The sequence below is a fragment of the Aethalodelphis obliquidens genome, unplaced genomic scaffold (assembly GCF_003676395.1).
Source record: "Aethalodelphis obliquidens isolate GAN/ISIS:26980383/991018 unplaced genomic scaffold, ASM367639v1 scaffold7, whole genome shotgun sequence".
Lineage (NCBI taxonomy): Eukaryota > Metazoa > Chordata > Mammalia > Artiodactyla > Delphinidae > Aethalodelphis > Aethalodelphis obliquidens.
This window is the reverse complement of record NW_020837951.1, coordinates 27,925,762-27,997,850: the sequence shown is the minus strand read 5'-3', so window position 1 is coordinate 27,997,850 and position 72,089 is coordinate 27,925,762. Positions and strand designations below refer to the sequence as shown.

The 72,089-nt window shown below is 36.1% G+C and overlaps 2 protein-coding genes and 1 long non-coding RNA gene across 4 annotated transcripts; 1 reads left to right on the top strand and 2 right to left on the bottom strand.

The window, feature by feature from the left end:
• Nucleotides 1-1,544: 1,544 nt before the first annotated feature.
• LOC113619868 (olfactory receptor 13C7-like) lies at nucleotides 1,545-4,126 on the bottom strand. Its single transcript, XM_027105336.1, is given in 2 exon segments — nucleotides 1,545-3,869; nucleotides 3,872-4,126. Coding segments are annotated over 2 exon segments (957 nt in total). The 5' UTR covers nucleotides 4,017-4,126; the 3' UTR covers nucleotides 1,545-3,057.
• A 23,914-nt stretch (nucleotides 4,127-28,040) lies between these two features.
• Nucleotides 28,041-54,974, bottom strand: LOC113619872 (uncharacterized). The gene is made up of 3 exons (XR_003432569.1): nucleotides 54,204-54,974; nucleotides 50,173-50,294; nucleotides 28,041-28,083 (listed from the first exon to the last, which is right to left on the bottom strand). It is a non-coding gene; the product is annotated as an uncharacterized LOC113619872 (long non-coding RNA).
• LOC113619870 (protein NipSnap homolog 3A) lies at nucleotides 54,108-64,359 on the top strand. Of its 2 annotated transcripts, XM_027105339.1 has the most exons (7): nucleotides 54,185-54,298; nucleotides 55,228-55,313; nucleotides 56,856-57,066; nucleotides 59,150-59,308; nucleotides 60,811-60,960; nucleotides 63,332-63,418; nucleotides 63,508-64,359. In XM_027105339.1, exons 3-7 carry the CDS (start codon nucleotides 56,940-56,942, stop codon nucleotides 63,582-63,584), a joined length of 600 nt encoding a protein of 199 aa, XP_026961140.1. In that variant the 5' UTR covers nucleotides 54,185-54,298; nucleotides 55,228-55,313; nucleotides 56,856-56,939; the 3' UTR covers nucleotides 63,585-64,359. The 2 variants fall into 2 exon arrangements, with proteins under 2 accessions (XP_026961139.1, XP_026961140.1); XM_027105338.1 differs by lacking the exon at nucleotides 55,228-55,313 and having other exon boundaries at nucleotides 54,108-54,298.
• Nucleotides 64,360-72,089: the final 7,730 nt, after the last annotated feature.

Below are 72,089 nucleotides of genomic sequence, written 5' to 3'. Positions count from 1 at the left end.
ACTGTTGTGGCCTCTTCCGTTGCGGAGCACAGGCTCCGGACCTGCAGGCTCAGTGGCCATGGCTCACGGGCCCAGCCGCTCCGCAGCACGTGGGATCCTCCCGGACCGGGGCACGAACCCGTGTCCCCTGCATCGGCAGGCGGACTCTCAAACACTGGGCCACCAGGGAAGCCCCCCTCATACTCTTTTAATTCCAACTAATTATGACCCCAGTAAGAGTCAAATGTGTTTTAAGTTCCTAATCTAAGCCATAAACTTAGTATATGTGATAACAGTTAAATTCAGAACAGGCTGCTCCACTATACAGGGGAGCCCACAGTTGCTGAGAAAAGCTTAAAAATGTGAGCATAATGTCACAGAGCTCTTAAGAGACGTAGCCAGATGTTTTTAAGCTCATGTACATTTGACTACTATTGCTTATAATGTTCAACATATCCTAGGGCATATGGAGGAAAACTGACCACCAAATGAACATGTTCTTTTTCACCCAGTGAGCAATACCTCCATAAACTCACTACTTCTAGAAGAGAAGTTTTCTAGGGGTAAGGGGTAAAAGCTATTAAAAAACAACAACAAAAAAAAAGCAGGAATAGTAGAAGGGTTAGGTTCCTATGGCCCCCAGGGCATCAATCTTTCAACTTATAAATGGAGATGTTTTTCTTTTTCTTTGGATATCTATTGAAGTTCCTTTCGTTCTTGGAAGTGAAAAAAAAAAAAAACCTGAAAAACCCAGGCAGAATGAAGCAGTTATTATTACTTTGGTTACTTTAATAACTAAAGCAATCAGTTAAGACTTAGCTGCAAAGGACCCAACAAAGCTTTAGTCTCACTTCAGACTGATGCTGGATTCACTTTAATTTTCACAGACTGTTACAGGACTGAGCTGAGAACCCACAGGAAATGGGAGGACCGTGTTTCTGCCAAGGGAATTAAAACTTTTTGATACCAAATTTGACCTAAAATGAACTACTGTTTGTCTAGTTCCATACAAAGATGAATTTTGATTCAGGTTCTCTACAAGCTAGAGGAGGAGCCAATGATTGTCCTGAAAAACAATGTTTACAGACCCACCAAGCACAGGTCACAGTTCCATATTGGTGAGAAAAGCACATGACCCTGAAGAATGCCTCTATATTAACCTTTTTTCTGAGTTTTAATCTTCTATACTCCCTTGGTCAAAATTCAAAAGGTTCCAAATTGCCTGGAGAATAAATTATAATTCCTGAATACTCCATTTAATATACCTCACAAACTGGCAAATCTTTGTTCCTCTTTTTCTTTCTTTTTCTGTCTATTGCACCCATGCACATTGTTTTCTTGTCTAGAAGCCCCACTGATGCATTCTGGTTTCAGCCCATTACCTAAGACTATTCCTCCTCAGCTGATCAAGGTCAAACTCAATTGATGCAATGAAATATTGCCTTAGCCCTCTCTCACAGGATCTCCCCTTCTTTGAAGTCTGATTGTACTTACTCTTAGAGTTCGAATAAAACATGTGCAGTAAGATGTTAAAACTTAGAGTTCGAATAAAACATGTGCAGTGATTCAGAGGCTTCCCCCAAGAGAAGCTGTCAGGCTTCCTGCCAACAGACCTCACCAGACAGCAATACTGTGTGTTTTGTTGTTGTTGTTGCTGCTGTTTTTTTAACTAAGGTCCACATTCTGTTCCTTAGCCCTACAAGACTCAAAGTTGATTGGTTAAAACAAGAAGCTAGATCTCGTTCACAGGGGTTGATTCACACTAGCTCACAGATACTACTATGAAGCAGAGTGCCATCCTTTACAATGCGAAACCTAGGCCAAAGTGGAAGAGCCACTTCATTCCTTTGCTCAGTCCATTCTTTCCTTCTATACAGGTGACCTGGATGTCTGCTTCTCATCAGAAGGGGGAAACTAGGTCAAATCAAGGGGATTACTTATATGAATAGCATATTTACTAGAATCAGGCTAAAAGGAACGCCAGATTCATCACTCTCTACATTAAGTATAACCTCTCCAAGGTTATACTTGACTTAAAATCTGTTGGATGAGCATTGAATGAAAGGAAGTTCCCAGGGTCCCTTTCATTCTCCGTGCTAAGCAACCACTTAATGACTGATTTTTTTTTCTTTAACTAGATTGAAAACTCTATTTTTTAAAAAATGCCTTGTCTAACTAAGCTCTAACCTATTTTTTTTCTTTTAAGTGCCTTCATGTTTTTCTTCCCATCCATTATGTGTTGTTTTTATGGTGTGAGAACTCCATTTTCCTTTCATGTAACTGTAAAAATACTTAATCTGTGACACTCTAAACCCATTATCACAATGTTCTCAGAGAAGTGGACAACCACATTCTCTAGAAACTGAGTAATTTTTATGTCACTTAACAGTAATCATCATTTTCATTCAAAGATGTCACTGCTCATCTGTTGAAACACAAGATAGACCAAATTTCCCCATCAGATGGGGCATCTGCACTAAGCCTCACATTGCCTCAGATACCTCTGCACAGAAGTATGCTTGCCAGATTGCAGCCAAAAGGATATCAGCCCTAGGAAAATAGCAACATTTTTTTCTACTCTTGCCTATAATGTATACATAGCCAAAAGTGGTCATCCCTCTCTAAGGTCAAACACTACCCTGTTATGAATTATTTAATGGTGAGTTTCTATAGCACTCTGACACTTAACAAGGCACTTTCTACTTTACCTTCCTAAGAAAGATATGAGACTAGAAAACTGATGCAAATAGAGAATAAGAAGTTAAACTAGTTACAAGGTACTTCTGTTCACATAAGATTACAGAACTCGTCATTCCAGAGTTAAACTATAATAAATTCTGTGAATGTGGGTGGTTTGGATGAGAATCCTTTTACCCATAGATTTCTTTCCCTTTTTTTCTTTAAGCCAGTCATGAAGAATATAGGCCCCAGATTTCTCTCACATTTAGATGCTAGGAACAGAAAAATAAGTATTTCAAGAATTAACGATACTACCAACCCTTACATTTACTTTGGAACTCCAGGTGAGAACTAGTCCTGCATTCAGAGTAAATGAATTTTTTACCAAAAAAACAACATTCACATTTCCTCTGAGGAGCATTTCCGACAGAATACATTCTTCAGAGCTGCCTTCACATCTTTGTTCCTCAAACTATAGATGAGGGGGTTGAGCATAGGAGTCACAACACCATAGAAGAGAGAGATGATTTTGTCTGTGACTTGTACTTTGTCTGCACCAGAGAAGTCTTTAGCTTTGAGTTTTGCATACGTGAAGAGGATGGTTCCATAGAATATAATCACCACTGTGAGGTGGGCAGAGCAGGTGGAAAAGGCTTTATGCCTTCCCTCTGCAGAAGGAATCCTCAGGATGGTGGGGAGAATGAAAACATAGGAAACAAAAATGAAAAGTACTGGAACCAGAAGAAAAATCATATTAGCAACAACCATGCTAATAACATTTATGGAGATATCAGCACAGGCCAATTTTAAGACAGCCAAGATTTCACAAGTAAAATGATTAATGACATTATCCCCACAGAAGGGAAGCCGCATGCCAAGAGACATCTGCAACACAGAATTGACACCCTCTGCAATCCAGGACCCAGCAGCCACAGGCACATACAAATTCTTGCTCATAATGACAGGGTATCTCAGAGGGTTACACATGGCCACATAGCAGTCAAATGCCATCATGCTTAGAAGGACACACTCTGTGGTTCCCATAGCAAAGGAGAGAAACATTTGCACTCCACACCCAGAGAAGGAAATGGTTTTCTTTGAAGCTAAGAACCTGCTGAGAAATAAGGGAATAGAAGAACTGGTGTAGCAAATATCCAAGAATGATAAGTTACTGAGGAAAAAGTACATGGGGGTGCGCAGGTAAGAGTCACAGACACAATGATGATGACTCCATTTCCCAGCAGGATCACCAGGTACATAAATAGCACCAGCAAGAAATAAATGGCCTCAAGCTCTGGGTAGCCAGAAAGCCCCAGTAGGACAAATTCTGTAACAGAAGACTGATTGGTCTTTCCCATGTTAATATTTTCTTTCACCAAAAGGAATTCTGCAGCAGCCAGAATACACGTGCATGTTACCGCAGTGTTTGTAAGAGTTATTTGCACCCTTAAGTGGCTTCCCTTATGGGTAATGTGGACCTATAATTAGATACACAGATATAGCATAAGAACATATTACAATCCTCTAAGCTAAGATCAGTTAGACTTTTAGAACACATGAAGGAGGCTTTAACTCCAAAAAAATATGCCCTTGTTAGAAAACAGATTCAGAACACATACAACTGGGTTAGAATTGTGTATCTCACTTACATTATGAATTTGAAATTATTGTGAATGCAATGTCACCACAACATTTTGACCAAACAATCCAAAACACAACCAATGTTAGCCTTAGCAAAAATAACTGTTCTACAGTTACTAAAACATAATGGTTAGATGTAAATCCTGATTCAACAGTAATTTAACCTCAGTGGCAGCATTGCTTTGTGGCTAGAAGAACAAACTGAAGAGACACATTATTAGAGAAATGATGTTTGGTTATTTCTAATTTGGGGAGAAATATATACCTGCGATATCCTAAGAATATTAATCAAAGGCATTAGTAATGGTTATAAAAGAAAATATAGTTAGATAAAATTACTCTTCGTAGTCTTTTTCAGTACAAATTGAGACATGTAGGTAACCCTACTGTCCTGATAATGAATGACACATTGATCTCAGAAAACTCTAGTGCGCATGTCTCAATCTACAGTCAAAACAAAAATAAATGTATAAACTAAGAAATTTAAGTGACAGGGGATTTACTCTTTTACCTCCAGGTATGAGAAAATACATATTATCTTCTCCCTGCATAGAAATCAGCTGCTTCTGCTCTAACAGCTGCTCTGCTGATCTTCCTCTCACTGCATATTCAGAAAACCCATAAAAGAGAGGGGTGAGTCATTCAAAAATATTCTTAAGCATTAGCAATACATTATAAGTATCTGTATCCCCACTTACTGGAATATAGAGTATTTCTATATTAAAATGCCAGAAACTGAGGTAGCCTTACTTTTTAATGAGATTGCAGGTCTCATAAATTCCATCCCAGTAAATTCAGTAAGATAACTATAAGAAGAATTATCTGCTTTTCACTTTTCATTAATATCAAGTAGCTGCCATTGCTACATTGTAAAAAGAAAAAAAAAAAGCAATTAACCACTAGCAAAATAGAACTGACTTCCAGTAAAATGAAAGTTGGGGCTTTTTACAGTCATTTCACTAATAGAGGATCCCTTAAAGGATTAGCCCAGTGGAGCACCAAACAACTTAAAAGTCATTGCTGCTTTAAGGATATTTCTAATCCCAAAAGCAATTTAAAGTTCACAATGTAGTTTGGATAGAATTTAGAAAATTTCTACTACGTTTAGGATGAAGTCCCTTAGAAGTAATTAAAACAAAGTTATTAATACAATTTAATTAAGGTGGAACTCACAAAACAAATAAATCTTCTGACCTTACACCCTCTGGGAAGACCAAATTTAGAACTGCTCTCCAGGTAAAATAGTCAAGACATAGAAATTAGAATTAACTATATCTGATGGAAAGATGTAGCAGTAATCTGTGACACTTAGATCAAAATGATACTTGTTCTTAATAAAGTATCTGCTAATCACCTTTATTTTGACCTCTAAATCCTGGAGGCTCGGAACCCATAAGCTTCACTCTGGTCTCACTGACCTCTCTACACAGCCAGAATCATGTGCACAGTCATTTTAATTTTGCTCATTCAGGCCCTCTGTTCAAATACACTCACAATACCCCGAAATTTATCCAACCTGTCCTTCAGTCATGCCCACATTGGGATGACACAATACAGAGTAGACCACATCAACAATTTCCATGATGTGAGCAGACCACACTTTACTTATGAACAGGAAAAGATGTTCCGACTTGAAGTGGATAATTATTATGACACTTACCATAACTATCTTTTGAAATCAATATCAACCCTTGAAGACTTCAATCATTTTACTCAGATGTTGTAAAATACTCTTCCAGCATGGAAGAAAACATCGTGTAATTTTTAAAAGAAGGGAATAAAATTTGAGAACAATGCTTTTTTGTCAGTGGACAACAGTTTCAAAAAGTCATTGAGCAACATAATCCTAAACAATGGGAAAGCAACTTATGTCACGAAAGATGGTATTATATGCTTCAAAGAATCAAATTTGAAGAGCAGTTCTCCGAGTTGTAAACTTTATGTAACTATTTTTTCAGTATACTGGCTCATAATGCAAATGTTGGACATGTTTTCTCATTAATGAATGTTGAGTAGACAAAGGAATTAAATAGTTTTGATGTGACCACAGTAAAAGCCATATTACAATGCAAATGGAAGACAGTCTCTAACTGCAAGGAGTTTTATAAGCAGATTACGCAAGACAAAGAAATGTTAAGTAGAGCCATATATTTATAGAAATATAATTAAAGAGGTATGTAGTATAGATACTTATAATTCATTCCAGATAAACAAGTAATTTTTAGTACAAATATTTCCTATACAATACTTTTCTTCTTTCCCAGTGTACATATGGAAAGGCAATTAGAAATAATTCAAATTTAACTGGGCACCATCTATTTTTATTTGCAAGCCTAGCAACCCTAACTTCATGTGGCTAGGATTCACATGGAATCCAGTCCAAGCCTGGGTTGTCCCACCCAGCACCACGGCCAGTTTTGGCCATTCCCAGGCAATGGAGGGAGTCCTGCACGTTCTCCAGGTATCTGAGCAGTACTACTCACAATAATACTGTGAAGCAATATTATTTTCAAAACCTTCAAATGAGAAACAAAGACAGTATTCAGTGTATTTCCCTGAACCACTCTGATAAATACAGCTTGTATATCTGTTGTCTCAAGTGTAATCAGCCACCACATAAATATCACCTACAGCTATGATACATATATATATATATATATATATATATATATATATATATATATATGGTTGTCCCTTCCAGGATACATATTGTAAGAAGAAACATTTAAGATGGACTAATACGAAACTCATGATCAAGTACCGCTCTTCAACATTTCTAAGTCTAGACTATCATCTTGTCATCTCCCTTCTTGGTTTCATTCAATTCAGTGTGTACTAATTGAGGCCTCCTTGTTCTAGGAACCAGATCTGCTTCTTCCCTAGATCCCACGAAATTACTTTAGTCCTCTGCTAAGTACTATAGCCCATTACAACAATGGCAAGTTGATGCCTAGGGTTTTAATATCTGGGGTCAAATCCCCTAATGTCAACGCCCATCTATCCTCCGGAGATTGCCCTGGATTCTCCATTCATGCTACTCTCCCTCAGGCTAGGCCACACATCATTCCATGCTTCTCCCTGGAGGGGCTGGAGCCCCCTGGAGGGGCTCGAGCACTGCTCGAGTTCCCTAACTCCCAGGTCCCTCTGTATCTCTTAGTTATGGATGGCATTCAAATACCATCTTCTTGTCCCTTTACCAGGAAGCCGGTACACCTATCCATTTCAATCCATCTAAAGACAAACTAACCATGTAATTAGTTATCAGTCACTTAATCTGGCTCACGCCTCTTCTGTTCCCTAAAATAATGTACTCTATTTAAATACAGCTATATTTTATATGAATTGTGAACAAAATTTTGATTTCATGATAGGCCTTCATCACCTTAAAGTTAGATAAAGGCAATGTTTTCATACATTTTTTTTGAATGGGCACAGAACCTCATCTAGATCCTCAGGCTAAAATTTATCTAAATTGTTAACATTAGCCATAATACAGCTACACTGTGATCAGTATGTTAACTCATTTAATCATGAGAATCTCTCACAGCCTCATTATCATTTTCTCTCTTGCCTGTTTCTCTAACAGGTGGGTTTTGTACATGGCAGAAAAGAATCTATCAAGACAGAAGAGTGACAGACTGATGGAATAGTAGAAGGCAACAAGTAAATACCAATCAGCCCATTATATAAGAAACAGAACAGGGACACCATATGGGGTCAGTTACCTACAATTTGAATGGAATATCTCCAACACTAAACAGTGGAAGGATCTGAGCTGTGGTTAAAACAAAACAAAACCAAAAAAACATTACCAATCAATAAATTTGGTTGAGATAGCAAGAGATGGAGGCAAGGGGAAAACAAACATAGCACAGATCAATCTAACTTAACTCAGTTCCAATATAGGTCTCTGTATGAGGACTGTTTCTTAATAAATTTTTAATCTAATTAATCACCAATAAACAACTTATTATGAAAGTAATGTATTTCCAGTTTTTGCAGAGAGCAAACTAGCGTAATCTTTTGACTTCTTCCCCACTCAAACATGGAAATGACATAGAAATAGGATTAAAAATATATCAACCTGAAGCATAGAATGAAACTGGGAGAAACCCAAGGAAACAGAACGTAGCCACTGACAAGAAATAGATTGTGGGAGTAGTTCTGAGTAGAGTTCTTCCTTCTCTGTTGCATTGCCATGAGGAAATTATGCTTGTCCTTCTATAACCCTTACAAGCACAGGTACATAAGGCAACATGAGAGTGGTCCAGAGCTAAGAAGAGTTGAAGAGTGAATAACTCACTACAAGTGCACACAAAGCAGCCTACCAACCTAGGGAGTTCCCTCTTTCTGTCTCATCTCACTACACAAGATGAAATATTTTTACCAATGAAGAAAAGGACTTAGAAGAACAGCATCCAGGAAGAGGTGAAGGATAAGTACCCTAAGAGTTAGGGTTTCCATATTTGCACATACCCCAAGTGTAGTACAATGGGCTCTCTACTTTTGTACTCACCTGAAGTAGCACAAGTTAGGGCCTGGACTTTTGCCTTTTCCGTATAAGGTACACATTACTGACCAAGGTACCTCAGAGGAAAACAAATTCTATAGAGAAGAATAATGTGATAAATGGTGAACACAACTTTTATAAAAGAAAGATAATAAAATGTGCAACCCAAGATCACATGAGACAGAATTCATTGAACAAGAGAGCGCAAAAATTTTGAAAGAGCCAAATAAATATCCTTGATGAGATAAGGAAGTATATTCCTGGCATAAAGCAGAAATAAGCAGTCACCAAGAAAAGAATCATACGGTAATACTGGGTATTAAACATTTAACAGTTGAAATAAGAAACTCAATAAATGGGATATATAGCAGAATGAAAACTATATGAGGCATTAAAATAAGCTTCAAATACTTTCAAGTAATTTAAATCATTCATAGAATGATTGACCATATAGATTTAAGCTAGAAAAATTTTTAAAAAGAAAATATAACTAAAAATATCCCAAATGTTAGGAACTTACACATGGACTCCTAATAACGTATAGTATGAAGAAGAAATCACAACAAAAAATAAAGCTGTTTTGAATCAAATGGTAATGAAGATACTACTAAAAACTTATGGAATCCAGCTAAAGCCAGTGATCAGAAGAAAATGTATAGCCCCAAATATATTTATTAGAAAATAATCTTAGATTCTATCTCCAAGTTTAAAAAAAGAACAGAAAACCATACCAACATGTTCCATACTACCCCATCTATTCTGCTACTGAGGTTACCAATGGAATTTTTTATTTACATTACTGTATTTTTCAGTTCCAGAATCTCCTTTTGGTTCTTATTTGTATTTCCCATCTCTTTTCCAAGACTTTCTATTCTCTGCTTAGGCCTTCTATTTTTTTTCATTTGTTTCAAATGCATGCATAATTGCTCACTGAAGTATTTTATAATGCTGCTTTAAATTGCTTGTAAAATAATTCCAACATGTTCATCTTGTCATTGCATCTGGAGATTGTCTTTTATCATTTACATTGAGATACCTGATTCTTTGTTTGAAGAGTGATATTCATTTTTATCCTGGATATTTTATGTACTATGAGAATCTGGATCTTACTCAAATCTTCTGTTTTAGCAGCCCTCCTCTAAAACCATACCCTTTCGGGAAGGGAGTCACTACCTCATTCATACCAGATGGGGTGGAAGTATAGGTTCACCGCATGGCCTTCATGACACAATGGGGATAGGAAAATCCATTGCCAGTGGGATGTAGGGAAAGCCCTGACTTACCACTAGTACTCTTCTGAAATCCTGTCTGGAGGGGAAGGGCACCTGCTACAGCTGGAAGAGGGTGGAAGTCTAGGCTTCCTACTTGATATTAGCTGAAGAAGAGGGGGAAGGGCTGCAGTATTTTTCTCTGGTGTTCGCCTGCAATATGGCAAGCATTGCCGAAATGTTTTCTATCCTGCTAAGCTACTCTCCTCTCGGTCCTTTGGCTACGGAGAGTAAGATTTCCTTGGTGCTTTTTTGTTTGTTCCCATTGGTGTTTCCAAGTTGTAGGCTTATCTAGAATTCAGTCTGAGATATATAGAAGGCAATAAGGAAATCCAGGAAACCCATTGCCTTTTGGTTGCTTTGGTCCCAAAGGCACTAGCTGGTCTTTTTTCTCTCTACCTTTCCCAGTCTTCTTAGGCTTTTTAATATATAATATCCAGAGTTTTAGCTGTATTTAACAGAATAGGGAGAAGCGTCTGTTCCAACTTGTTTGGAACCAGAAGTCCTATATCTATTTAAAAAGTGAATTCATTATTATAATCTTCCCTAAAAAATATTTAGCTCAAATAACTCCACCATGAATTATTTCAATCTTTTAAGAAAGATTGAAATTGAAATTTCTTTCTTTTAAGAAAGAAATAAATTCAGTTTTACACAATCTATTCACAGATAGAAAATGCAGGAAAGTTTCCCAATTCATTTTATGAGGCTAGCATAAACTTCATACCAAAATCTAACAGGATTATGTTTAAAAGGAAAATTAAGAGCCTAGCTCTCATAAACACAGTTGGAAAAAAATCCTCAAAAAACCATTAGTACATTGAATGAAGTGTTATATAAAAGGAACAATAGCTTACAATTAAGTGGAGTTAATTCTAGAAATGTAAGAGTGGTTTAACATTCAAAAATCAAACAGTAAAATTATAGTAATATTATTAAAAAGAAATATCATGTAATAACATTCATGGAGGCAGAAAACTATTGTAAAATTATTGTTCTTTGTTTTTAACCTTATGGAACAAGTTTCACTTTGCCTTGTCTTATTTATGTATTTAGCTATCTGAAAGCAAGAACCTTGCCTTTTCATCTCTGTACATCCTCACAATTTTGACATCAAAATTTAGTGAAAGATCTTTCACATAATCAGATCTTAAATAGGAATAAAAGAAATATAACAAATGTTTTTAATGTTATTAAAGTACTGTTGCCCATTACTTTTTCTAAATTATTCACACTAACTTCTTGCCTCATGGTTTATCTTTTTTGTTGTTTTTTGGTTTTTTTGTTTTTGTTTCTTTCATGGTTTATCTTTTACAAATGATCCTGGGTCTCCATGTTAAAGTCACATCCCTCTTACTAATATATATACTCTAGAGGTGCTGGTATGATATAAATGTGAATGGAATTAAAATAAGAGCTATCACAACACGGTCAGAGAGCCAACCAACAGGATAAGTGGAGTTAGAGGAAGCAGTTGGGAAGAAATGGCAGTAATGTGTTGCCAATTCTCTTGAGGCTGGGCATCTACACCTTCAGCTATTACAGCCTTATATCTCCCTACTCCAGCAAGGAAAAATGAACCATATTGCACTGGATTTTCCATTCTACAAAAATCGTAACATTTAATGCTGGGAATGGGCTTTTACTCATTAGGAATAGGGAATAAAGAGAATCATTGATTCTAGTCTTTCACCATTGTCGTTATTGTCAAAAGTAGAAAATTACTGTTTCACTCTCCATTTATTTTTTGTTCCCTATTTTCCATTTAGATATTTTGAAATCAGTTAAAATTGCCTGAAAAAATAACACAGAACAATTCAAAATATACAATTATTTTTTAAAGTAGGTTAGAAAGTTAGAAATGCACTATGCTCTTGAGTTTATTATATATAGTATATGCATATGACTATATTAAAATATTAATAGTTACTATAACTGAAATGGATGAATTTAATTTCTTCATTTGAATTTTTCCAAATTTCCCAGATCTTTTCCAATAAGTATGTATTATTTATTTAATCAGGAAATTTTTATTTTTATCTTTTTTTATATTGGAGAATATATGATTTATAATGTTGTGTTAGTTTCAGGTGTACAGTAAAGTGATTTAGTTATACATATACATATATCTAATCTTTTCCAGATTCTTTTCCCATATAGGTTATTACAGAGTATTCAGTAGAGTCCCCTGTGCTATACAGTAGGTCCTTGTTGATTATCTATTTTATATATAGTAGTGTATATATGTTAATTTAATACATTTTTAATTTATTAAAAAATAATCATTTAATAAGTTAGATTTAATTAGATCTTTGAGGCAATATCCCTAAAGCTTTAAGAACTACTACTACTCTCCACATAATAGTTTAGAGATACTATTTAAATCCCTTCTGAGATCATAGAGTCTCTTAGAAGAAAACAAAGAAGGATTTAAATTGCTATCAGAGCCACTGATAGGTCCTAAGGAAACTTTTAAGGCTCAGAGATTGGGGAATATTTGTAAGATTTACTATCGATACGAACTCAAGACAGAACATTCAGGTAAGAATGACAGCCTTACCAAACAGCTCAAAAAAAGAAGAGAGCTAAGATGTCAGCTGGCTTGAGGAAGTGCAACCACAATGAATTTATTATGAATTTATTACCAAGAAGTTGGTAAAATACTGGAATAGAATAAGGAATGATATATAGTGATGAGTGTGCTTGTGTCTAACACTACATCCTTTTTTAGAAACTGAAGTCCCAACAGGACATGCTACCTATTGGGTGTGGAGAAGGTAAGAATCCTACATAAAAAATTAAATAGGAAGTACTGGGGCAGAATTGTAAAGATTTGTTTCAGAAAAAGAAAGAGAAATGGAAATAATAAGTTCTCAATAATTTACTTTTTATATATTTTTTAACTTTTTACTTTGAACTGATTTTAAACTTTCAGAAAATTTACCAAATTAGTTCAAAGAGTTCCCTTACATCTCTCAACTAACATCCAATGTCAATATCTTACACAACCATAGTACAAGTATCAAGAATAAGATATTAAGGTTGGTACATTATATTAACTGTGGACTTTATTCAGATTTCACCAATTTTCCACTAGTGTCTTTTTCTGTTCTAGGATCCTTTTCAAGGTCCCACACTCTATATAATTGTTATTTGTCCTTTGTCTCTTCCAGTTTGTGACAGTTCCTCAGTCTTTTTTCTTTCATCAATTTGAAAAGCTCTAAATAAAAAATTAAAAAGGAAATATACACAAAACAAATTATTAAATTAAGGAAATATCTTGAATATCTATAAACATCATTTTAAATTATCATTTATTCTTACGATGAAAAAAGGGGAAAAAATGTGAACCTGAAAGTCCAGATTAACACGGGTTGTGAAATTACTCTGTATCAAGGGCTATCACATGTCACACATACTTACTTCACAACAATTCTATAAAATAGGTGCTATTATGCTAATACTACAGGTGGCACATCACATTCAGACAGTTTGTGTCTTGCGCAAGGTCTGTACAGTTAAGAAACCACAGAGTGGAGACTAAACTCTAAGTTCTCTGACTCCTAGCCAACTGCTGTTTGCATTAAGACATGGTACTTTTTCATAAATAAGTCTTATCAGCATTTCAGACAAAGGGATAAAAGGATTAGGGCACAGTAGGCTTCCAGGGCACAGCCTTGGAGATGGTGAGAGCATTCAGGATAAGCAAGGTGAATCAATACCAGGAGTGAGCCTGTTGCTCAGATAGACGTTCCCACTAGATAAGAGTTAAAGGCTGTTGCTGTGTTTCCAACAACAAAAAAACTGCACTTGGTTTCCACACAGAAATGTTAGTGAAAAACCCAGAATAATTCTCAATACCACGTAGAAAAAGGAGAAAAGGCCTTTCTTTTTTACCTTTGCCTTTGCTCACTCCATCTTATTCATTAATGTTTCCTTTGGGGGTTCATAGGAGCTTATTTATTTACACAAGCACTAGGGATCTCCTGTGACGGATGTTTCATATTGTGAAGAACAAAGTCGTTTTACCAACAAAAGGGGAAACCTGATAACTCTGAAATTAGAATACAATACTTAGTGCTGGAAACTTACTCCTGAGGAAGCCTTCCAGGATGGCTGAGGTACAGCCCGATTTAAGAGGCTCCTGGGGCAAAATAGGAAACACTGGTTGAATTTACATGATTTACAGACAAACTTCCGTTGGCAAATACAGGTAAATGATAGATGCACATGATCTGTGAGTCTCGATGTTTTCTTTCCTTGCACAGGTGGTGCCCAATGGTGAAAAATAATCTAAGGACAGGGCCTTTCGGGAGATGGATAAAGCTCAGGGAGCCAAGAAATTGAAACTTTACATATTTTGAAGAAAGAGAAAGAAGCAAAAGTAACGGAAGCCCCCAACTGCTTCCCCAAGGTCTTGCCTTTCTACCAGGTATCTCCTCTTTCTCTTTACTATATGATACTGTTGTTGCTTTTTTAATGAATCCTATCTGTACCGCTAACCTTGGTCACATTCTAAATGGTGGGCTCTATAACCTTTTTTTGCAAGAACTGGGCTGTGTCAGTATGTCTTCTCAGAGTGGATATATTTGTGAGATTGACTGGTTGAAACTGGAACATTAAATGGCCTGAATTAGTCTCTGAAAAAAAGCAACAGAAAATCTCAAGTCAATTCCCATCCATTGACTGTTCTTTTTCCTTCTTGGGTTTTAGAGACAGCTGGAGCCAACAAATGCCTGGACCTTCTGGCCTCTTTGGCTTCTCCTAATTATTAGAAAGAACGCAGAGATGCTAACCTTTGCCCCAGGGCAGTTCCCTATTAAGAAAATTTGTTTTTCTTATTTTTACAATTAAAATATATAGGTTTAGCATAGAAAAATTGGAAAATATGAAAAAGATTAAGAAAAGTTAAATGCTTCAAACCTAATCTGACAAAGAAAACCACAGTTAATATTTTTGTTTCTTCCAGCTACACATATGCAAAATTGTGATTATTTATATTGCCAAGTAACTTGCTTTTATCACATAATAATATATCATGAGCATTTTTCCTTATCTTTAACTCCTCTGGAAGAATACAATTTTCAGTGGTACAACATATGAAGGTATGTTTTCTCACATATCATAACATGCTCCACCACTACATACCAGATTTTCAGCATCCTAAAGAAAAACAAATTACAACTGTCTATTGATTATTTCAGAAAAATAATATTAAGTAATAATAATGATGACAATAACAGTAATCCTTAACTGACTTTTAGGGTAACACCTCCAGAGTTTCATCATTTAAAATCAAGTTGGCCCATGTCTAAATTACCGAGTTTTAATCAAGAATGTTAAATTCTAGCAAATGATTTTTTTATATCTATCTAGATGATCATATAAGGGTTTCTGCTATTATTTGTTTGGTATATTATGTTGATAGATATCTAAATAATATTCAGAATGTCTTGCATTCATGAAATTATTTTAATATACAGTTGGAATTGTTTTGAATATATTTACAAATTTTACATATATGTTCAAATGAGACTGAACCATAGTTTTGTTCTATCTTTGACAATTTGGGGTGTAAAAGTTATTTTAGTCTGATAAAATGATTTATGAAGTGTTCCATAATTTTTTGGACATTAAACTATTTATGTACCACAGAGATTGTTTCTTGAAAGTATAAATTAACGCTTTACTAAGTAATCTGTGTCCAATGTTCATTTTGAGGATCAGTGTCTATCCTTCTCCCAGTTGAATCTCTGGTAATACTACAGAATCTATTATGCTAAGTGTTTACTAAATGAATAAATGAAAGATACTACGAGAGAGGTAAGCACAGTTCTATGGAAGCACTTAAATGGGCATCCTACCCAAACTAGAAATTCAGGAAAGTTTCCTAGGAAAAGGTATTAACTAACTAGAGGGGCCTTTCCAGTTTAAGCGAGGATTTCAGCATGGCTATTGCGGAGCGTAAAGAAGAAGGATCAGTAGTGGCTCCAAAATTTATACATCAGCATTTCGGGGTGACGATCTGACTGTGGGAAACTTTTCTTGAAGCCGTGTTATATAACAACTACACTGTTTTATCTCAAATTCTACTACTGTTATATTGGATTGACGTTGGGGGCAAGACTGATGAAGATTATGGGTAAGCAAATCCTCCCCCAGTATCTTTTCCCTTGGCACATTCGTGGTGTGGGGAGATATGGAAATGACATAAAAGAAGGTGGAGAGATTAAACTGGGCCTTTTATGATGGGCTAATTCAGTGTTAATGAGATGACTTTTTCCACTTTCTCTTATTTGTCATAAGTATTTAAATGGTCTCCTTCATCTGGGCCTTTTTCTTTGAGCAAAGAAAAGGAACCACTCTCTTCTCATTTCTTTCTCAACACCCACTCTCTCAAGATATAAGTGCTTAGTTTAGTGCTCATTTGTAACAGAATAATAAACTCCTTCTATCCTCCTCCAACCTCTTCTCTTCCTTCTCCTCCGCCTTCTACTTAGAGCAGCTGTGCTCAAACAAATCAAAACTGCCTCAACTCACACTTTTGAAGTTAGATCCATGTGCCAGCGTGAACAGAGACAGGCAAGGAAGAGCAGGAAGAAGGGAATTTCTTCTGTTAATAAACTATTGTACCATGATCTCTTTTTAAATCTCTCCCAAACCATTATCTAGGTGGTAACTCACTAGGAGGAAGAGAAAAAATATAGAAACTTACTGGGGAAGCCAGGAAGGCTGCCCTATGTGACCAGCCAAGGAATAAGCCAAGGAATCATGCCCTTCTGTGCTCCAGAAAGAGAGAGCAGGGCAAATGGTTGGTTGCAGGCTAGAGGACAGAATAAAAAGGAGACATTTTCTCACTCTGCTGCCCTGGTCCCAATGAAAACAATCTATCACAGGAATACAGCATAGTATAAGGCACAGTGCTTACATCCAAAATCCACAGTCTTTCCTGGGCATCATATTGGACAAATGTGAAACAATTAGGGCAACAGCTGAGTTTTCATAATGTACTAACTAACACTGTATATCATAGGAACTCATGATATACACCGTGGGCTAGAAAAAGCAAGTAAGGCAGGAATGTTAGTTTCAACACACCTAAACACTGTGTAGTATTTTCAGAGGATCAGAAGAGAACTGTGATAGGTACTATGGTATTGTGTTAAGAGGACTGACTCTGGATCCAGATTGCCAGTTATTAAATCCTGGTTCTAGCTATATTATCTTGGGCAAACTACTTTAACTTCCCTTTACCTGCTTGCCCTGTAAAATGGGGATAATAATTGTTTCTCATACTATTATTATATGTAATACTGATAGGCTCGCAGTGAATATTAAATGACTGAATAAAGTGCTTATCACAGCACCTGGACAGAGTTAGTTCTCAATAAATATTAGCTAGCTATCACTGGTCCAGCCATACTAATACTTGCCAGTATTCATAAAATCTTTGTGCCAGGGCTTCCCTGGTGGTGCAGTGGTTAAGAATCTGCCTGCCAGTGCAGGAGACATGGGTTCAAGCCCTGGTCCAGGAAGATCCCACATGCCGTGGAGCAACTAAGCCTGTGCACCACAACTACTGAGCCTGAGCTCTAGAGCCCGCGAGCCACAACTACTGAGCCTGCATGCCACAACTACTGAAGTCTGTGTGCCTAGAGCACATGCTGTGCAACAAGAGAAGCCACCACAATGAGAAGCCTGCACACCGCAACAAAGAGTAGCCCCTGCTCTCCACACCTAGAGAAAGCCCCCGTGCAGCAAAGGAGACTCAAAGCAGCCAATAAAAAAAAAAAAAAATGCTATTCTAGTGAACACATGAACAATAAGAAGGCCAGACCGCCTTACTGCTGACATGAAGAAAGGTTTAGTGGTCTGAACAGATCAAACCCACAACATTCCCTTAAACCAAAGCCTAAGCCAGAGAAAGGCCCTAACTCTCCTCAATTCTATGAAGCCTGGGAGAAGTGAGGAAGATGCAGAAGAAAAGTTTGAAGCTAGCTGACGTTGTTTCATGAGGTTTAAGAAAGGAATCCACATCCATAATTAAAAAGTGCAAAGTGAAGCTGCAAGTGCTGATGTAGATACAGCAAGTTACCTAGAAGATCCAACTAAGATAACGAATGAAGGTGGCTACACTAAACAACAGATTTTCAATGCAGACAAAACACTCTTATACTGGAAGAAGATGCCATCTAGGATTTTCACAGGTAGAGAGAAGTCGAGGCCTGTCTTCAAAGCTTCAAAGGACAAGCTGACACTCTTGCCAGGGGCTAATGCAACTGGTGGTTTAAGCCAATACTCATTTACCCTTCCAAAAATCCTAGTGCCCTTAATAATTATGCTAAATCAACTCTGCCTATGCTGTATAAATGGAACAACAAAGGCTGGATGACAACACACTGTTTACAACATGGTTTACTGAATACCTGAAGACCACTGTTGAGACCTATTGCTCAGAAAAAGAGATTCCTTTCAAAATATTAAAGATACCCAATGAGATTAATGTTGTTTTCATGCTTGCTAACACATCCATTCTGCAGTCCATGGGTCAAGGAATAATTTTGACCTTCAAGTCTTGTTATTTAAGAAATACATTTCATAAGGCTATAGCTGTCACAGACAGTGATTCCTCTGATGGACCTAGGCAAAGCCAATTGAAAACGTTCTGGAAAGGATTCACCATTCTGGATGCCGTTAAGAACATTCCTGATTCATGGGAAGAATTCAAAACATCAACATTAAAAGGAGTTTGGAAGGTGTTAATTCCAACTCTCATGGATGACTTAGAGGGATTCAAGACTTCAGCGGAGGAAGTAACTGCAGATGTGGTGGAAATAGCAAGAGAACTAGAATTAGAGGTGGAGCTTGAAGATGTGACTGAATTGCTGCATTCTCATGATAAAACTTTAATGGATAAGGAGTTGCTTTTTAAACATGAGCAAAGAAAGTAGTTTCTTGAGATGGAAACTACTCCTGGTGAAGATGCTATGAAGATTGTTAAAATGACAGCAAAGGATTTAAAATATTACATAAAATTAGTTGCTAAAGCAGTGGGAGGGTTTGAGAGATTTGACTCCAATTTTGAAAGAAGTCCTACTGTGGGTAAAATGCTATCAAACAGCATTGCATGCTACAGAGAAATCATTCATGAAAGGAAGAGTCCATCAATGAGGCAAACTTCACTGTTGTCTTATGTTAAGAAATTGTCATGGCCACCCAACCTTCAGCAACACCACCCTCATCAGTCAGCAGCCATCAACACTGAGGCAAGACTCTCGGCCAGCAAAGAGATTATGAGTCACTGAAAGCTCAATTGATGGTTAGCATTTTTTAATTAATTATGTACATTGTCTAAGGTAGGAAATTTGACAAGCTATGTTAACTACAATGATGAAATCATAATAAATTCTAAGTACAATGATGTAACAGTATAGTATATGCGGAATTAATATTATCATTCAATAAGTGTATTATAACCTGTTAGTATTTTCCCTTAACATATATTCTCATTTTTCAAAACAAAATAATGTTTTTTATTTGCCTTTTATAAGATAAAGAAACAAACCCTAGACTAGACTATGTTTCTATACATAGTTGCTATAGAAGACCTCCTTCTGCTTTTTCTTTTGTGTGTATCATATAGTTGACACTTTGTGGTTTGGCAGGAACATTTACATTTCGTATTTTAAAACATATAGAGTTTTTAACTGATACTAAATAAGTGAGCACTAATATTTATAATAATACAAAATATGTTATCAAAGCTAGTGCCAATAATGAAACATGGAAGTTGGTCTAAAAAGAAGTCATAATGATTTATACACAGCATTTATTTATTTAGATTTTAAAAATGAAGCACAATCAGCTTTTAATAAATAATCTTATTAAATGTTAAGAGTACCTTGTTATATGCATGAAAGAATAAAATATAAATAGCATCAACAAAATAGAATGTAGATGATAATGGAATCATATCTTCAACTTACTGGAACAAAATAACTGTTAACTGTAAAGTAGCTAAATTATCTTTCAAGACTGAAGATAAATTACTTTTCAGATAAAGACTAAGGGATTTTTATCATTCAAAGAATGTACTGAATTAACTATTAAAGAATGTAACTAAGGAAGAACTAAATTCAACCTAAATGGAAGAGTAGAATGGAAAAGAAAAGAAAGAAATAGTTAACAAAAAATTAATAAATATATGAAGAGATCTATAAAATAGCCTTTATAGAAAAATAAAGAAAACAAAAATCTTCAGAATTACAAAAAGACTCAAGTTTTGTGAAGACACTAAATAAGAGTAGGTGATTTTTTTTTTTTTTTTTTTTTTTTTTTTGGGGTACACGGGGCTCTCACTGCTGTGGCCTCTCCCGTTGCGGAGCACAGGCTCCGGACATGCAGGCTCAGCGGCCATGGCTCACGGGCCCAGCCGCTCCGCGGCATGTGGAATCTTCCCGAACCGGGGCACGAACTCGTGTCCCCTGCATCGGCAGGCGGACTCTCAACCACTGCGCCACCAGGGAAGCCCAAGAGTAGGTGATTTTAATACAAACTTCTCTAAAACTGTTTGCTACAGAAATGTGAAAATAAAAGATTTGAGTTCTACAGTAAATAAGATTAACTAAAATATATAAAAATGTAAGATACAGACAATAATATATGAAATACATAATATGTAAGGTCTATAAAATTGTATATTCAAACACTAGAGAATATATGTTTAAAATACAAGGCAAGTATTAATAAATATTGAACAGTTAAAATCACTCAACCACAATTTCTAGTTACAACACAACAGAATTCCAAAAAACCAGTTGATGTAGGTTAACTCTACAAGGAAATTTATAGGTATAAATAAATAAATATTTCAATCTTTGTATATGACATATATACATGTGATACATACATACATATATGAAAATATGAAAAATGTAAAATTAATACACTAAGCATTCAATTCAAACACTAAGAAAAAATAAAGAAAAAACAAAGACAAGGAAGTAGTGAATAAGTTGCTTAAAAAATTGCCAGGCCAAAACAATTCTCCTTGAAAAATCTAATAAACTTTAAAGAATAGAAAAACTCTATCGCATGCATTTATTTCAGAAAATAGAAAATATGAAGAACTTCTCAAACTAATATTTTGAGCCTAGAATAAAGTGAAACAAAAACTGCATAAGAAAACGGACAACCTGGAAGAAATGGACAAATTCTTGGAAAGGTATAACCTTTCAAGACTGAACCAGGAAGAAATAGAAAATATGAACAGACCAATCACAAGTAATGAAATTGAAACTGTGATTAAAAATCTTCCAACAAACAAAAGTCCAGGACCAGATGGCTTCACAGATGAATTCTATCAAACATTTAGAGAACAGTTAACACCCATCCTTCTCAAACTCTTCCAAAAAATTGAAGAGGAACACTCCCAAACTCATTCTATGAGGCCACCATCACCCCGATACCAAAACCAGACAAAGATACTACAAAAAAGGAAAATTACAGACCAATATCACTGATGAATATAGATGCAAAAATACTCAACAAATTACTAGCAAACAGAATCCAACATATTAAAAGGATCATACACCATGATCAAGTGGGTTTTATCCCAGGGATGCAAGGATTCTTCAATATACTCAAATCAATCAATGTGATACACCATATTAACAAACTGTAAAAGAAAAACCATATGATCATCTCAATAGATGCAGAAAAAGCTTTTGAGAAAATTCAACACCCATTTATGATAAAAACTTCCCAGAAACTGGGCATAGAGGGAACCTACCTCAACAAAATAAAGGCCATATATGACAAACCCACAGCAAACCTCATTCTCAATGGTGAAAAAATGAAAGCATTCCCTCTACGATCAGGAACAAGACAAGGATGTCCACTCTCACCACTATTATTCAATATACTTTTGGAAGTCCTAGCCATGGCAATCAGAGAAGAAAAAGAAATAAAAGGAATCCAAATTGGAAAAGAAAAAGTAAAACTGTCACTGTTTGCAGATGACATGATACTATACATAGAAAATCCTAAAGATGCCACCAGAAAACTACCAGAGCTAATCAATGAATTTGGTAAAGTTGCAGAATACAAAATTAATGCACAGAAATCTCTTGCATTCCTATACACTAATGATGAAAAATCTGAAAGAGAAATTAAGGAAACACTCCCATTTACCACTGCAACAAAAAGAATAAAATACCTCGGAATAAACCTACCTAGGGAGACAAAAGACCTGTATGCAGAAAACTATAAAACACTGATGAAAGAAATTAAAGCTGATACCAACAGATGGAGAGACAGACCATGTTCTTGGATTGGAAGAATCAATATTGTGAAAATGACTATACTACCCAAAGCGATCTACAGATTCAATACAATCCCCATCAAATTACCAATGGCATTTTTTACAGAACTAGAACAAAAAATCTTAAAATTTGTATGGAGACACTAAAGACCCCGAATACCCAAAGCAAACTTGAGGGAAAAAAACGGAGCTGGAGGAATCAGACTCCCTGACTTCAGACTATACTATAAAGCTACAGTAATCAAGACAATATGGTATGGGCACAAAAACAGAAATATAGATCAATGGAACAAGATAGAAAGCCAGAGATAAACCCACGCACGTATGGTCAACTAATCTATGACAAAGGAGGCAAGGATATACAATAGAGAAAAGACAGTCTCTTCAATAAGTGGTGCTGGGAAAACTAGACAGCTACATGTAGAACAATGAAATTAGAACACTCCCTAACACCATACACAAAAATAAACTCAAAATGGATTAGAGACCTGAAGGTAAGACCAGACACTATAAAACCCTTAGAGGAAAACATAGGAAGAACACTCTTTGACATAAATCACAGCAAGATCTTTTTTGATCCACTTCCTAGAGTAATGGAAATAAAACCAAAATAAACAAATGGGACCTAATGAAACTTAAAAGCTTTTGAACAGCAAAGGAAACCGTAAACAAGACAAAAAGACAACCCTCAAAATGGGAGAAAATATTTGCAAACGAATCAATGGACAAAGGATTAATCTCCAAAATATATAAATAGCTCATGCAGCTCAATATTAAAAAAAAACTAACCCAATCCAAAAATGGGCAGAAGACCTAAATAGACATTTCTCCAAAGAAGACATACAGATGGCCAAGAAGCACATGAAAAGCTGCTCAACATCACTAATTATTAGAGAAATGCAAATCAAAACTACAATGCAGTATCACCTCACACCAGTTAGAATGGGTATCATCAGAAAATCTACAAACAACAAATGCTCGAGAGGGTGTGGAGAAAAGGGAACACTCTTGCACTGTTGGTGGGAATGCAAATTGATACAGCCACTATGGAGAACAGTATGGAAGTTCCTTAAAAAACTACAAATAGAACTACCATATGACCCAGCAATCCCACTACTGGGCATATACCCTGAGAAAACCATAATTCAAAAAGAGTCATGTACCAAAATGTTCATTGCAGCTCTATTTACAATAGCCCGGAGATGGAAACAACCTAAGTGTCCATCATTGGATGAATGGATAAAGAAGATGTGGCACATATATACAATGGAATATTACTCAGCCATAAAAAGAAATGAAATTGAGCTATTTGTAGTGAGGTGGATGGACCTAGAGTCTGTCATAAACAGTGAAGTAAGTCAGAAAGAGAAAGACAAATACAGTATGCTAACACATATATATGGAATTTAAGAAAAAGAAATGTCATGAAGAACCTAGGGGTAAGACAGGAATAAAGACACAGACCTACTAGAGAATGGACTTGAGGATTTGGGGAGGGGGTAGGGTAAGCTGGGACAAAGCGAGAGAGTGGCATTGACATATATACACTACCAAACATAAAATGGATAGCTAGTGGGAAGCAGCCACATAGCTCAGGGAGATCAGCTCAGTGCTTTGTGACCACCTAGAGGGGTGGGATAGGGAGGGTGGGAGGGAGGGAGATGCAAGAGGGAAGAGATATGGGAACATATGTATATGTATAACTGATTCACTTTGTTATAAAGCAGAAACTAACACACCATTGTAAAGCAATTATACTCCAATAAAGATGTAAAAAAAAAAAACTAAATAAAATATTATCTAACATAATCCAGCAATGTACAAAGTAATAATACCTAGTGTCCAAGTAGGAATTATCCCAGGCAACCAAGGAAATTTTAACATTAGAAAATGTGTTCATTTTCACACAATATCAATAATTCACAGTATCAATTTCAGGAGGAAAAAATGACCATTTTCATAAATGCAGGAAAATCATTTGTCAGGCAATTATAATTTTTTTAATCTTGGCAAATTAGAACAGAAAGAAACTTTTTCAACCTGATAAGATACCTATCTAAAACCCACAGCAAATATCATAGTTAATGATGAAATATTAAATATATTCATTGTAATGTTCAAAATGAGATTTTTTAAATGCCTGGGTTTGCCTCTTGCATAACACTGGACTAGAATCCAATTGTATAAAGAAGAAGAAATAAGACATTTAAAGATTACAAAGGCAGAAATGAAATTATCGTTATCCCAGACAATACAATTTTCTACAAAGAAAATGAAGAAAAGTTATAAACAAATCATCTGAGTTGATAATGGTTGCAAGCAAAGATCAATATTAAAAAATCAATTGTGTTCCTTATAGCAATCACAACTGGTTAAAAAAGTATCTTAAAAAGAATCTCATTCACAATAGCAACATATATGTGAAATGCCTATGAATAAATCTAATAAAAAAAGCACAAGTACTTTATCAGAAAAAAATTATAAATCTTTATTTTAAAAAAACAGATAAGGAAACCTGAGTATACAGGGAGCTATATTTTGAATACAGTTAAGAAATTCAAAAATATTTATCCCCAACAACCTAAATTTAATGTAATTTCTATTAAAAGTCAAACAAAGTGAGGTTTTCTTTCCCCTCTTTGGATATTATTAAGTTGATCCTAAAATTTACAGAAAGAATAAAAGACTAAGAGTCATCAAGAAAATACTGCAGAATAAGAATGAGGATATGGTAATCACTATACCAAATATCAAGACTGACTATAAGTTGTAGATATGTAGATAATGTAGTGTTGGTGAAGATAAACAGACAAATGGATCAACAGAATAGGACAGAAAGTCTAGGAACATCCCAGGCATCTAAAAGGGTTTGAAAACAGATATTATAGAGAGTTTGATGACTGATAGGGCATTGTAAATCAATACAGACCAAATACTGACAAAAAAAGATAACAATAGATGTCTACCTCATACTACACCACATATAAATTTAATAAAGAGTAAATAGCCAAATTCTAAAAAGCGAAATTCTAAAACTTCTATAGAAAATTGTGGAAAAATATCTCTATGGCATATGGGCAGGAATAGTATTAACATTTGTTAAATAAGACACAAAACAAAAAGTAAATGAAAAGAATGACAAAATCAGCCTCCTTAAAAAAATTTTTTTTCAGATGTGTTTTCAGGTTTAAAAACTATTTAGTCAAAGAAACACACTTAACAAAACAGTAAAATTTTATTTTAAATGATAAAAATTGGTTCAACCCTTCAGAAAAATAATATGACACTACCTATTTAAAATCTCAGCAATCTATTCATTCCTGGGAGTCAGCTAGAATTTCATCCAAGGGATATAGCCAAAAGAAAGAAAAAAACAAATTAAAGCATACAGAAATTTTCATTATTTAAAATATCAAAATATGAGAAAGATAGGAGGAGAATGAGCCAAGTATCCTTCATCAACTCAATGAAATATTATGCAACCAAAAAATAAGTAATTTAAGACTCAGCCTCCTTAAAATTAAGTTTTATATGACAAAAGACACCATTAAGAAAGTTTAAATACTAGACATAAATGGGAGAAATTATCTGTAGTACACAAAAACAAAAAAAGGATTAGTCCAGAGTATGTTTCTAAAAATACAAACAATCCAATAAAAAACTGCAATTTCTACAATGTAAAGGAACCCCAATACCAATAAAAATATAAAAATAATCAAATCACAAGTTAACAGAGAAACAAAAAAAATTTTAATGAGACATTGTATACCCCAAAAATAGTCAATCAGTAAATTATGACAGTAATATGGAGAAACACAAAATCTAATTGCCACGGGGAATATGAATTAACACTTTGAAGAGCAAATAAGCAAGATCAGGTAAAGTTAATCCCTTAATTCCACTTCCAGGTATGGACTCAAAGAAAGGATGAAGAAAAAGCTAGTCTATGCCACCATCTAGTGGCCTCAGAATATAATAGAAAATACAATACCTTCAGTAGTGTTTACAAAGGACTTCTCAAAGTACCTGCACAGAGGTGCAGCAACAACTTATAAATGTGCAGAGTTTATATATGCAGTAACTTCCCTCACTGCCCTTTTGGGCCAATATTTGACTTCATCTATCCTTCTTCCTTTTGCAGATTTGCATGAACCTAACTAACCTTGTGACAAAACCAAGTAGAAATATCTTCAGGCAGAGTGTTTCTCATGTCTATCTTATATAATTTCCAACACCCTTCAAATGATATCCATTGTTATGTGAGGTTGAAAGAATGCTTCTCCAAACTAACCAGATTAGATTGCATTGACAAGAATATGGTGCAAAAGGGGCCCTCATACACTTCTGTTAAGGTACAAATTTGGAAAATTAGCAAAGATGAATATATATCCCAAAATCAAACCAATAATTTTTTTATTAAACAAAAAAATTACAAAAAAGATAAATATGTGTATAAACTATGACACAAAAATTCCTCTCCTGGATACATTCTCTAATCATGGTTCTTAACCCCAAAGGACATCTAAGAATCTAAAAGTTTCATATATTGAAAATGGATAAGTTCCCGAGATCAGCTGTACAAATTGTGCTAGAGTTAACAATACTGTAGTGTACACTTCAAGTCTTGTTAAGCGGGGTTATATCTCGTTAGTTTTTACCGCAATAAAAAAATAAATAAAACCTTCTTGAAGTGGGCAAAAGCATCCAGAAAATGAAATGGGGGCAGTCAACATTTATAAGAAGCAATGGCACTGGGTGAGTTTCCCTTTTAGGGATTTTAAGATAAGGGAAGGACAGTCACCACCACTACAAGGTGCCTAAAATTCAGATGGAAAACTTCAATCTTACTGACTTGAAGAAACAGAGGACAGAGTTCAGGAAGACCACAGCAGCTGAAAATCTAGAAAAGAAAACCACAGTCAAATACAGCCAGAGAGTGGGAGCCCCAAATTTCTATATAAACTCTGCCCAAATACTGGCTGATCCCTAAACTACCCATAAGAAGAGTTAAGGCTAAAAGACCTGAACAGAGATTTCAGTTGCTGCCCACCTCAGAGAAGACAAGTTTGAAATCCGAGTCCTGTCAAAGTACTGCCTGCTAAAGCAAAACATCAGTACTTGTGGAAAATTCCGTTTCCACAAATAGTCACAGAAATATTTTTACTCCAAAAGGCTCTTCTGAAACCTTGCTAGTCCCCTGATCAAGAGGCAGAGTCTTTTTCACCTTTGTGCATCCCACAACACTAAGTAAATACACCTGGCATCAAAATTGAGCAGAGGGCCTGGCACATATTTGGATCTTAAAATACAAATAGAACTGTGATCTTCTAACTAAGGCCAACATAGTTCTGGAGTGCTGGAAGAATATAAGTGCGGATGGAGCTAAAACACTAAGATGTGGAAGTGCACAGCAGGGTCAGGGGACAAAGTCAATAGAAGATAAATGGAGTGAGAGGGGACAGTTGGGAAGAAATGGCAGGAGGGTACTGGACATTCCTTGAGGCTGTGCATCGACAGCTTTGGTTACCACACCCTTATACCTGCTTCACCTGAAAAAGAAAAACTGTGCATCACACTGACCTTCCATTCTATAAAATGGGCTTTGTGATACATTCTGACAATGAGAACTGGCTTTTACTCACAGGGAATAAAATGAAGGGAATCTCTGATCTCAGTCCTCCAGCCTTCAAAAAGCAAAAAAAGAAAAAGTGAAAAGTTGCTGAGAATCCAGCAAAAAACTGTTTCTTTTCCATTCTTACATGCTTTTTCCTATTTACCATTTAAAGATTATTATGAAATTAATTAAAATTACCTAGTAAAATGATATGGGAAAATACATTATACTGTTAATTATAAAAAAGCAGGCAGTAAATCAAGAAATACAGTGTGCTCTCAGGTGTGTAAATATAGTATATAAATAGATATATATAAAAATATTAATATTTATTCTATAATTATGAATGACTTTCATTTCTTCCTTTGGGTTTTCCTGAGCTTCTCAAATTTTCTATACTGAATATGTATTATTGGTATAACCAGGGAAATAATAATTCAGAGGAGAAGGGAAATTAATGTTGGTAAGTTAGGTACAATCCGTTCTTTGAGACATCAACCCTAATGTATCTAAAAGTTACTACCTTCTATATTATTTAAAGATTCAACTTGAAATTACTTCTGGGATTATAGAGTCTCTTAGAAGAAAACAAAGGAGGATTTAAATTGGCTATCAGAACCACTGTGGGGCCTCTGGAAATATTTAGGGCTCAGAGGTAGGAAAGTATTTATGTGACATGTTAGTTTACTATTGCATACAAATTTATAACATGACATTCTGTTGTGCAGAAAGCTTTATTTCTTCTTCTCCTTAACCATTACTAATAGTTGTCTGTGATTGTGGGATACTTGACTGTGAGCCCTAGAGCATGGCTATAGCTCTAGAAGGAAAACTAAGAAGTCATTCACTGAGGAGGAGCAGCAACTGTCACAAGAAGTTAGGGAAACACTGATGAAAAAGAAAGAATGGTTTCCTTGTTTTGAAAACTGAAATCCCAATTAGCCATGCTATCTACTGCAATTGGTGAAGTTGAGGATCCTATACTGAAGATTTAGTAGGGAACATAAGGACAAAGTTGAGAAGAGATATTTCCAGAAAGGAAAAGATGAATGGGAACTGGGAATTATGAATAATTTATTTTATTTTTAAAGTGCTGAATACAACAACAAAAAAACTACCAGGAAGAAAAGAAAATACCATGGATATACATGAACATAATTTAAATGAGTCACTGTCTTTTGTCATGGAAAATGAAAGAATACCAGCCTAGGGGTACAGATTAAACTAACATGTCTACTGCATACAATCTATGCCACGAACTTTTAGGTATGTTACACCAATCCTCAAAATAACCCTAGACATAGGTACATTACCCACATTTTAAATGACACATCACGCTGAGAGATAGTGTTTTGCCCAAGTCTGTACAGCCAATACGCCAAGGAGCTAAGACTGAAGTTTAGGTCCTCCAAGCCAAGTGCTTTCCAATAATATGTAGTGCTTCTCTTTATCAGCAGTTAAGGCGACAATGGAGTAAGAGAACTGAGGCACAGTAGGCTTCCAGAGACACAGGACTACCACACTCTAGCACAGCCCTAGAGACGGTCAGCATGAAGAACACGAGCTAGGTGAATCAATCCCAGCAGTGAGCCTAGCTCCCTGAAGTTCCAAGCAACAGAGAAGTGTTCTTGGTTTCCACACAGAAACGTGAATGAGAAAACCCAAGAAAATTCTCAAAACCATGTAGGAAAATGAGAAGAGTTTTTAACTAGAGCACTATTGCTCATTATTAGCAATTTCAGCGTTCAGAAATTTGGACACTCACTGGAGATCTAGCACCAGCGATGTCTGATATCACGAAGAATACATTGTTTCATCAACAGGACGAAAGAAATAACTGACGTGGGAGACAGGATGCAATACTTAGTGCATTTGATTTCCTTCTGAGGAGAGTGAGGCACAGCCTGTTTCAAGAGGTTCCTTGGGTTAAAATCAGGGAGTCTGGGTGAGTACATGTGCTTTACAAACAACTACTACTCTCTTCTATTGGTAAACATAGCGAGAAGGGTGAATACTTCATGATCCAAGTCCTCAAGCAGAGTTTGCTTCCCTTCTATAGGTGATGCCCAAAGATGAACATCAATCTAAGGTCTGATCCTTTGGAGAGAGATGGACAAAAAACAGAGAGCCAAGAAGCTGAAATTTTACCTCCGTTTGGCAGAAATAAAGAAGCCAAGGTAACAGTTATCACTAATATCCCCCATACTCCTCACCATGGGTATCTCCTCTGCCTTATCTTTTTACTGTGTAATATGACTGAATGCCTCATAAAGTGCATCCTACCTATACTGCCCACCTGGGCCATTCTAAATGGTGGACTCTAGAATCCGGTTCCAAGAATTGAGACTATGTCAGTGTGTTTGCTCAGGGTGGATATATTTGTGAAGTGATTGCTTGAAATCGAAACATTAAATGGCCTTAAGTCAGCCTATGTATTAAAACAACAAAAAATCTCTCCAATTTCCTTTCCATTAACTGTTCTTAACCCTTTCTTGGGTGTTAACGAAAACTGAGGACAAAATTCTGCAAATCCTTGCCTCTGTTTCCTTCAAAGAAAAACTTTTTAATATTTCTGATGTTTACAGTCCTAAAATATACATTCCTTAAAGAAAATTTGGAGAATGAGGAAAAGTTAAGAATAAAAATAATTCAGCCAAGTCCCACATTCTAGAGAAAACAAGTTAACATTTTGCTGTGGCTTTTTCCAGCCACATGTATACAAATTGTGCTCATTTTTATAGTTATGAAATTTCCTATTTTAATTTAATACTATACCACGGCCAATCTATACCAAGATAACAATTTTCACTGGTTGTATAACATGTAAGGGTATGTCTTCTCACATGTGTTGCTTGACCCTCAACCAACACAAACCAGAATTCCAGCAGCCTAGAGGAAAAAACTGTTGTAACTGTTTAAACCATGATTGAACCTGAAACATGAAAGGACATGCAATGTCATTATTTTTTTCTTATTCTAGTCAATTGGGTGGATCATTAAGGGGAAAAAATGTTAAGTAATAATAATGGTGCTAATACCAATCTTTGGCTACTTTTAGGGATATACTCCAGAGTTTCACCATTTTGAATATGTGGCCAAAAAATTTTTTAAAAAGACAATCTTTATTATCTAAATTATATATCTGCCTATATCTGTATTACTAGATTTTAATTTTTTCCAAGAATGAGTATTGTATTTTATCAAGTGCTTTTTAGCATCTTGTTAGCTGACCATGTGCTTTGTTTTGTTTTGTTGCCTAGTTGTTTAGTATATTACATTGATAGATTTTCAAATATTAATTTGGAATTTCATGAATCCATGAAATAAATCATATCACTTTAGTATATAGTTTGGATATACTTATTTATGATTCTTGCATATATATGCATAAGTAATAATGATTCCATAGTTTTATTCTACCCTTAACAATTTAGAATAACAGACTACTTTAGTTTGATACAATGTTTTTGTAAAATATTCCATAATATTTTCATATTAAAACATGCTATATGGCACAGAAATTATTTCTTAAAAGTATAAAATAACTCTCATAAAAAAGACTTTTATTCCTCTAGTCATGGTGACTGGTATAGTATAGCAACTGACCTGAGTCAAGGTAATCAGACTCAATCCCAGAAGTGCTACCCCAGTGTCAGCAAAAAGGGTGCTCTTTGTGCAATGATCTCTAAACTGGAAGAATGTAAACCCAGAGCTCCTGATGGTCATCTTTGCCAATATGTGGCAGAATCTAACCGAGGAGATTAGAGCTGAGATAGAGAATGTGCCTGATGATGTCATTTTAACTCCTGAACCCAGCTATGGCTAAAATCAGAGTCGCCTGTGTTCATTTTATTTAAATCAAATTAGTATTTTATGCAAAACTAATTTTAGTTGGGTTTTACCACTTACAACCATATAAATTCTAATTAATATCTCCCCTTACCTCACATCTCCATCTACTCACATTTTTGAGGCTAAAAATAAGTAAATAAAAGTAAAGTAAAAGTAAAAATAAGTAAATTTCTGGTATGAAGAACTAGAGCACAAAGTTTGAGGCAGGCACAACCAATTTAAACTGGCAAGAGGACAGCAGAAATAACACTCAGTGGTAAACAACTAAAAGCTTTTCCTCTGAGAACTGGAACCTGACAAGGATGCCCACTCTCATCACTTCTATTCAATAGAGTATTGAAGTCCTAGCCAGAGCAAGGAAAAGGAATAATAATCATCCGAATAAGAAAGGAAGAATTAAAATTATCTCTGTTTGCAAATGAAATGACCTTATGTGGCGAACACTCTAGACTCCACACACCAAAACAAACTGTTAGAACATAATAAGCAAACTCAGCGAAGTTACAGGATACAAAATCAATGTAAAAAAAAATCAGTATGTTTCTATACACTAATTATCTAAAAATAAATTTAAAAAACAATCCCACTCACAACAGCAACAAAAAATAAAATACTTAGGAATAAACTTAATCAAAGTGGTGAAAAACTTGTATACTGAAAACTATAAAGTGCTGATGAAAGAAATTAAAGCAGACAGGAATAAATGGAAAGACATTCCATATTCATGGATGGGAAGAATTAATATTGTTAAAATGTCCATACTACCCAAAGTTCCTACATATTCAATGCAATCTCTATCTAAATTCCAACAGAGTTTTTACAGAAATAGAAAAACAATTCTAAAATTAATATGGAACCACAGAAGAACCCAAATAGCCAAAGCAATCTTGAGCAAGAAGAACAAAGCAGAAGATATCATACTTCCTGATTTCAAATTATATTTCAAAGCTATATAATCAAAACTTTATGGTACTGGCATAAAAACAAACATATGGACCAAGTGAACAGAATAAAGAGCCCAGAAATACACATACTTATATGCACATGTACAGTCAACTGATTGACAAGGGTGTCAACATACACAATGGGGAAAGGATAGTCTCTTCAACAAGTGATTGGATATCCACATGCAGAAGAATCAAATTGAAAGCTTATCTTATACCACATACCATATATAAAATTCAACTCAAAGTGGACTAAAGACTTAAACCTAATACCTGAAACCATAAAACTCCTAGAAGAAAACACAGGGAAAAATCTTCCAGATATCAGCCTTGGCAATGATTTTTTGGATATGACTACAAAAGCACAGCCAACCAAAGCAAAAAATAGACAAGAGGTATTATATCAAACTAAAAACCTTCCACATAGCAAAGAAAACAATCAACAAAATGAAAAGGCCACCTGTGGAATGGTAGAAAATCTTTGCAAACCACGTATTTGATAAAGGATTAATTGCAACTCAATAGCAAAAAATAACAATAATCTAATTAAAAACTGGGCAAAGGAACTGAATAGCATTTCTCCAAAGAAGATATACAACAGATGAAAAAGTGCTCAACAACACTAATCAGCAGGGAAATGCAAATTAAAACTACAAGATATCACCTCACACATGTGACAACGGCTATTATCAGGAGAAAAAAAGATAACCTGTTGGGAAGGATGTGGAGAAAAGGGAAACATTGTACATTGTTGGTGGGTATGTAAATTTATGCATCCACTATGAAAAAAGTATGGAGGTTCCTCAAAACACTAAAAATAGAAGTAACATGATCCAGCAATCCCACATCTGGGTATATATCCAAAGGAATTGAAGTCTGGATCTCAAAGAGATATCTACACTCCCATGTTCATTGCAACGATTTCACAATAGCCAAGACTTAGAAACCAAAATGCCCATTGATGGATAAATGGATAAATAAAATGTGGTGCTATATAATTAAATGTAATATTATTCAGCCTTTAAAAAGAAGGAAATCCTGCCATTTGCAACAACATGGATTAAACCTGAGGACATTATGCTATGCAAAATAAGCCAGTCAGAGAGGATAAATACATGCTACATGATACAATGTATATGAGGAACCTAAAATAGTCAAACTTATAGAAGCAGAGGGTAGAAGAGGGGTTGCCAGGAGCTAGAGGGAAGGAAAAACAGGGAGATATTAATCAAAGGGTACGAAGTTTTGGCTATACAAGATGAGAAAGTCCTAGAGATACACTGACAATAGTGCCAATAGTTAGCAGTACTGTATTGTATACTTTGAGTTTTTCTAAGGATAGATATTATGTTAAGAGTTCTTATCACCAAATAATAATAATAGTAATAAATAAGAGGGTGGGAGGAAATTTTTGGAAGTGATGGATAGGTTTGTGTCATGGATTGTGATGACAGTTTCAACTGGTGTATATTTACCTCCAAACTCATGAAGTTGTATACATGAATTATGTACAGTTGTTTGTATGTCTTAAAAAAAAAAAGAAAAGAAAATCTAAGAAAAAAAAGAATAAAGAGTATATACTAAAGTTCTAATACAGGTAAGAGTAATCAATGGTATTTAAAAAAATCACAAAAGTAGTTGCTTTGGGAGAGTTGGGGCAGGGAAAGACTGGGAAGAGGCATAAGGGCACTCTTCTAAGGTTATACTAATATTCTATATCTTGATATGGGGTTAGATTACACAAGTGTATGCATTTGTCAAAAGTAAGTAAATTTTATTTGTGCATTATATAATTCTAGACTTATGACATACTCAAAGAACAAATAATGCTTTGATATTTAAACCTTTGGACTAGAGCCATAAAAATTATATTTTTAATCCAAATATCTCAAAGTCTAAGACATTTAAAGTGTTTTTAAATCAGTGTTTAACTGTAATGATTTATAAAACAAAGCAAATCACTTTCTAAAACCAATACTTGATATGCATGTTTATATTAAACAAATTATAATGATAAAGTTAGTGTCCAATAGGGAATCATGGAAGTTAGTCAAGAATGTCTTGATGCTTTTTCTATGAGACTATTTATTGTTATTTAGAAATAAGAATAGACTTCTCTTAATGATGAAAAATCCCATTAAATTTTGATATCATGTTATACCTATAATATTTATTTTGTCAAATGTTTAAAAATAAAGAATAGAGTAGAAATGTCATAAATGAGAACAGAGGCCCAAAATCAGTGGAATAATATCTTCACGTTGTTCATGGAAAATAACTAAAAATCTAGAATTCTGCACCAAACTAAACTAACTTCCAAGAGAGAAAACAAAATGAAGACACTTTTAGACAAAGATGAGCAATTTTACCCCACATCAAACTCCAGAAAGAAAGAAATTGTACTCAAATGAAAAAAATATATCATAGTAAACAAAGAAACTGGTAAGTACGTGGATAAATCCAAATTGTCCCTAATTTGTTAAAAAAAAACAAACAACCAGCAATAATTTGGAGGACTTAAGTATGAGTTAAAATGAAATTTAAAAAATAAATAACATGAAAGATAATGTGAGGAGTTAGAAATCAGAGATAAATATTTTAAAGTCCTTGTACTATTCAGAAGGACGGCAGAGATAGTAAGTAGAGACTATGTTAAGTTAAACAAGCATCATTAAAAAATTAAGGGAACTCACAAAAACAATAGGAATGAGATACAGAACTTCTAAACCTACTAAGGGAATAAAAGAGAGCAAAACTTTTTTTGTTAATTCAATAGAAGGCATAAATATCCTACACAAGAACGAAAGAAAAGGACTTCCCTGGGGGCTCAGTGGTTAAGAATCTGCCTGCCAATGCAGGGGACACAGGTTCGAGCCCTGGTCCGGGAAGATCCCACATGCCGTGGAGCAACTAAGCCTGTGAGCCACAACTACTGAGTTTGCACTCTAGAGTTCACAAGCCACAAACACTGAGCCTGCATGCCACAACTACTGAAGCCCGTGCACTGCAACAAGAGAAGCCACCACAGTGAGAAGCCTGCGCACTGCAACAAAGGGTAGCCCCCACTCACCACAACTAAAGAAAGCCTGCGCACAGCAACGAAGACCCAACACAGCCAAAAATTAATTAACTAATTAATTTAAAAAGAAAGAAAATTTAAAAAACATTAAAAAAAAAACCAAATGAGGATCAAAGAATCAGAAGCATAAATATTCACACTGAATGTAAATAGTTAAAGGCACCAGTTAGAAGTTGATTGATACTGTGAAGAATTACATTAACACATTTTGTAATACTGAAATTATCTTTCATCCCAGCAGTAACTTCAACTAATCCAGTTATATTCTATTTACAAGAGAAATTCAAATTCCTAAAGTGTGACAAAAGTTGGAAGTAATGTTGGAAAAACGTAAATCACACAAATACCAACCAAAAGAAAGCCACTGCTTTGATTAAATCAGGCTAAAAGGACCTTGAGGCAAAAAGCATTACCAGGGAAATTATCAGAAAGAAAAAGTAGTCCTGAACTTTATGAATCTTACACCACAGATTCAGTATTGACAGAACTGCAAGAAAAACACAAATCTACAATAAAAAAGGGAGAATTTAATGTGTCTGTCTCAAACAAATAGGTGAAATAATAAACATATATACCCACACATATGCATATATAACTTTGCATTAAAACACTGGAGGATTTTTAAAAACCCAAATGAAATATCTGTAAAAACTGATGCAATGTTAGGAAAGGAACCAAGTCTCAATAAGTTTGAATTAATATCATTCAAACTTCAACTCTAGCCACAATGCAGAAATATTAAAAATAAATGTTGAAATTATAACTTTCCAAAGTATCTTTTACATCTGGAAATTTTAAAAGATACTATTAAATAATTAATAGGTTAGAAATACGTTGTGATAAAAATTCCAAAATATTTAAAACTTAATGACTATTAAACATCAAATTATTAAAGGACATTAAAACAAGACAGTAAATTGTGAAGTTCTATTTTGTTCGTGTTAGGGAATTTTTAAATAAATATATTAATTTGCCCCAATTTTTAAAAATTCAATATAATTCCAAACAAAATGAAATTGGATTTTTTTATATTTGTCAAGTTAATCCTAAAGATTATGGAAGAGTAAAGAGTCAAGAATACCCAAGACAGGGCTTCCCTGGTGGCGCAGTGGTTGGGAGTCTGCCTGCCGATGCAGGGGACACAGGTTCGTGCCCCGGTCCGTGAAGATCCCACATGCCACAGAGCGGCTGGGCCCGTGAGCCATGGCCGCTGAGCCTGCGTGCCCAGAGCCGAGGCCACAACAGTGAGAGGCCCACGTACCGCAAAAAAAAAAAGAATACCCAAGACAATGCTGTAGGATAAGAAATACATACTCACTATATCAAGATATCAAGAATGATCATGGAGCTACAGTACGTCAGATAGTGTGGTATTGGTGCAGGTAAAGACAAAGATACCAAAGGAAGACAGTAGAGAATGCAGAAATATTGTAGGCATATATAGAAGTTTATTTATATCCTAAATGAACTGGTATTTGATATAAAGCAGCATTACTAATCAAGAGAAAATAAACTATTTAATAAATGGTGCCTGCATATTGGACTAATTGTGTTGAAAAAAGACTAAAACTTTACCCCATACTATGCCCCAAATAAGTTTAAGAAAAATATGTAACTGCAAAAAAAAAAAAACACCCACATAACTATAAAACATCTAGAGAAAAATGAAACACATGCTATATATTTGAAGTATAATTGATTGATCCTCTTTTAAAATTATGTGTTCCATCCCCTTATTTCATGGTGCTATTATTATAGATGAGTTAAGTCTCCTTTCTAACATGAATGTCCTAACTAAAGTCGACACTATTGTGGAGGTGCTGGAAAAACATAAATGTGGAGGCAATTAAAATACTAAAGCCTGGCTTTTAGTCATTAGGAATAGACAGAAGGGAAGCTTTATTTCCAGTCCTCCAACACTGTCATTACCTTCAAAAAGTCAGAAAAAATAGAAAGCTGCTAAGAATCCAACAGTAAACTGTTTCATTTCCTTATTACATGTTTCCCCCATACCTCTTTACCATGTAAAAATATTATGACATTTATTAAAATTACTTCATAACATGAGAAAAAACAATATATTGTTAATTTTTACCATCAATATATTGTTACCATCAATATATTGTTAATTTTTACTTTTTTAATTAACATGATATAAAAATATATGCGTGTTTATAATTAAGCATAATATATAGGCAAAATGAGTGCCTAAAAGGAACCGTTCCTTTTAGGACATTCATCTAAGAATGTCATGATGCTTTCCACATAGATTATTTATAGCAGTTTATTTTTTTGAATGAAGCACAGTCTGTTCTTAATAATGAATGATCTCATTATATTTTAATATCATATAATATCATATAGTATTTATTTTTCTCAAATGCTTCAAAATTAAGAAAGTAAAAATGACACCAGTGTATATGCACCCCAATGTTCACAGCAGCACTATTTACAACAGCCAAGACGTGGAAGCAACCTAAATGTTCATCAACAGATAAATGGATAAATAAGATGTGGTACATATATATACAATAGACTATTACTCAGCCATAAAGAAGAATGAAATAATGCCATTTGCAGCAACATGGATGGACCTAAAGATTATCATACTAAGCGAAGTAAGTCAGAAAGAAAAAGATAAATACCATATCGTATCACTTATATGTGGAACCTAAAATACAACACAAATGAACATATCTACGAAACAGAAACAGATTCACAGACATAGAGAACAGATTTGTGGTTGCCAAGGGGGAGGGGGGTGGGGGAGGGAAGGATTGGGAGTTTGGGATTAGCAGATGCAAACTATTATACATAGAATTATAATGGATAAACAACAGGTCCTACTGTATACTACAGGGAACTATATTCAATAACCTGTAGTAAAACATATTGAAAAAGAATTTTTAAAATGACATCAGTGAAAATAGAGGCCCAAAGCCAATGGAATAATATCTTCAAATTTTTCAAGCAAAATAACCAAAAACCTAGAATTCTATACCAAACTGAACTATCTTTCAAGAGAGAAGACAAAATAAAGACATTTTTAGTAAAAAAAAAAAAAACTAAAAGAGTTTTCCAGAAAGCAACCCTAGAAAGAAACTGTCCCTGGATGAAAGGAAATGAATGAAAAAATAATACTAAACAAAGAAATTGGTCAATATGTGAGTGGATCCAAACTGTTACTGTAACAAAAAGAGAGAGAGAGAATGCTCACAATTGGGGAACCTAAAAACAAGGTATAGGGCTTCCCTGGTGGCACAGTGGTTGAGAGTCTGCCTGCTGATGCAGGGGACATGAGTTCATGCCCCAGTCCGGGGGGATCCCACATGCCGCGGAGTGGCTGGGCCCATGAGCCATGGCCGCTGAGCCTGTGCGTCTGGAGCCTGTGCTCCGCAACGGGAGAGGCCACAACAGTGAGAGGCCCATATACCACAAAAAAAAAAAAAAAAAAAAAAACAAGGTATAAATGAAACCTTAAATACAAATAATATGGAAGATAATGGGAGGGGTTAGAAATAATAGATAAACATTTTAAGGTCCTTGGTACTACTCAGGAGGATTGCAGAGTTATTGAATAGGGACTATGTTAAGTCAGACAAGCATCTTAAAAAGTTACAGCAATCACACATGTATGTATATGTTTGTGTGTGTAACTTTGCACTCAAACTGCAAAGAATGTTTTTAAATCCAATAAAATGTTCATAAAACGTATACATTAGTAAAGGAAGTAAGTCTCAATGAATATCTAACAATTAATGTCATTCAAACCACAATCTATAACTATAATGAAACATTGAAATCAATATTGAAAAGAGAAACCCCCAAAATGTCTTTTAAATGTGGAAATTTTAAAACATACTTTTAAATAATTCATATGTTTAAAAAAATGATGAAAATTTAAACATACTTATAAATTAATAGGACTATGAAAACTGGTGGGATAAAGCAATTTTACAATCTTAAAAAAATATATTAAAAAATAAGATTCAGATTGGTTCAAGATGGCAGAATAGAAGGACATGCTCTCACTCCCTCCTGCAAGAACACCAGAATCACAACTAACTGCTGAACAAGAATCGACAGGAAGACACTGGAACTCACCAAAGACAAAGGAGAAGCTTCAATGAGACGGTAGGAGGGGCACAATCACAAAAAAACCAAATCCCATAACTGCTGGGTAGGTGACTCACAAACCAGAGAACACTTATACCACAGAAGTCCACCCACTAGAGTGAAGGTTCTGAGCCCCACGTCAGGCTTCCCAACCTGGGGGTCCAGCAACGGGAGGAGGAATTCCTACACAATCAGACTTTGAAGGTTAGCAGGATTTGGATTTGACTGCAGGACTTCAACAGGACTGGGGGAAACAGAGACTCCACTCTTGGAGGGCACACACAAAGTAGTGTGTGCATCGGGACCCAGGGGAAGGAGCAATGACCCCATAGGAGACTGAACCAGACCTACCTGCTAGTGTTGGAGGGTCTCCTGCAGAGGCAGGGTGTGGCTCTGTCCCACGTGAGGACAAGGACACTGTTAGCAGAAGTTCTCGTAAGTACTCCTTGGCATGAGCCCTCCCAAAGTCCGCCATTAGCCTCACCAAAGAGCCCGGGTAGGCTCCAGTGTTGGGTCACCTCACGCCAAACAACCAACAGGGAGGGAACCCAGCCTCACCCATCAGCAGACAAGTGGATTAAAGTTTTACTGAGCTCTGCCCACCAGAGCAATAGCCAGCTCTACCCACTGCCACTCCGTCCCATCAGGAAACTTGCACAAGCCTCTTAGATAGCCTCATCCACCAGAGGGCAGACAGCAGAAGCAAGAAGAACTACAATCCTGTAGCCTGTGGAACAAAAACCACATTCACAGAAAGATAGACAAGATGAAAAGGCAGAGGGCTATATACCAGATGAAGGAACAAGATACAACCCTAGAAAAACAACTAAATGAAGTGGAGATAGGCAACCTTCCAGAAAAAGAATTCAGAATAATAATAGTGAAGATGATCCAGGACTTCGGAAAAAGAATGGAGGCAACAATCAAGAAGATGCAGGTACTGTTTAACAAAGACCTAGAAGAATTAAAGAACAAACAAACAGAGATGAACAATACTATAACAGAAATGAAAAATACACTAGAAGGAATCAATAGCAGAATAACTGAGGCAGAAGAACGGATAAGTGACCTGGAAAACAAAACGGTGGAACTCACTGCTACAGAACAGAATAAAGAAAAAAGAATGAAAAGAAATGAAGACAGCCTAAGAGACCTCTGGGACAACATTAAACGCAACAACATTCACATTATAGGGGTCCCAGAAGGAGTAGAGAGAGAGAAAGGACCCAAGAAAATATTTTAAGAGATTACAGTCGAAAACTTCCCTAACATGGGAAAGGAAATAGTCACCTGAGTCCAGGAAGTGCAGACAGTCCAATACAGGATAAACCCAAAGAGAAACATGCTGAGACACATAGTAATAAAATTGGCAAAAATTAAAGACAAAGAAAAATTATTGAAAGCAGCAAGGGAAAAATGACAAATACCATACAAGGGAACTCCCATGAGGTTAACAGCTGATTTCTCAGCAGAAACTCTACAAGCCAGAAGCCAATGGCATAATATACTTAAGGTGACGAAAGGGAAGAACCTACAACCAAGATTACTCTAGCAGACAAGGATCTCATTCAGATTTGATGGAGAAATCAAAAGCTTTATAGACAAGCAAAAGCTAAGAGAATTCAGCACCACCAAACCAGCTCTACAACACATGCTAAAGGAACTTCTCTAAGTGGGAAACACAAGAGAAGAAAAGGACCTACACAAACAAACCCAAAACAATTAAGAAAATGGTCATAGGAACATACATATCGATAATTACCTTAAACGTGAATGGATTAAATGCTCCAACCAAAAGACACAGGCTTGCTGAATGGATACAAAAACAAGACCCATATATATGCTGTCTACAAGAAACCCACTTCAGACCTAGGGACACATACAGACTGAAAGTGAGGGGATGGAAAAAGATATTCCATGCAAATGGAAATCAAAAGAAAGCTGGAGTAGCAATACTCATATCAGATAAAATAGACTTTAAAATAAAGAATGTTACAAGAGGCAAGGAAGGACACTATATAATGATCAAGGGATCAATCCAAGAAGAAGATATAACAATTCTAAATATTTATGCACCCAACATAGGAGCACCTCAATACATAAGGCAACTACTAACAGCTATAAAAGGGGAAATCGACAGTAACACAATAATAATGGGGGACTTTAACACCTCACTTACACCAATGGACAGATCATCCGAAATGAAAATAAATAAGGAAACAGAAGCTTTAAATGACACAACAGACCAGATAGATTTAATTGATATTTATAGGACATTCCATCCAAAACCAGCAGATTACACTTTCTTCTCAAGTGTGCATGGAACATTCTCCAGGATAGATCACATCTTGGGTCACAAATCAAGCCTTGGTAAATTTAAGAAAACTGAAATCATATCAAGCATCTTTTCTGATCACAATGTTATGAGATTAGAAATGAATTATATGGAAAAAAAACGTAAAAAACACAAACACATGGAGGCTAAACAATACGTTACTAAATGACCAAGAGATCACTAAAGAAATCAAAGAGGAAATCAAAAAATACCTAGAGACAAATGACAATGAAAACACGACGATCCAAAACCTATGGGATGCAGCAAAGCAGTTCTAAGAGGGAAGTTTATAGCTATATAAGCCTACCTCAAGAAATAAGAAAAATCTCAAACAATCTAACCTTACACCTAAAGGAACTAGAGAAAGAAGAACAAACAAAACCCAAAGTTAGCAGAAGGAAAGAAATCATAAAGAGTAGAAATAAATGAAATAGAAACAAAGAAAACAATAGCAAATATCAACAAAACTAAAAGGTGATTCTTTACAAGATAAACAAAATTGATAAACAATTAGCCAGACTCATCAAGAAAAAGAGGGAGAGGACTCAAGTCAATAAAATTAGAAATTTAAAAGGAGAAGTTACAACAGACACCGCAGAAATACAAAGTATCCTAAGAGACTACTGCAAGCAACTCTATGCCAATAAAATGGACAACCTGGAAGAAATGGCCAAATTCTTAGAAAGGTATAACCTTCCAAGACTGACCAGGAAGAAATTGAAAGTCTGAACAGACAACTCACAAGTAATGAAATTGAAACTGTGATTAAAAATCTTCCAACAAACAAAAGTCCAGGACCAGATGGCTTCAGAGGTGAATTCTATCAAACATTTAGAGAACAGCTAACACCCATCCTTCTCAAAATCTTTCAAAAAATTGCAGAGGAAGGCACACTCCCAAACTCATTCTATGAGGCTACCATCACCGTGTTACCAAAACCAGACAAAAATACTACAAAAAAAGAAAATTACAGACAAATATCACTAATGAATATAGATGCAAAAATCCTCAACAAAATACTAGCAAACAGAATCCAACAACACATTAAAAGGATCATACATCATGATCAAGTGGGATTTATCCCAGAGACGCAATGATTCTTCAATATATGCAAATCAATCAATGTGATACACCATATTAACAAATTGAAGAATGAAAACCATATGATCATCTCAATAGATGCAGAAAAGGCTTTTGACAAAATTCAACACCCATTTATGATAAAAAAACTCTCCAGAAAGTGGACATAGAGGGAACCTATCTCAAAATGATAAAGGCCATATACGACAAACCCACAGCAAACATCATTCTCAATGGTGAAAAACTGAAAGCATTTCCTCTAAGATCAGGAAAAAGACAAGATGTCCACTCTCGCCACTATTATTCAACATAGTTTTAGAAGGCCTAGCCATGGCAGTCAGAGAAGAAAAAGAGATAAAAGGAATACAAACTGGAAAAGAAGAAGTAAAACTGTCACTGTTCACAGATGACATACTATACATAGAGAATCCTAAAGATGCCACCAGAAAACTACCAGAGCTAATCAATGAATTTGGTAAAGCTGCAGGATACAAAATTAATGCACAGAAACCTCTTGCATTCCTATACACTAATGTTGAAAAATCTGAAAGAGAAATTAAGGAAACACTCCCATTTACCACTACAACAAAAAGAATAAAATACCTCGGAATAAACCTACCTAGGGAGACAAAAGTCCTGTATGCAGAAAATTATAAGACACTGATGAAAGAAATTAAAGATGTTACCAACAGATGGAGAGATATACCATGTTCTTGGATTGGAAGAATCAATATTGTGAAAATGACTAGACTCCCCAAAGCAATCTACAGATTCAATGCAATCCCTATCAAATTACCAATGGCATTTTTCATGGAACTAGAACAAAAAATCTTAAAATTTGCATGGAGACACAAAAGACCTCAAATAGCCAAAGCAGTCTTGAGGGAAAAAAGCAGAGTGAGAGGTGTCAGACTCCCTATCTTCAGACTATACTACAAAGCTACAGTCATCAAAACAATATGCTGCTGACACAAAAAGAGAAATATAGATCAATGGAACAAGATAGAAAGCCCAGAGATAAACCCATGCACCTATAGTCAACTACTCTATGACAAATGAGGCAAGGATATACAATGGAGAAAAGACAGTCTCTTCAAGAAGTGGTGCTGGGAAAACTGGACAGCTACATATAAAAAAATGAAATTAGAACACTCCCTAACACCATACACAAAAATAAACTCAAAATGGATTTGCAACCTAAATGTAAGACCAGACACTATAAAACTCTTAGAGGAAAACATAGGAAGAACACTCTGACATAAATCACAGCAAGATCTTTTTTGATCCACCTCCTAGAGTAATGGAAATAAAAACAAAAATAAACAAATGGGATCTAATGAAACTTAAAAGCTTTTGAACAGCAAAGGAAACCATAAACAAGACAAAAAGACAACCCTCAGAATGGGAGAAAATATTTGCAAACGAATCAATGGACAAAGGATTAATCTCCAAAATATACATAAGCTCATGAAGCTCAATATTAAAAAAACAACCAACCCAATCCAAAGATGGGCAGAAGACCTAAACAGACATTTCTCCAAAGAAGACATACGGATGGTCAAGAAGCACATGAAAAGCTGCTCAACATCACTAATTATTAGAGAAATGCAAATCAAAACTACAATGAGGTATCACCTCACACCAGTTAGAATGAGCATCATCAGAAAATCTACAAACAACAAATGCTGGAGAGGGTGTGGAGAAAGGGGATGCTCTTGTACTGTGGGTGGGAATGTAAATTAATACAGCCACTATGAAGAACAGTATGGAGGTTCCTTAAAAAACAAAAAATAGAACTACCATATGACACAGCAATCCCACTACGGGGCATATACCCAGAGAAAACCATAATTCAAAAAGACACATGCACCCCAATGTTCTTTGCAGCACTATTTACAATAGCCAGGTCATGGAAGCATCCTAAATGCCCATCGACAGACGAAGGGATAAAGAAGATGTGGTACATATATACAATGGAATATTATTCAGCCATAAAAAGGAATGAAATTGGGTCATTTGTTGAGACATGGATGGACCTAGACACTGTCATACAGAATGAAGTAACTCAGAAAGAGAGAAACAAATATTGTATATTAACGCATATACATGGAACCTAGAAAAATGGTATAGATGAACTGGTTTGCAGGGCAGAAATAGAGACACAGATGTAGAGAACAAAAGTATGGACACCAAGGGGGGAAAGCGGCAGGGGGTGATGGTGGTGGTGTGATGAATTGGGAGATTGGGATTGACATGTATACACTGATGTGTATAAAATGGATGACTAATAAGAACCTGCTGTATAAAAAAATAAAATAAAATTCAGAAAAAAGAAAGATTAAAAATTAATATACTAAGAATCCCACCCAAAGATTTATAAAAAGAAGAAATGAAAAAATCCAAGGACAGGTAAAGACCAAACCAGTAGTTTAAAATTTTACCAGGCCCATCCCATTTCCCTGGATACTTTTAATACACTTTCCAAAAACAGGTACCCCTTATCATATGCAAATTGTTTCATAAAACATAAAAAGTGAGTGGGAACCTCGCCCAACTGTTTTTTATAAGCCTGAAATAACACTGAAATGAAAACTGAACGGCAATATGAGAAAGGAAAAATTATGAGCCAATCACACAAACATAGACAGAAAATTTCTATATAAAATAATAGCAAACAGAATCTAACAATGTACAAAATAATAATACCTAACATCTAGGCAGGGTTTATACCAGGGATGTAAGGAAGTCTTAACATTATAAAAATATGTTAATGTAACTCACCACAATATTAATTAAAGAATAAAAACAAATATGTTTTTAGCAAATTCAGGAAAAGTTTTGAATTCAATAGGCATTCACAATTTTTTAAAAATTAAAAACTTAGCAAACTAAAAACAGAAAAAAAACTCGTTTAACCTGATAAAGAGTATTTATCAAAAAACTTATAACAAGTTCCCTTAAAGTTCCAAACAAATTCAACATTGCACAGAAATCCTACCCAGTGAAAGAGAGAGAGAGAAAGAGAGAGAAGAGAAGGAGAAAGGAAGGGAGAAAGCAAAGAAAGAAAAGAAAGAGAAAAATAGGAAGGAAGGGGAGAAAAAAGGGCAGGAGGGAGAGAAGGAGGAAGGGAAGGAGAGGAGGTATGAAGATTGGAAAGGGAGAAACAAAATTATCATTATTTACTGAAAATAAGGTTGTCTACATAGGAAGTAAGAAAAAAATCTATAAAAGGAAAATCTTAAAATTTAAATGAATAAGAGGATCTAGCAAGACTTCTAAATACATGATCAATATACAAAATTCAATAGTATTTTGTGCAGCAGTTATAATTGGTTAGAAAATGTACTTTAAAAAGCATCTCACAACACCAACAAAAGTATAAAGTGCTCACAAATAAATCTGTAAAATCTGTGTAGGGAATTTTCGAAGGAAAGTATAACTCTTCTTTAAAACACATAGAAGAAAACCCCCCACAAACTGGGGAGCTTTATTTTGTTCATGTTAAGAAATTCAAGAATAACTACATCAATTCATCCCAAATTTCACTATAAAGTTAGTGTAATTTCAATCAAAATGAAATTAGGATTTTTTTTTAATTTCTTAAGTTTACCCCAAAATTCAACTTGAATAGTAAAGACCAAGAATAGCCAAGAAAATGTAAGAATAAGAGCTACAAATTTACTGTACTAAATGTCAAGATGGATGATAAAACTACAATAATTCGGATAGCATAGCATTGGTACAAGTAAACATAAATATGTCAAAGAAATAGAGTATTCAGAAATAGCCTGGGCATATGTGGAAGTTTATATCCTAAATAAATGATACTTAATATGGCATTGCAAATCAGTAGGGAATGGATGAAATATTTAATAAATTGTGCTTTGGTAATGGACTACTAATATTAAAGGGAAAAATAAAGATCAAATTAAACCTCCACCTCACACTGTGACCAAAATAAATTTGATACAAATCAAATGCCAAAAGCAAAACTGTAAAATATCTACAGGAAAATGTCTTCATACACAGGGATAGGAAAAGCGTTATCTCAAATGAGCCCATAAAACATAAAAATCTACTAATTCAAATTTAGAGACATCTATATGGCAAAAATGCATCATTAGGAAGGTTTAAATATTCACACAAATGAAAGATTATATCAGTAACAAATACAACAAAAGAGGATTAGTATCCAGATTTTTTTTTTTAAGCTATCAGATTACTAAGATAAACAACATAACAGAAAATAGGGCAAAGGATATAAACAGGACCTCAAAGAAAAGGAAAACAGCATGCACTATAAAATTATGAAAAGAGGCTCAATTCACATGAAATCAGAGAAATGTATATTAAATCAACGAGATATTTCTCAGCCAAGAGATATGAAAATATTAAACCGTTACAAGAACTGTCAAGAATATGGAGAAAGAGGAAATCCCATTCACTGACAGTAGGAATTATAAATCAATTTAAAAATCTACCAAAAAGTATGAAGTTGACTCATTAATTCCACTTACAGGTATATGACCAAGGAGATCCACACAGAGTTATTCACTGAAGCATTATTTATAAAATAAACATATGGGAACACTTAAATATCAATAACTAAGTTATGGTATCCCGTAACACTGGATTATAGGAGAGAAATTAAAATGAGTGAACCAGCTCTAAACTACTCATTTTGTTACCCTTTGTCAGTCACTTAGCTTCTTTGAGCTTCTTGTTTGCTGTTTTTGTTTTAATTTATGAAATGGAAAATCAACCTCACAAGGTGAAATGAAAGACAATAAGTAAGAAAGAGATAAGTAAATGACATAATATATATAACAGCTCCTATGAAATATCAGGTACATTAGAATCTGATGTTCTCTTGTCTGTGAAATAGGTATCACCAACATTCTCTGAAAGAGAGGTGGACAGGAATAGGATATATGATTTGAGAATAATCAATATTTATTAAAACCCGTTTAAAAATGAGAAACGCAGCTAGATAGGAAAGAGGAAAGAATTAACCAGCCAAATGAGGGCCTAGCTCTCATTGAAGAGGTAATCACAAATGAGACTCTAGTCACATAAATCTACCAACAGGCTCCATTCCAAAACACTTACAGGCTCAGGACCATTATTCAATGAAAAACACTATGAAACAGGAATTATACTGAAGCAGCCTGTAAAGTTATGACTTTTCATTAACTAGTTTTAGTTTTATTTTGTGCTGAGTGAGAACTTCTGATGACACCAAGGTAGTAGGAAAATTGGGAACCATATTTCTTAATATTCAGTGTCTATATAAGAAGAAAATCACCTTGAATATGAAGCCCACTTCTAGTAATGGAACTAGTAACCCCACTTCTAGTAAACCCACTTCTACCTTACACTATTAAGCTATCTTGAGAAGTCAACTTACATTTTTCAGAAGAAATTTTAATCTGAATAATGCTGATTTCCCATAAGCTATGTGTCTGTCAACCTTCATAAGAGATAAAGGGACATCTGAGCTTCAATCATAAAGTGTATCTGGGGAAATCCTAAACTATATCCTGAAGGACCTAACAAGGGACAGAAGAGCCAATAGGCCCCCTGGGTTTGGATACATCCTACAAGCCCCTTACATTAATGCTCTGGCCTGCAATACAATATTGAGAATAAATTTTAAAATAACAAATTATAAAGATGCTGCAAAAGCAATTAAAGATGGTCAGGTAAAGCTAACACAGATTAAAAAGTGAGTTGATTACTCAGCTAGTAGGTGTCTATGATAACTTGCAGAGAGGAAGAGAATTCCATTGGAGAGCATCAGATAATGTGTGTTCATTTGAAAGAGGAACTTCATGGAAAAACGTGTCACAGACTAAGCGCACTAGTGCCTAAAGGTAAAAGGTGTTTAAACTTACACCTAGGAAAGAAATCAGCCATATTTCATAATAAAAATCCAAAACAATTAGCAAAAGGTCCAGAAATACCTCCCCCAAATGTTTCCCCCCAACTCCAATTGTGAGGCACAAGGATTATTCAAAGGAATAGACTTGCCAAGCCTATTTCAGGAAATAATTGCTTTTATTATTGACAGGTTTTTAAATGTCATTGGCACTAGAATTCACTTTCAAATGCAAAACATAAAGAAAGCCAATTAACAGAGGATATCTAAAAAGGTATATAACGGATATATATTAAACTCATATGTTTATGTGTTTTAGTAATAAAAAACAATTTATTTTGTTAATAGAAACAGCATTAAATAAATTCATATTATATGAAATACTGGGCTGCTCACAAGTCTTTCCTACTAATTCTAAGAAGGCTAGCAGCAAAGAGGCTGATACAGAAATATCAAGACATTGACAATCTCAAGAAGAGGTATCCAGTCTTTTTCCTTCCCCACAGCATTTAATTCAATACTCAACACACAACAGGTGCTTAATACATATTCACTGATATGAGTAAGATACTTGCTAAGAAACACTGAATGAAAATTTGTTACTTTATTACCATTTATATATATTAATAATAAAGTAACTCATAAAAGTTTTGAAAGTAATTCATCTTTACTGAAATTTTTCTCTTTAATACATAATACCATATAACAAAAAAAGAAGAACTGTAAGACAACTCCACTCTAAATACCTACAGGTTAACTTACAGGAACTTAAAAATAACAAAAATAGCGCACACTACTGGAAGCCTAATGAAGGAAACTAGTTTATACCACCACCTAGTGGCCACACAATGATGCAGCACAAAGAAAGTACTTACCAGTGATGTCACCAAAGGACAAGCATCTGGAGTTTACACGTAGAGCTACTGCCCTCCTATGCAGCTGGGCCAGCGTTGGATCCACCTCTCCCACTTCCTTCTTCAGATTTGATGAGGCTGACCTTTGGACAAAACCAAGCAGAGACATCATCAAGTGGATCCTTGCCTTTCCCCACCTCATATAATTTCCTCCACCCTTTAACTGATACCTATTTGTTACGTACAGTGTAAAATGCACTTTCACACTCATTGGACCAGATGGCAATAATTAAAAAGTGGTCCTGGCTGGGCCACATAACAGCAGTGAACCCGAGGAAATTAATGTCTCAAAATCTCACCTTTTTCACTTATAAAATGGAGATAAAATTTAACTTATAGCATTTTGAGGATAATTAAAACCTGTGAGAAAATAAATAGGAGATTGCCTTAGGCACCTAACAGTACTTGACAATGTTTACCTAATTCTAAGTTGTAGCCATAAATTTTACTCCTATCTTGTAAGCATTCTCCTTTTGGAAATATTCTTGGAAGTTTCCTCTATCTTTCTCTTGGTTGGATGCAGTTAATGAGGAGGCTCTAGGGGGTGGCCAAGCCACAGTGTGGAAGAAGTCTGGTCTTTATCATGTATAGAAGAGCTGCCTGCCAAGTAGGTAAATGCACTCTGGTTTCTCATAAAAAATAAAATTCATAGTGTTTGAGTCATAATATGCTTTTGGTGTCAATCTGTAACAGCAAATTAGCCTAAACGATATATATATATATGTATGTATGTATATATATATTATATATATTCTTGAAAGATACTACCAAATATTGAGATCTCTGGCCTCCTTCTGTCTTTAGCCTCAAGAACCTGGCAACAAAGATTAGACCTCACAGGTGGGACACCAGAAGTTTCCTTGCTGAGAAAACTGACTAGACAAAAATAGAAATAACTTATAGATAATAACAGTGGGGTGATGGGCATCTACTGAAGGAAACTGCCCAGTCAGATCACCCTACACTAAAGCCCATTACTTGGCAAGACCCGCCCAAACTCACAGAGCTTTTTTATAGTCCAACTTCAAAATATGAGCTGAGAGACAGATACAAAAACATTTCAGGAAAAACTCCAGTACCAGAGACAGAAAAAATAGATAGAAAACAAAATAGAACTCAAATGAAGACTTAAAACAACAATATTTAAAAAGAAAACACCTATAATCAATGTCCCCAGAGAGACAGAAATATAGAACCCATGAAACAAAAAGAGGCTAATATTTCTGAAGAGAGTGGGGAAAAAAACATTCTGGAAAAAGGGGTAAAAAGGAGCTCTTGGACATAAACAATGGAAATTAGAAGTTTAAAATTTTACTACATGAGTTAGAAAATAAAATTGGAACATTTCATGACCCCCCCCCCGAAAAAAGGAAAAAAGAAAGATTAAAAAATTAGGAGGAAAAAGAAAATTAGAGGTTCAAATGGAGGCATAATGTTTGAACAAAAGAAGTTCCAGAGATTGAGGAGGAAGAAAAAAAATCCAAGAAACATTACAAATTTTTCATAATTTAAGAGTTTCCAGATTGAGGGGGGTCAACTGAGTGAGACACAATGTATGAAAAAATATCTATCCCAAGGAACATTATTGTGAAATTTCAAAAAATTAGGGAAAACAAGAAAAACATAAAAGCTTCCAGAGAGAAATAAGTCACATACAAAGGATCAGGAATCAGAACGGGATGAATGTCTCACTAGAAACTATAATGCAATGGAGCAGTGCCTTTAAAAACATGAGGAAAAATTATTTCCAATGTAGAATTTTACACCTACCCAAACTATAAATTTAAGGAGGTTGATAAAGACATTTTAAGAGATGCAAGTCTCAAAAGTTTAAGTCCCATGTGCTGTCTCCTAAAATTAGGAGGAAAAAACAAGATGCACGATCCTGGAAAAATGAGGTCCAACACAAGGCAAACGAGATTCCCCAGGAGATCAGTGAAAGGAGATCCAAGAATTACTACAGGGCCACCTTAGAGAACGCTTAGTCCACACTGGACCAAGAGAAAAGACTCCTGAAAGATATCTCTAGAAGATGAAACTGATAAACTGATTAACAGGTTTAATCATTTTGAGTTTTGGCAAAGAATCTGGTGATTAATAAGTATAAGGAAAAGAAGAGAAACAAATGAAAAAGAGAAATAAAAAAATAGTCACCTTCCTATGATTAAGATCATAGACATAAGCCACATAGCAGTGGCTTAAACTAGAAGATGAATTCTCTTGTGGAAGAAGTCCAGAGACAGGCAGTCCAGGGCTCCTAGTATGGTGTTCCTTGGTGTCAGAACCTAGGCTGCTTCTCTCTTGTTGTTCTGCCATCCCCAGCATGTGGCTTCTACCTCAAAGACCAAGAACTCAAACCATTACATCCACATTCTAGCAGGCAGAAATAAGAAAAAGGCAAAGAGGAAAACAACCCCTCCTACACAACTTTAAGATCACTTACAGTAGGTCATAAATGCGCTAAAACATCCCACTGGCCAGGACTTAAGTCACGTGGATGCACCAAGCTGCCTGGGTTCTATTAGTATTTTTTTAAGAGGGGTTGGGACAAGAATGGCATTGGGAAAGAGCTAGCAGTCTCTGCTACCTCCCTCCAGCACTTTCTATTCTCCATATCCTACTTTGTCTTTCCTCGACGTATTTATTAATCCCTGATATATTTTTCTTTCATTTGTCTATCTGTTTCCCCTAACCTGGAACTTCCAAGGGGACACAGACTTTGTCTTTTGTTCACCTCTGCACCCCAGTTTCTGGAAAAGTGACTGAAGCATAGAAGAAATTTAATATGGGTTGAATGAGGGAATAAATTAATTCTGGGGTTGGGGAGGGGGGAGTCTAAGAAAATAAATTTAAACATAAAGATCCAGTCTGGGCACAGATGATGCTTTGTTTTGTCTTCATTAGTTAGAAATGGATGCCCATCATCTGGAAAAAATGACTCGCCCTTCTGGAATTACTAATTTTAAAAAGCCTCCTTTCCTCTGAACAGATGACTCAAGTCATTGTACAAGGTACAACTAACCCCCTAGTCCTAATAATATAAGCAATATTGCATTAATGTTTGCAATAATGTAACTATTAGCAAGAATAACATAAACATTAACATGATGTAAATAATGTAAATTAATGATGTAATCAATTAACTGATTATTTTTCATGTAAATATTATTAGCCGCAGGAAGGGAAATTATTTGGGGGGAGTGTTATACTAGAGATACAAATCCTCTTCTTCCATAGAAGGAGTCAATAGATACTATCTAGACCGAAAAAAAAACAAACAAAAAAAACACAAGAAATAGCAAAATATGCCTATTATTTAAAAATACAGAAACAGGCGTCAGAAGAAATAGCTCGAAATGTTGAAAGGTGATTATTCTGGTGAGCAATAATCAGGGACAGGGGAGACTAGACCAGAGGTTTTGCTTTTAAGGATCACAGAATTTTAACAACGTATGTTTATATTTGATTTTTTCATATCTAGCTCGGTGCGCCCATTCCTCTGAGCTCCCGGAAAATCCAGTGTAAGTTATTAGGAGCCTTGCAACTTCGCGCTGTGGGCAGTGATGGGGAAGGAGAATGCACTTAGAACAGAAAAGTGAAGGCTCCTTGGTCGTACACACTCGCATCCTACACACGAACTTTTAGGAACTGTACACACGTGCGCAAGGAGACGAGGCGACGGGCCCAGACAGGTGGTACAGGAGCGACATCAGCACTCAGCTAATTCTAATGTCATTTCTGACGCTGGGGGTAAGAACGTTCGAGGGAACCAACGTGGAAGGAAGGGTCAGAGCTAACACCAAACGCGTCCGGGGCTCAGGCTGCGGAGGACGCCTGGCAGACTGGGCGGTCCGGCCGCCCCCCAACCCGCCCCCCCCGGCCCCAACGCAGGAGGAGGAGCCGACCCGCCCCGATCCTGCGTCCGGGAGTTGTGCAGGCGCCGCTCCCTGCTAGTCGGGAAGCCACAGGAGAAAGAATTCAAGGAAGAATACCGGCCGCTGCCCTTCTCGGCGCTCGAAGCCGTGCCATGCTTGCCCTCCGAAGAAGCCTGACTAAGGCTCTGGCCGCTCGGACGCAGGCGCCTCAGGTACTGGCCGTCCGAGACGCGCCCAAATCGTTCCCTGGGGGAGGGGCGGGGAGGGGCGTCTGCGGGGAGAGCGCGGGCCGCGCATGCGCCTACGGGCCCAGACCTGCCAACGTGGTTCTGCTGCCGCAGAGCCGACTTCTAGTACAAGTCTCGGAATCCCGTGGCGGCGGACCCCGGGATGCGCGGCAGGAGGAAGGGTTCCGTTAGAGGAAGACCCAATGCCAGGGTCGCCTCTGGCCGGCTCGCAAACAATCGTGGACAGGCGCCGTTTCTAGCCTAGGTACCCGGAAGCGCTGTGGCCGCATTGGGGCCTGTGCTAGACACTGGTCCGGCCTCTCTTACTGATTTGTGTTTTGACAAGCCCCTCCAGACTGAAGGGGCAATAGGACAGGCCTCCCCCTATTAAGCGAAATACACAACCTTCCAGCATTTTGCAGGCAGAGAACCTTTAAGAGGGGGCCCAGGGTGCAGGTGGTGAAGCATCCTGCCCAGATGCCACTGTCTCCTGAGGTTGGTGCCCTAGTCAGGCAGTGTCAGGAACCTCGTAGCAAATATGATGATGACAACTTATTTAATCTGGATAAAAAATGTACAAAATAGATTATTGTGATTCAGCCTTAACTGTCAGGAATTGGCCTATTCTGTGAATCTAACCTAGAGGTTTTTTCCTTTTGGTGTTTAGGCTTTTACTTCTTTCTCAAAGAGCAGTAAGAAGGGGATTATAATCTACTCTAGAGACTGACTTTCTGGTGAAGACTAAAGAGGAACCATTAATGGCCCCTTCACCCAAGATCAGCAATACAGTCTTTATTCTGATTCTCTCTATTGGGGCAGGACCAAGAATTATTCCTTAGAATTTTACTCTGAACTTTGATGTTATTAAATGTCAACCAAAAAAATGAAAAAAAAAATGGTTCTGACAAACCTAGGGGAAGGACAGGAATAAAGACGCAGACGTAGAGAATGGACTTTAGGATACAAGGAGGACACGTTCTTCTGCCAACGATAATAAAATGTATGCCTTTGATTACATATTTTGATCTCCAAATACAAATTCCCTGAAAAGCAACTTAAAAAGCAATTGTTACAAGTACCCTATTGGCCCATTTTCTGATATCTGATATACTTATATTTTATTTATAATATTTTTAAACTATAAATACTAGGCAGTATTTATTTGCTTAACATTCTGTTAGTAAAGTTTAGTAAGATGGCACAAAAAGAATATCTGTCAAATACAGGGGCAGCTGCAATTGTTTTTGATGGCAAGCTTAAGTCAGTTGGGCAATAAGAGTATAACTCATCATAGACATGGAATGACCTCAAGAGAGATTATTATAATTAAGCCTTATACACAATTAAGTAAAATATATGCATTACTGTGTTTTGTAAACAAAATATATGTCAGAGGAAGAAGCCTACTGCTTTCCTTTGACATATCAGGTAGTCAGTATAAGCCCAAAATTCATCAATAGCCTTATAAGTACCAAAACTACTTTAATAGATAATTCTGGTATAATCAGCTTCAGGAAATGTGCACATGCTAACCAAACTTATGTACGATGGATATGTAAACTAGAATGCTATATGAATGTATATGTATGCGCATGTGTGTATATACATATATTTGTATATACATATATATATATATATATATATATATACACAAACACATATACATACACAAAGCATCTACTGAAAGTTAAGTTTACTCAGAGAACCCAATTAGAAATTTACATTGTGAGCATATGACTATTACAAAAGTAATGAATGGTTCTTAAGGGATATTTCCATCAACCTGCTATAATTGGGTGGATTAAATGCCCTTCTTCAGGTTGCATATGTAATTAAACCCTAATAATTATTCAGACAATTCTAACTTACTGATGTTTCCTTTTTCTAGCATTTACACAGGCTATCACCATAGTACAATGCAACTGGCTAAGTCATAGTTTCCTATTACATTAGTTACACTCCTGTCCTATTTTTGACTAGTGGTCCACTTCACTGGATTTAGAAAATACTTCTACCTGACCAGCAATTTCCATTGTTTTAAGAACGTAAAAAAAAAATTAGTTTTCTGCCAGTAAACACATTGTCATTGTGCCAGCCAAAATACCTGTATATGTTAAAAAATTGTTTTAAATGCTTAACTCTAATACATATGCTATTCAATACAGATGGAATATTAGCTAAATAAGGGATAATAAACTATTTGTAAAATTTATCAGGATCCTAACTATTTGTAAAATTTATTAGGATCCTAATTGTCCTTTGGTAAAGAGACTGACCCAGTGCCTTCTTAGGAGCTTCTCATGGAAAAGTGACTAAAGGTGGAGCCCCTGCTAGGAAACAGTAGCTATATATTTAGAATGTTTAAAGCAGGCATCTTTATTGACATATCTCTAAACAAATTCAGTGGAGAGAGGACAACAGAAGTCGAAACAGATTATGAGTTTAATGAGTGTCCCTTGTTTCCAGACTCAGATTTGTTTGTAACATAATATTATAAACCCTACCTTCCCCAAATATTTCAAGTTGCCTTATCTTTCTTCAGGTGTGCTCATCTTTTGCTACAGGCCCCAGACAATACGATGGAACATTCTATGAATTTCGTACCTGTTATGTTAAGCCCTCAAAGATGAATGAGTTCCTGGAAAATGTTAAGAAAAACATTCATCTTCGGACAGCTCACTCTGAATTGGTTGGATTCTGGACTGTAGAATTTGGAGGCAGAATGAATAAAGTGTTTCATGTTTGGAAGTATGGTATGAGTCATCAGCTTAAGTATTCAGTACAGATTTTCATTCAGTTAGATATTACATGAGACTTAGTTCTTGGATCTATGTTACTATAAATACATACAGGTTAAGTAAAACTAAAAAAGCAATACCAAAAAAATTAATTCAGTGATGATTCTTCCCAACAGTATACCTCTTAACAGCCCATTGCTGGAACCTTTATATTATCATATGGGAAGCAATATTGGGAAAATGTGGCATCTCCAATTCCAAGTCATAAAATTCTAAGCTAGACTTTAATTCTAGAAAAAAAAGTTTAGAATGGTTATTGTAAAGATTTTTTATGAAAAATTTAAAGCAGTTAATGCAAGAACCAGAGTGAGTTAGGATCATAAAAGAAAGTAGAATTATTTTTTCTTTATATTGAAGCTATAGCTGGATATCAATGTTTTAGCAGAAATCATTCAAACATCTAGGGACTTTAGGGAAATAGAAGTTGATAGGGGATGATAGTTAACTTTGAAGCCCTCACCCATCCTTAAGATTTAATAATTTTGTTATATTTCAGGACCACTTTGGGTTTTTTTCTGCCCCCAGAGTTTCAAGGAATTCACTGTCATTATACTAGGCTAGGGAGGTAAAGGAAAGGAAGTGAGTTCTTTCAATATTGAAGTTGACCAACCCCTGGTTTACAAGAAGAACGGTTACAGGAATCCCTAGCATGTTTAACTCCAATATTAAATTTTTGTGAAGTCACATCAGGACTTGATGATATCTAAAGAACTTTTAATAATTTCATTTAGTGTTTGGTCATCAGTGTCCAAAGTTAATAGTCATATAGTACTTTAATATGAAAAGTACTCGTTCTGTATTTAACGTGGCCATAGTTTAGGGGTTCTCCCTGTTGTAATAAAACAAACCCCATTAAAACACAATTTATGGGACTTCCCTGGTGGTGCAGTGGTTAAGAATCTGCCTGCCAATGCACGGGACACGGGTTCAAGCCCTGGTCTGGGAAGATCCCACATGCCGCAGAGCACCTAAGCCCGTGTACCACAACTACTGAGCCTGCGCTCTAGAGCCCGCGAACCACAACTACTGAAGCCCACACACCTAGAGCCCGTGCACCGCAACAAGAGAAGCCACCGCAATGAGAGGCCCGAGCTCCACAACGAAGAGTAGCCCACGCTCGCCACAACAAGAGAAAGCCCTCACGCAGCAACGAAGACCCAACGCAACCAAAAATAAATAAATTTATTAAAAAAAACACAATTTATGCTTTAATGCACCACCAGCTGAATCACGTCCCATTAAGAAATTACTCGTAAGGTCCTGATATAACTTACTAATGCTCTAAGAAGGCTGTTATTCCTTATCTGCAACGTAAACCATACAAAACTCTTTTACCATTAGTCTTATAAGGCCCTATTAGTAAATATTAGTACTAGGCCTATATGTTAGTAACATATGGGTAACAAACAGAAGAGAAATAGTACTGGGTAAAAAGAATGGATGACAGTAAGTAAGAGAATGAGCACTATTTCTTTGGAAGCTGTTTGTTCAAAGAAGAGGCTGAAAAAGCAAATCTTAATTTCATTTATGTTCAATTTAATTCAGTTATACCTTGACCTGACCACTCATCACCATCACCAGTGACAAAGAAAAATAGTCTTTTTCTAAACTGGCGCCATAATTTAAATGCCTCAATAAAATTAATAAGAATAGTTAACAGATACTGAGTACTCACTAGGTGCCAAACACTGTTCTGAGCTCCTTTCATGTGCTAATTCATTTAATCCTCACTTCAGCCCTGGAGTTAAACAGACACAAAGATTCAATAACTTACCTAAGCCTCACAACTACCTACTAAGTGGTAGAGCATATAAAGCCCATTACTATATATTATCAGTTGTTTACTTCCTACTCCCCTTTTAGACCATGAACAGCTTGGGGACAGGCGTCACATTTACTTATGTTGGTATCTCCAGTGATATAACACAGTCCTTATGTGTCCTCGATGAACATTTACTAAATTGAATGAAACCCAGAAAAAGTACAGGTGGTTTTAAATCAGACATTTTTATTTTTCTTACTCCTTTTCATCCCATAGACAATTTTGCTCATCGAACTGAAGTTCAGAAAGCCTTGGCCAAAGATAAGGAATGGCAAGAACAATTTCTCATTCCAAATTTGGCTCTTATTGATAAACAAGAGAGTGAAATTACTTATCTGGTGCCATGGTGCAAATTAGAAAAACCTCCAAAAGAAGGTAAGTCCTTCCGTCTTAGTCACTGAATTTTGATGGAGAAAATATTAAAGATTTTAAGCTATAAAAACTAAAGTTCTACTGGAAAAAAATGAAGTTAATCTTTTGCATAATATAGGAACATATGTTGATTGTTGAGATAAAAATAATTTGGAGCTCTTAGCTTATTCTTAAAAATTGAGCATTAAATAATGGAGTATTTTTGCAAATTGGTATCATACTGATACTTAAAGTTTAGCTATATTATAGAAAAAGTTGACATGGTCACTAAAGGTTGAGAAGTTGGGCCTTGGGAGCAGAGAGCACATGTGGGTAGATGAGGGATAGTGTATGATATTTTGTCATAATTTTTAAATATTACAAACTTTTAGATATAAAAGTATTTTTCCATAAATTACTACTAATCTCAAATCATGAAGTACAAATTTGCTTATAAAATTTGACTGTTTGGGGGGAATGAATTAACTGGAACTGCCAAGCTGTATTACTGTAGTCTAACTTTTATGTCTTCCTCTTTCTTATTTCTCAGTTTGAAAATAATTCCTAAAGATTTGTCTTCTTCCTGATTTCACTTCTTGCTGACTTAAAGAAATTATTACCTCAATCCAGTTTTAAACAAAGGTCAGATTAGAAAAAGCATAAACTAATTTAAATTTTATTTTATTTCCCCCATTATTCCCAACTCTGTAGTGCATTTTGGATTACAAGAGATTTGAAAAGTCTTATTTAGATCCTTATCCACCTAGATCCCCTCAGTTTTAGGCACCATCTAAATGAACTAGTGGGCTTCAAAGACAATGTCAAATCTTGGTTCTCTTCCTCTATGTTATTCATGATTCTTCAGTAACTTTTGCATGTTTTTCCTTTACTTCTCAAATCTGCTGGTCCCCTAGTTTCTTTCTGTCCACCCACCCTATACTTCCACCCAGAAGGTAAAATACTTTTCAAGTATTTACCTGGATATTATATACCTGGAATAATAAAACCACCTCCTTTAGGGTTTGTTTTGCCTCAAAAACTCTGAGACAGTCACTTCAGGTCCATTGTTTGCTTGCTGTTCCTGGTAGAAATGGAAACCTATAGGGGGAAATTATATAAAGCAAAAAAGTAGTAGAAGTTGGAAAGAAGAACAGAACTGTAAGAGATTGGAAAATACTTTATTCATTTCTATTATAAAAGTGTAAATGCAGGCAGCTAAAAGGTCCTATTCCATTATTTTCTCACAATTTTATTGATAAATTTTATAAATTAAAAATATTTTTAAAATATTAAAAATATTTCTTTGTTCTCTATAAGCTTAACAACTCATCCTTAAAGTAGGTCAAGGACTTTCTAAACATAAAAGCACAGTGCAAATTATTAATAAATATGTCTACATAAACATGTATATGTATATGATCCTCCAAATCTATATATAGATTAGCTTTCCACTGGAACCAAACTAGACAGGATTACAAATTGCTTGAATGTGTTCAGTAAAATACTTATTTTTCTCCCTATTCCAGGAGTCTATGAACTGGCTACTTTTCAGATGAAACCTGGTGGGCCAGCTCTGTGGGGTGACCCATTTAAAAGGGCAGTTCATACACATGTCAATCAAGGCTACACAAAATTAGTTGGAGTGTTCCATGCAGAATATGGAATACTCAACAGAGGTACAGTTGTCCATCTCTCTATGAAATTGTGAAGTATATTGGTGATCTACTGTTAAGTTCCTTGGGTCAGTTTGTCTCTCTTCTCATTATTGAGTGTATTTTACCTTTTATTGCCAAATTTTTAGTTTTTTGTGATTTTAAGGGTTGAGTAAACCTGTTTTAAATCTTATTTATTTAGAATATTAATACCTTATGAAGCCTTTTTCAAATACTGAACTGCTCTTTTCTCTGATACATCAAAATGATAAAATTTTTAAAACTGGAAAGGACCTCAAGAAATCACCTATTCCTTTCATGATCTTTTTTTCCATAATCTACATAATCTCTGAATGGAGTTTTATTGATTTTTTTTCCACTTTTATTGTAATATAATTGACATATAACATTGTGTAAGTTTAAGGTGTACAACATAATGATCTGATATATGTATATATTGTGTGAAATGATTACCACAATAAGTTTAGTTAACATGCATTACCTCACATAGGTACAATTTTTTTTTCCTTGTGATGGGAACTTTTAAGCTTCTCAGCAACTTATTTATTTTATATGTGAAAGTTTGTACTATTGTACCATTTGTGATTTTTTAAAATAATATTACTTGGGTTGTTTGGGGGTGAAAAGTAATATATAGTTATTGTAAATATTAAATGGACATGGACAAGCCCAAAGAAAAAAATTACCCATTTCTCACTACTTATATACACATAGTATGTATACTATATTGATTTATTTAATAAAATACCTATTTGGGATATTAAAGTTTATCTGAAAGGATAGCTAAGACTTTTAATATTTGAAAACTCATAATATCTAGTTGCCGCCTCATATTCTTCACTTCATGTCTAATGGACATCTCAAACCTAACATATCCACAGTTGAGCTGATTGTTGCCCAGAAATTCAACTTTTAATAATATATTGTAAAAAAAAAGTTGGACTGTGCAAAAATAGATGTTTGTTTAAGTTGGAAAATACATGAAGAAGAGAAAAATTATGACAATTATTATATGCCTTTCTCACACCATACACTAAAATAAAATCAAGATGGATTATAAATATCAATTAAAAAACTGAATTCATAGAATTACTGAAACAAAATATAGATAAATTTATTTAATAATATGTGAGAACAACATTTCTAAACCAAAAGCAAATGAAGAAACTATGAAGGAGAGAAAAGAACTGATGATTTTATTGTACAAAGGCTCAAATTTCTGTGCATACCAAAAAAAACATAAATGAAATCCAAAAGCAAAAAGAAAAATAAAAGCTTATGCAAAGATGACACAGATGACTAATATATATTAAAGAAGTTGCAGATTAAAACAATAATTGGATGCCATTTTTTACCTAATAAAAACATATTATATAGATATAGTATTAGAGGGGTTGGGGACAAACAAGTACTGTTGTACTATGTAGGGTTGTATTGGCTTAATCTTGCCCCCCTTAATAATTTGGCAATAAAATAAAAAGCTTAATTTTTTCAACTGTTTTTGACAACATTCTAGGAAATATGAATGTTTTTAGTTATACAAGAAGGAAATTTGAAAGGATATAAAATATATAATCACATTTGAATGATGACATTAAAGGTTTTTTAAATCTCTAACTTACTATAATAGACGTGTAGAATTTTTATTTAAAAAACTACTGAAATGTGTGTGCACACACTTTTTAATCTTAAATTCATTCTCAGTGTACTAGGAATATGATAATATGCTGAGTATAAATCAGTACTTCACTTCTGGAGGATAGTGTATAATATATACACTGTACATTTGTAAGTGTATATATGTAAGATACTCTTTGGTTCTCTCAATTTAAATTTTAGGAATTTATGTTAAGAAAATAATCAGATCCAGACTGCCTGGGTTTGAATCCCAGCTCCACCACTTAAAACTCTGTCACCTTGGGTGAATTACTTAACCTTACTGTGCCTTAGTTTCCTCATCCATAAAATGATGATAATAATAACCTACCACTGAAGGTTATTATGAAAACTAAATGAGTTAATACACACAAAATGTAAAACCAGGCTCAACACGCAGTAGGTACCCAATAAATGTTAGTAGAAGTTGTCATCAACATTGCTCTTATTATAGATATACATGTACTGCTGCTCTAATGAAATTTATGTCAGCATTATTTATAGTAAGGAAACTTTGGAAACAATGTTTATAAATTTCTCTCCCAGATCGCTCACCCCTCTGAAATCTTATCACTAATATACTTAGTGTTACCCTGTTGATAATCACTATTTTTATTTAAAGAATAGGAGTTACAGTTTCTGATTAATGTTTCTGTCTTTCTTATTTGAGCAATGCCACAGTCTTTACAATCTATTTCTGGTTTATTTATTTCTGCAGTTCATGTTCTTTGGTGGAACGAGAGTGCGGATAGCCGAGCAGCTGGGAGACACCAGTCTCATGAGGATCCCAGAGTTGTGGCAGCTGGTAAGCTATTTCACTAAGCACAAGTTATTCTTAGAACAAATCTGATTTAGTCAATAACTTTATATACCTTCTTATGAATTTTTTTCCAGTTCGGGAGAGTGTTAACTTCCTTGGGTCTCAGCAGAATACACTTCTGATTCCTATGTCATTTTCACCATTGAAATAGTCTTCCACTGATAAATGAAGCATTTCATTAAGTGCCATAAGCTGTGTCTACTAATGGTGCTTAAATTCTCCCAAGAGATTCTCACTTTTATTTGATGGAGGTGGTAAGTTAATTGCTATGTCCCTTGCATATTTAAAAGCTACCTCTGTCCACTATCACCACCACTTCAGTAAACAGTCTGTTCCTTTTTGCCTAGGCATTTCAGTATCTGTCATACATTAAAAATAGTTGCTATTACTATAGGATCTTGACTTTTCATTTGTTTCCAAATATCTCTTTTTCTCTATTTTGATAACCCTCTGCTTTTATAGCATTTTCTTACATTCAAATGATTCTTTCATTTCCATACCTGTGATAATATCTTTAAAATATTTGTATACATTATTAACCTTTTCATCATGTCTTTTTCTGAGATTTTAAAAGTTTTTGTCCATTAAAGTTTATTTTATACTACCAGATAGGATTCATAAAAATATTAAACATATTTCTTTACTATGGAAGAGTACAATGTTACCTGTGTCATCTGTATTAATTATGGTTTTCACATTAATAATTACTTACATGGAAAATAATGTTATTAGGTCCTGGTATTAAAAGTTATTGATGACTCATTGGTTTATATGCTGCAGTATCTTCATTTACAGTTAACTTTCCTAATTTTTACTTCATTTTAAATCACTGTTTAACAAAGGTACTTGGTCATCTGTTTGTTTTAATGAGATATTTATGGTTATGGAAATGTTTGCCCTAATAAAAGCCTACATATACAATCTGATCCTTTTTATTGTGTATTATATTTTTATCCTCATCTCTGGAGCTACTGTTGTGTTGCCATAAGGTAATGAGACAGTAATAATGTACTGTCTTTACTGTAAATATTGTCACCTCAAGTAAATAGCCTGCTAGTAACCTTACAAGGATTTCTTCAGTACCATCCCAGACATACTAGGATTTTCTTACTAACAATTTTAGTTTTTATTTTAGTTGAGTGCCTCAGCCTTCTTAAACTAGATTTGGCACTTCTAGGCTCTCCTGGTAGCTTGTACTTACAGCTATGTTATTTTATGTTTCTAACATACTGCAAAAACAATAAATTACGAATTAGCTATCTATGGGAAAACTGAAAAACAGGAAGCACGGTCACCTCTCACTTACCTGGTCCTCAGGAATCTGAAGGACAGATGAGTTCCTAGTAAGGCAAAGAACACCCTGACTCTGAAGGCTAAAATCTATCAGACATGTTAGAGGCATTGGTTTTGAGTTTTGACTAAGAGTCTTCCACCTCAGTTTTTTGAGAAGTTGTCACTTAGGGAATGAGGTGGTGGTGGTATGAATTGCAGTGTGTGGGAACGGATTTCCTCTGGCGTGAGATCAGCCGTGTGCTTAAGGCCATGTTTGGTCACATGAAAGTGTACAACTGGGTCTGCCTTTTCCTCTTTCATTCATCTTTGGACTAGCTAGAACATTTCCTGGTGATGGCCAGGGGCCCTTTCATCCGTCCAATCCAGAGCCCTATTGGAGGTTTATAAAGCAGCGGCAGACCAGCATTCTTACCATGTCCTAGACAGAATTGGAGAGCCCGTAGATGACAGGCTTCACTCCACTGATGAACTACAGGTGCTTCTATTTGCTGACACACCCCTGGATCAGGAACACGACAAAGCTGGCGGGGACAGAGGACATCGCAGAGATGACACAGATGGACATGATTACGTCCACTAACGTGTTCTTCTTGCAAAGAGAAAGTCAGTGAGAATCTGAGAGTTCACTGATGCAACTGAGGACTCAATCAAGGCGGACACACACATGCACACACGCAATATCTGAAGAATTGCCCAGGGGAAAATACCTGTTCAATAAATAAAATTATTTTATTCAGAGTTAAACCATCATTTTCAGGTCAATAACCTGACACTTCAAATGCAGAACTGATTTCTCTGAGTTCATGAAAGAGTCCAGTACCAAAATGAAACTATTGAAAGGGGTCGGAGAGGGAATTTCCTGGCAGTCCAGTGGTTAGGACACTATGCTTCCACTTCAGGGGGCCTGGGTTCAATCCCTGGTCAGGGAAGGCCTGGCACAAAATAAAATAAATAAATGGAATTTAATTTAATTATTTTTAAAAAAAAAGAAAGAGGTCTGAGAGTGGCCTAATGGGGTTCACTCTGGTTCACTGTTTTTGACATTATAAAAGCAGCAGGTTGTAAATTCTCACACACACAAAGGACTGCTTTGGTTTGAAAACTTAATAAATGCAGAAATATTAGTGTGAAATTACTCAAATAAGTTAAACTCTTCTGGCTCTAAATAAATTGGAAAAAAACAATGTATAGCATATTAATCTAACAGAAACAAAAATTCTAACAGAGTCTTGTTATAAGAACGGTCTTATACACCCTTTATACAGGGTCATATAAAATTTCCATTGACCTATATAATTATTCTGTAGGAGATAAGCAGAAACAATAATTGCCATGCTCCACGTATAGGATCTACACTTTCAAGTATTAACTGGAGCTCAGTCTTGACTAATGTAAGCTCACTAAGTGCCAGTGATGGCTTTGTATTTTAAAAAGTCTTAAACAATAAACTGTTAGGTGACCATGCTTACCTGCCAGCTACTCCCATGTACCAACTACTCTGGGCCCCTTTTTCTGGCATGTTTTGGGATGGATACTGTTACTTGCCGAGCTTCAAGTGTTCCTTCGCTTGCTTGATGGCATCCTTAACTTTGACTTGGAGGACATGATTGAGAAGTACTGGCACCCCGAGAAACCTACCATACCTAAAAGTACAGCCTGACATTAGAACACTGAGAATATGAACACAGTATCGCTTTGTAGCAGATAACAGCATGAGTCTGTACATGCTTCATTTAGATGAATTCCCTCTTTAAAGGAAATCTAAAGTTAGATTTGGTGAAAGTTATAGCTCAGTCTCCTCTGTTGGATTCTGGCAACCTCTTAACTTCTATTATTTCTGCCCAGGGGGTTAACAGAAGCTAAATGGGGAAGGGGAGGAGGCTGGGCTTGATTATAGACAAAGTTAGGCATCTGAGATGTTAAAGAAAGAATACTCATTCATCTCACAGATACTCCTCCAACTATGGTGGCTCGGGCCTGAACTTGGATCGTAGGGTAAACGAATGGGGAGTCAGTACGAGCAGTGAGGGACACTGACCAGAAAGACCTGAAGGACTTAATACACAGGCCTTGGCTCTCTCCCAGCATGAGAGCCACCGCAGATGTCCCAGACTACGCTGCTCAGAGAGCTATGTTGTGAGGCAGCCATGTAAGTTATCTCATTTTCCTGAAGGTATGAAGATTTCAACGATTCTTCCTTCTTTTCTTCTGAGTACCACCTATTCCTTCAAAACTCAGAGGGACAAATGAGTTGAAAAGCAGTGAAAGTAAATGCTTTTAATACCACTTCTTCCATCCAAGTCCTTCGTGGGTCCATGTAAAAAGCCTGAGAAACTGTCCTTAAATCTGTAGGACCCTTTATGAATCTGATTTGGGAGAAAAGTGTAACTAAGATATGAGACTCACACTTTGGATTAAACTAATTAAAAACAAAGTTATTTACTGAGATATGACTGAGCTAGAAGCTTTTTAAATTCAAAGTAAACTGAGCACATGTGTCTTTATGGGGCAGAATTGGGACAGAAAACAAATGGACAACAATGACACATGTCCGTCAAACATGTACCACAGTGTGACCAGACTCTGCCCACAGGGCCCAGGCTCTGCCATCAGCCAGCCACCAAGGTCTGATCCATTCTGCTCTCAGCAGGGCCATTATGGCAAGCCAAGGAGAGCCCCAGAAAATTATTCTGAACAACTATGAAGACTGTGAAGTATCATTCTTTATGGTTACAAAAGGTTTTCAGGGAGCAGCACCGTTGACTATGCCTAGCAAATTCTTTTGATCACTGGAGTTACACTGATGAAGAGAAGAGCTCTTATTTTAAAGAAACGCAATCGGAAGGACTGCTTTAAGTTTTCAACACCATTTGAAATTCCTTCTCCTCACCCTGCAACCTGGATGCTCATAAGGCAGCAGAGAGACATCAAAAGCAAGCCTCTTGGGCTTCCCTGGTGGTGCAGTGGTTGAGAGTCCACCTGCCGATGCAGGGGACGCGGGTTTGTGCCCCGATCCGGGAGGATCCCACATGCCGCGGAGCGGCTGGGCCCGTGAGCCGTGGCCGCTGAGCCTGCGCGTCCGGAGCCTGTGCTCCGCAACGGGAGAGGCCACAACAGTGAGAGGCCCGCGTACCGCAAAAAAAAAGAAAATAAAAGCAAGCCTCTTCCTGAAATCATTCTCAGAAAAAATGGCTCACAACTGTTTCCCACACTCAGAGTTTCAGAGGATGTCAGAGTTGTAAGACCCACAGAAGTTTTATGGGCGAGCCTCCCTAATTCAGTGGTGAGGAAACAGGCCCAGGGACTCAGCGTGACCTGTCCAAGGTCACCAGCTCATCTGTGGCAGAGGCAGAGATGAAGCTGGGCTTGTCACAGTCTGTCCCGTGACACCACCACTGGGGGAGAGTCCACAGTGTGCCTTCCACAGCTCATTGATCCAGAGTGTCGTATTCTGGTTGGACCTCGAACCACTAAGGAAACTAGGCTGACTTCAAAAGAGAGAAGCAGGCTAAGCTCCCTCAGATACAGGAACAATGGGCTCCAAGGCCCCTCCTCTCAAAACTCACATGCTTTTCCCTATGACAAGAATCAAGACTGAAAGAGACCCTCCTGACACGGCAGGTCACCGATTCCTTCTCCCCAAGCCCACCCTGCACCCCACCTGAACGGTCACACCCTGAAAGTGACTCACTTGTGGAGGAGGCAGCCCCCCAGCCCCCAGGGGACACACGGGCAGCATCTTCTTGATTCTGTCACTGCTACACTGGCAGGCAGGGCAGGGGTTCTCCATCGTCCGGTTCCCATTTTGGAAGAGCTCCGTGATGGTCTGGGGGACGGGGGTGGTGATCCACTCCTCCTCCCCCACCGAGCAGGGCATGTCTCTGCAAAGGGACGTCAAAGGTAGGAACACCCAAGAGGGCCTGGCCCCTCCTATTGCCTCAGAGCACAGGACCAATCAATAACAACTGCAATCATGCATCTATCCCCTCACCTTTTGGTTATTTGATGCCCCTCTCCCTGCTGCCATAGGCTTGTAAGCTGCAGACTCATTTTACGGTTAGGGGTGATGGAACACAAAGAGAGCTTAAATACTCATATACTGAACTCAAGTCAATCCAATCTACTGCCCATGTCTTCACTCAACAAACATTCACTGAGCAGCTACTGTATGCCAGACACTGTTCTGCATATTTGAGAGTCTGGGTGAATAAGAAAAAGTGCCTACCTTCAAGGAGTTTGCAATCCTATAGAGAAATTGGACAGTAAACAAATAATTATATCACTTAGCCAAAAATAAAGCAGTGCATGAGGAGAAGAGTGACTACGCTCCCTGAGAAGGTGATAACTTCTTCCAAGGCATAAACGATTAGGAAAAACAAGCCAGGAAAAGATTTGGGGAGAAAGAACACTATGAGCAAAGGCAATAGAAAGTGTAGGTACAAAGTCCCACAAAAGAAATGAGCTTTTACGTTTAAGGAACAACAGGAAGGCAGTGGGGCTGGAATGTGTTGAGCTGCGAGGGAGAGTGATGGGAGATGAGGAGAGGGAGGCAGGAGCCACAGGACACAGGCCTGCGAGGAGTCTGCATTTTATGCTCAACGTTCTGAAACCTGGTGGAGAGTGTCAGGATGCACTTTATGTTTCAAAACGAGTAGAGAATTGGGAGGGGTACAGTTAGTAGGGGATGCTCTTGTACTGTGGGTGGGAATGTAAATTGATACAGCCACTGTGGAGAACAGTATGGAGGTTCCTTAAAAAGCTACAAATAGAACTACCATATGACCCAGCAATCCCACTACTGGGCATATACCCTGAGAAAACCATAATTCAAAAAGAGTCATGTACCAAAATGTTCATTGCAGCTCTATTTACAATAGCCCAGAGATGGAAACAACCTAAGTGTCCATCATTGGATGAATGGATAAAGAAGATGTGGCACATATATACAATGGAATATTACTCAGCCATAAAAAGAGACAAAATTGAGCTATTTGTAATGAGGTGGATAGACCTAGAGTCTGTCATACAGAGTGAAGTAAGTCAGAAAGAGAGAGACAAATACCGTATGCTAACACATATATATGGAATTTAAAAAAAAAAATGTCATGAAAAACCTAGGGGTGAAACAGGAATAAAGACACAGACTTACTAGAGAATGGACTTGAGGCTATGGGGAGGGGGAAGTGTAAACGGTGACAAAGCGATAAAGAGGCATGGACATATATACACTACCAAACGTAAGGTAGATAGCTAGTGGGAAGCAGCCGCATAGCACAGGGAGATCAGCTCGGTGCTTTGTGACCGCCTGGAGGGGTGGGATAGGGAGGGTGGGAGGGAGGGAGACGCAAGCGGGAAGAGATATGGGAATATATGTATATATATAACTGATTCATTTTGTTGTGAAGCTGAAACTAACATACCATTGTAAAGCAATTATACTCCAATAAAGATGTTAAAAAAAAAAAAACAAAAAACGAGTAGAGAATTGGGAGGGGTACAGTTAGTAGGGGTCAGAGTTGTTGGTACATGAAGAGCTAGGTTGTCTGCAAGCACCCCAGGTGACCAACGACAAGGCCTTTATGCCTAACTTGAGCTCTAAATTACTGTGTAACCATCAACAAGTCACTTGCCCTCTTGGAGCTTATTTGCACCACTAGCAAAATAAAAGTGTAAAATTACTTCTTTCAACAAAGTATTTCTAGTGTCCCTTTCAGTTTCAAAATTATACAATTTAATGCATTTATTTCTGAGAAATTTATCCTTAAAAAAGTGAAAGATTCCAATGATGCCCCTGGTTCTAATATTCTGGGGGTTCAGTGCAGAAATTAATCTGAGTGATTAATTCTATGGGAGAGTACTATAATGAGATTCTCTCGTTTAATTATTCTTACAACCCTAGGTAGTAGTTTAATTATCACCAATAACAAACAAAGTAACAGAGGCTCAGAGAAACTGAGTAACTTACCCAAGGTTACACAGCCAATAAGTACCAGAACCGGAATTCAAATCCAGGTGTGTATGCTCCACACTCATATTCTTTATATCACTCACACAATCTGTTGAGAAGAATCTATGCAGACTCCTTCCCTTGATTTTACAGAGAGACAAGTCACATACAAAGAAGCAGGAATCAGCATGCCATGAATTTCTTACTAAAAGCTATAATACAATGGAGAATTGCCTTTGAAATTATAAGGAAACATTATTTCCAATGTAGAATTTTATGCCCAACCAACATATGAATCAAGAGGTTTGGTAGAATAAAACATTTTTAGAAATTCAAGTCTCGAATAGAAAAGCTACCAAATCCTGGCAACAGGAGGTCCAACACAAGGCAAACGAGATCCCCCAGGATATCAGTGAGAGGAGATCCCAGAATTACTACCATGCTGTCTTAAAAAACAATTAGCCCACACTGGAGCAAGAGAACAAAGGATCCCCGGAAGATAATGCCAGAAGATGAAACTAATAAGCTGATTAATGGGTTTAAGCATATTGAGAGGAAATTTATTTAGGCAAAGAATTTGGTGTTTAATAAGTGATAGGTATAATGAAAATAATAGAAACAAATGAAAAAGAAATAGTCACTCTCCTATTAAGATCATAGGTTTAAGCCACAAAGCAGTGGCTTACACTAGAAAAAATTTCTCTTGTAAAAAAGAAGTCCAGAGATAGGCAGTTCAGGGCTCCTAGTATGGTGCTCCATGGTGTCAGAACCTAGGCTGCTTCTCTCTTGTTCTGCCATCTTCAGCATGTGGTTTCTACCTCATAGTCCAAGAACTCAAGCCATTACTCCAAATTCCAGCAAGTAGAAATAAGAAAGAAACAAAGAGGGCGAGAACCGCTCCTGCACTGCTTTAAGACCACTTACAGTAGGTCATAAATGCATTAACACATCCCACTGGCCAGGACTTAGTCACATGGCTGCACCAAGCTGCAAGGGTTCTATTGCTAATTTTCAAAAAAAGTGGGGTGGGAGAAGAATGGCTGTTGGGAAATAGCTAGCAGTCTCTGCTACCTCCCTCCAGCACTTTCTATTCTTCATATCCTACTTGTTTTTACTCATGATATTTATTAAGCCTTGACATATTTTTCCTTCATTTGTTTTTGTTTCCACTAACCTAGAAGCTCCAAGAGAACACGAACTTTGACTTTTGTTCACCTCTGCACCCCAGTTTTTGGAAAAGTGCCTGAAGCATAAAGGAGTTTAATTAATATGGGTTGAATGAGGGAATGAATTGTTAATTCTAGGGGGGAAAAGCCTCAGAAAATAAACATAAGGATCCAGTCCAGGCACAGATGATGGTTTTTTGTCTTGCTTGGTTAGATATTGACGCCCATCCACTAGAAAAACTGACTCATC

What these genes read in the sequence shown, in the direction of transcription:
- LOC113619870 (XM_027105338.1), top strand. Translation starts at nt 54,239, where the DNA reads ATGCTTGCCCTCCGAAGAAGCCTGACTAAGGCTCTGGCCGCTCGGACG. An exon ending in GTTTCATGTTTGGAAGTATG is followed by an intron (nt 57,067 to 59,149) that starts GTATGAGTCATC and finishes TTCATCCCATAG; the next exon opens with ACAATTTTGCTCATCGAACT. An exon ending in TCCCAGAGTTGTGGCAGCTG is followed by an intron (nt 63,419 to 63,507) that starts GTAAGCTATTTC and finishes ATTTTTTTCCAG; the next exon opens with TTCGGGAGAGTGTTAACTTC.